The 72089-nt window shown below is 38.9% G+C and overlaps 1 protein-coding gene across 1 annotated transcript; it reads left to right on the forward strand.

The window, feature by feature from the left end:
• The first annotated feature begins 37818 nt into the window (after positions 1 to 37818).
• On the forward strand, positions 37819 to 38331 carry LOC140861425 (uncharacterized). Its single transcript, XM_073264444.1, has one exon. The coding sequence runs from the start codon at positions 37819 to 37821 to the stop codon at positions 38329 to 38331; it is 513 nt and encodes a 170-aa protein (XP_073120545.1).
• The last annotated feature ends 33758 nt before the right edge of the window (positions 38332 to 72089 follow it).

Below are 72089 nucleotides of genomic sequence, written 5' to 3' on the forward strand. Positions count from 1 at the left end.
GACGGGTCTTTTCAGCGTGCTTTTGTCCTCACTCACACGCACCCTGAGAAACTTCCCAGGGGGTCACCCATCCTATAATTTCCCCAAGTCAAGCACGCTTAACTTTGGAGTTCTTATGTGATGAGCTTCCGAAAAGAAGATGCACCTTCTTGATATGAGCAGTACATATGAAATCTTTTAAACCCTCCTCAACTATGTAGTCCCATACCTACACAGTCTCATAATCCCCTCTCATTCCGGCACGGGATCGGTGCATTCATGTCTCCCTCCGCCTAGAAGCCTATCAGGAGCCGCTCATTGTCCGTGCAACCTCTTGGCACCGGCGATCACTCCCTGCCTCATCAGCCCCGGGCGTCACAACTAGCATATAGAGTCTCAATGATGTTTCAAGTAGTAAGGACTAATGGTGTACAACCAAAACCGCGGACTTTATCCACTCGATAAGTGATAACCACTTGGAAAGTCCGGATAGGGTAGTTCGATCATTCATCATATGAATATCCATTTGCATGCTTTGAACATCTCTATGTTCCATACCAATGAAACGTGGTACTCAGCATCGCAAATGCTAGTCTCAGTCTCGAGCGATCCTTATCCTTATTAACGGACGGCTCAATCGACTAGGAACTGTTTAGAATATACAGTGACTTTAAGATGTGTTTCATGATAGCCATCCCCATGTGCTACCACATCTTACATACACTATAGTATATTCAAGGTCTTCATCTAAACATCTTATAGTATGTCACAACATAATAATATGATAAAAGATAAAGTAAATGCCATTATAAAAGTGTAAATTATATTAACCAAAAGATTGTTTATACATAGAGTCATAAAAGCCCTTAGCCACAATTTAGCTCACCGGGCACCCACTCTTTCAATCTCCCACTTGCCCTAAAGCCAACTAGTCATACTACGTAGTCCCATTGCTTCGCGATGTTTGTCAAATAATGGTCCTGGCAAGGGCTTAGTAAGTGGATCAGCGATATTGTCTGCAGAGGCCACTCTCTCGACAGTGATGTCTCCTCTTTCCACGATCTCCCGGATGATGTGGTATTTCCTCAGTACGTGTTTGGATCTTTGATGAGACCTTGGTTCCTTTGCCTGAGCAACGGCACCCGTGTTGTCACAGTACACCGGGACTGGACCAATAGCTTCAGGAATAACGCCCAACTCTTGGACGAAATTCCTCATCCAAACGGCCTCTTTAGCAGCAGCTGATGCCGCAATGTATTCTGCCTCAGTGGTGGAATCCGCTGTGGTGTCCTGCTTGGAACTCTTCCAAGAGACAGCACCGCCATTGAGCATGAACACAAATCCAGAGGTTGACTTCGAGTCATCCACGTCACTTTGGAAGCTAGAGTCGGTATAGCCTTCCAATTTCAGTTCTCTTCCTCCATAAACCATGAATACATTCTTAGTTCTTCTCAAGTACTTAAGAATATCCTTCATGGCTTTCCAATACATTTGACCGAGATTGGCTTGATATCTGCTCGTGACACTCAGAGCAAATGCCACATCCGGTCTGGTAGATATCATCCCATACATGATACTCCATATGGATTCTCTTAGATCTATCTCTATAGATCTGTATCCCTAGAATATAGGACGCCTCACCCAAATCCTTTATCGAGAATCTACCTGATAACCATATCTTTGTTGACTGCAATATCCCTACATCATTCCCAATGAGTAAGATGTCATCAACATAAAGTACTAAGAATGTCACAGCATCCTTAACTACTTTCTTGTACACGCACGGTTCCTCCAGGTTCTTGAGGAAACCAAAATCATTTATTGTTTCATCAAATTTCTGGTTCCAACTTCTTGATGCTTGTTTGAGACCATAGATCGATCTCTGAAGCTTGCATACCTTCTACTCACTTCCCATGTATGTGAATCCCTCGGGCTGCATCATATAGATTTCTTCCTTAATGTTTCCATTAAGAAATGCAGTCTTCACATCCATTTGCCATATCTCATAGTTATACCATGCTACTATGGCAATAAGGATTCCTATGGACTTGAACATTGCGACTGGTGAAAAAGTTTCATCATAGTCAACTCCTGGTCTTTGAGTATAACCTTTTGCCACCAATCGTGCCTTGTAGGTCAGTACCTTTCCATCAGGCCCAAGTTTTCTCTTATAGACCCATTTACACCCTATTGGAACAATTCCATCGGGAGGATCTACTAAAGACCAAACTTGGTTTGTATGCATCGAATCTATTTCCGACTGCATAGCTTCAAGCCATAAATTCGAATCCGCATCAGAAATTGCTTCCTTGAAGTTTCTTGGATCACATCCAATGTCGGGTTCACTTTGATCCCCTTCAAGAAGAAGACCATATCTAATAGGAGGCCTAGAAGTCCTCTCAGATCTTCTAGTAATAGGCGTGTCTTGTGTTGATTCTTGAGGTATAGGATCGTTATTTTGTATCTCGGGTTCTTCTCGAATTTCTTCGAGTTCCATCATCTTGCCTTTCTTATCCAATAAGAACTCCTTCTCCAAGAAGGTGGAATTCCTTGAAACAAACACTTTTGTTTGAGTAGGATGATAGAAATAATATCCGATTGAATTCTTCGGATACCCTACAAAATAACATAAGGTGGATTGACTATCCAACTTATCTCCCACTGTCTGCTTCACGTAAGCAGGACATCCCCAAATCCTCAAGTACGAATACTTCGGAGCTTTGCCATTCTATAACTCGTATGGTGTTTTGTCCACTGCTTTAGTGTGGACGTTGTTCAACAACAATACCGCCGTTTCAAGAGCATAGCCCAAAAACGAAGGTGGGAGCTCAGTGAAGCTCATCATAGATCGAACCATGTCCAACAAGGTTCGATTGCGACGCTCCGAAACACCGTTCAGCTGAGGTGTCATAGGAGGAGTCCACTGATAGAGAATCTCATTCTCTTTTAGATAATCCAAGAACTCGGTACTTAAGTATTCTCCACCTCGATCTGATCGAAGTGCTTTAATACACTTACCTAGATTGTTTTCTACTTCAGCCTTGAATTCTTTGAACTTTTCAAATGATTCAGACTTATATTTCATCAAATATAAGTACCCATACCTAGAATAATCATCAGTAAAGGTAATGAAGTAGGTGTGACCAAATTTTGTACCAATACTAAATGGTCCGCAAACATCTGTATGGATCAAATCCAATAGATTTTGACTACGCTCAGGTTTTCCTTTGAAAGGAGATTTAGTCATTTTTCCTTTCAGGCAGGACTCACAAGTAGGTAGAGAGTTAATATCAGACATATCAAACATGCCCTCTCCCACTAGCTTGTTTATCCTCCTTGAGGAAATATGACCTAGCCTAGCATGCCAAAGGTTTGCCGGGTTTTGACTAACGATTTTCCTTTTGTTCGTTGTTACCGGTTTATCAACATAATTTATTGGAACGTCTTTTAATTTTAAGTTATATAGATCGTTTTCAAGTTGTCCATTTCCAATCAAACATTCATTCTTGTAAATATTACAAATCTCATTCACAAAATTGCAAGAAAAAATCATCTCTATCAAGCATAGAAACAGAAATAATGTTTTTAATCAAATCTGGAACAAATAAAACATCTCTCAAAAGTAACTTAAAATCGTTCTGCAAAATTAAATAAACGTCTCCCACAGCTTTGGCTTCAACTCTAGAACCATTTTCGAGCCTCAGCTGGGTCTCACCCATCCTAAGCTTACGACTTCTTGTCATCACCTGCAAATCATTGCAAATGTGAGATCCACATCCGGTATCCAATACCCAAGAAGTAGTATTAAGTGAAACATTTATTTCAATGTAAAACATACCCTTTGCAGTTCGCAACTGCTCGAGATATTCCTTGCAGTTACGTTTCCAATGACCGGGTTTCTTGCAGTAATGGCAAGTATCATCATCTTTGTTCCCGTTAGAAGCCTTTGTCTTGCCCTTCTTCTTCGGTACTGCTTTCTTTGGTGGGGCAGAACGTTTCTTACCCTTTCCACTTGGCCCCTTCTTAGAGTTAGAAGAGGAGCCAACCAAGAGTACCAGTTTATCCTTCTTTAATGTGGCTTCATAAGTTACAAGCATATTGACCATCTCTTCAAGGGAGGCCTCTATCTTGTTCATATTGAAATTCACCACAAAACCGTCAAACGATGAAGGAAGAGAGAGAAGTAATAAGTCCACATTGAGTTCATGCTCCAATACCAATTAAAGCGTTACCAACTTCTGAATGAGCCAAATCACGCGTACCCCATGATCACGGACCGAAGTCCCTTCACGCATGCGACACGTCATTAGCTCTTTTTACAGTAGCGAACCTTTCAGCTCTCGATTGAGCCCCAAAAAGTTCGTTGAGTTGTACGTGAATGTCAGCAGCATTCACGGTATCCTCAAATCGCCTCTGGAGTTCATCAGACATCGAAGCTTGCATATAGCATTTGGCCTTGATATCATGGTCCCACCATGTATCAAGTTTGGCCCACTCCTCCGGACTTATGTCAGCTGGTGCTTCCTTCGGAGGAGATTTTTCTAACACGTAGAGCATCTTCTCCGAAGTCAAGACAATCTTCAACTTACGGAACCATTCCGTATAGTTTGCGCCAGTCAGTTTATTTTTTTCGAGAATAGAGAATAGTGGATTGCGCGAATTCATCTTAATGAAATACTGAAAAGAAACAGACAATTATCAGTGATTGTTTAATTAATTTACTAAGACATAAAATAGGCGAAATTTATTTTATGAATCTCACTCCCACTATTTTAACGATTTCACTACCCTCTAGTGAAAAACGAGAAACATTTTCTTTAGTGGGAACATGATGTCCAACTGATAAACTATATTCCCGAATAATATCAGCCAACCATAATTTTCAAATGGTAGAGCCCAATTGCTTCCAAAGCAACCTCCATGTTTTTACCTCATGTCCAATAAGGGCCCAATAATATGACGCTGTTTATTGTGACACGTCAAGATGACCCATCAATATTAAGTTGTGATGGACGGTCGCCATGTGGATCCCCAATAATATGAGCCAATCCCATGGAAGTTCCATCCAACTTACAACATGTGTCGATCCAATGTACAGCTTTCCGACGAACGGGCCCCCCAATAATATGAGCCGGACCGTATCCGCGGGTAGCATCTCATACATTGATCGTTGATGGAAGGTAGGAACATTTAAACAATATTTAAATTTCCTTTATTTATCTTGATATCAATTTTAAATCATATTTAAAATGAGGGATTTTTAATTTTTGAAAATTTGTCTCATCATTTAAAATTTGTATGCTTGCGGGATTCATACAATTTAGTCTAAACATGCATACAACAATAATATCATATATTATTTTAGGATGATCGATTCCATTACTAATCGACCCGTGGTTGCCAATCACGAGTCTAAGTCCAATCCTAGGTAATATGCAAGTATGCAATGCAATCCTATTACATTGTGCTTCCAATTTACATTTATTCAGTCTTTATCATTGCTTGCTGGGCCCACCTCCATCTTCAAAATCTCCCACTATTTCTAGTGAATTTACAATAAATTATTATGACAAATAAAGGGATACATTATAGGGGTAGGAACGGGCCATAAACCAGGCCCACTTTTATTACATATGACAATTCATATTGGGCCATAAACCAGGCCCATTAATAAATCCAACAACAATAATTAAAATAAATGTAAACAACCTAACATACACCTATAATATTGGTCATGGCAATCGATCATCCTTATCCAATAATATTTAATTCAAAAATTAATTTATTGAATATCATGCAATGACAATAAATATAAATAGATAAAATCATATTTCATACATAAAATCTTATTTTATATATAAAATCATATTTTATCTAGTTTATCCATAAAATCATATTTTACATATAAAATCCAATTTTATACATAAAATCATATTTTATTATCAATTGTACCAAAATTAATAATTAAAGGTTTAATTTATTGGATTAAATTTATAAATTTCCAAAATTTAAAATTTATCCAAAAATTAATTTTCTTAAAAAATTTTGGGCTCAAACAATTTTGACCCATTGCCTCGTGGACCAACTGAAACAATTTTCCATCGGGCCAAAAACTGGGCCAAAAACCATTTTGGGCTAGAATTCATAACTCAAGGAAAAAATTTATTTTTTTTTTAAAAAAAATAAAATTTCTGGGCAGCCCGGGACAATCCCGGGCTGCCCACCCGTCGCTGGGCCGCTCCATGCGGCCCAGCTGCGCGTGGCGCTGCTCGCTGCCTTCGGGCAGTGGGCAGCCCCGAAAATAATTTTTTTTTCTTTTCCTTTTCGTTTTATTTTCCTGAAAAATCGAGGCTTGTACAATTGAACAAAATTTTAATCGTAAAATTCGATAACCTGTCTTTGATACCACTGTTGCAACACGGTCGTTCTTCGGATCGAAAAAGAAAGTGATACCCGGTGCAACGGAAGTTTTAAAATTTTATATGGAACGATTCCATATGGGTATCAAATTCCTACTATTAAAATTGATAATATAAAATTTAAACAATATAAATTTTACCTTAAAATCTCGAAGCGATATTATGGACACCAACAGATTAAACTGCTCTTGTTGTATATCCCAGGAACTGATGAACGAACAATTCTTCAATCAGGTCCACGAACAGAAATTTAATCCCTCTGATAGACTGCACTAGAAAGTCTATCAGAAGTTTCTACGATGAGATAGAACAGATATGATCTGTTAAATCAGTCTACAAATTCAAAAATTTACAGACTGAATTTTCGAACACTATGAGAGAGAGAGGGAGGGGTCGGCCGAAAACCCTAAGAGAGAGCTCTCTAGGTTTTCGAAATTATGACCTGTGTTGTTTAATTTCTGTACTGCCATAACTTATTTATAATGTGGGCTGCTAACAGCTTAGGGACCATTAGTCATAAGTTCAAGCCTGACAAGCAAAGCACGCATGTTCAGAAATTAATATAAAATTCATCGTGACTCAGATTCATAAACCAATTTCACCAATGTGCACAGAAACCATTTCTGCATCTTTTAAAGTCAAGATAAATTTTCTGAATCCGAATTCAGTGATTTCCAAAAATGTCCATCACTATGTAATTTTAGGAAATCTTACTCCCTCTACTTTTAAATAAGAAGTCCCACTTCTTTATTCACTAAATTTAACTCTTTAAATTTAATTATCTCAACGGGGATTAAAAATCCATTACTTGTGTGACCCTCAGTGGTTCAGGGATACAGCTAGCCGTGGGCTCACAACTCCTTGTGACTCGAAACAACAATTTCCGACTTTCTCATCGAATCATGGTAAGAGCGCCTAGCAACATCGCCCCATGATTCCCTAGGTATCACTGATAGTGCCTGCAAGAACCAATAGATTTTGGTTAGCATACAGTACGGTCCCTTCATCCATATATCCCGATCGAATCAACAACCATTGGTAAATCGAGAGTCGTTCGAGATTCGATAACTATGCAATGCATCTTGAAGATCAAATAATGACATCGCATGTGCTACTAAGAAACCATTTCTTAAAACACATCATGTACTCTGGCCAGAGATTCGTCACACTAATATCTCCTCAGATTGCATAGGATATCCACACTCACAAGTATGTGGTGAATCCTTGACAACAAAGCATCGACTTCTATATGTGTCGTAACTGTACCCAATCCCGACACCTGATGACCCCAATAGAGTCGGTAAACGAGTCAAAGTACAGTACTAGCATATAGAGTCTCAATGATGTTTCAAGTAGTAAGGACTAATGGTGTACAACCAAAACCGCGAACTTTATCCACTCGATAAGTGATAACCACTTGGAAAGTCCGGATAGGGTAGTTCGATCATTCATCATATGAATATCCATTTGCATGCTTTGAACATCTCTATGTTCCATACCAATGAAACGCTAGTCTCAGTCTCGAGCGATCCTTATCCTTATTAATGGACGGCTCAATCGACTAGGAACTATTTAGAATATACAGTGACTTTAAGATGTGTTTCATGATAGCCATCCCCATGTGCTACCACATCTTACATACACTATAGTATATTCAAGGTCTTCATCTAAACATCTTATAGTATGTCACAACATAATAATATGATAAAAGATAAAGTAAATGTCATTATAAAAGTGTAAATTATATTAACCAAAAGATTGTTTATACATAGAGTCATAAAAGCCCTTAGCCACAAGTTGGCTCACCGGGCACCCACTCTTTCATTCATACCTTTCCTAAGCGTGTTAGCACACTCATTTGCATAATGTCCAAAGCCTTGACAATCATGACATTGTACCATGTCTAACTTCTTTGGCTACTGACTTCTTCTTCCCTTCCAACATCATTCGAGGCTTAGGAGTATCAGTAGGTTTCCTTGGAGACTGTTCTGGTCCAGTAATTCTCAAAGGATTGTCAGGAAACATTGTAGCCTTGAGTTTTTGATCCGTCTTTCTTGTCTCTTTCATCCTCATCAGATAATTATTGAATTTCCTAGTCATGAGTGAGATCGAATCATCCTCTAAATCAAACTGATGAACTTATTTGTGGAATTGAACATACTCCTCATATGAGGGCTTTGAAGCTTGAAGTGCTATTGATTTCCCTTTATCCTTCTCTTGTGCTGTAGAGTTCATCTCAAAGACTTGAAGGATACTAATCAGTTCAGTGATCTTCATCTTTGAGGTGTCTTTTACCTCCTCAAGCGCCCAAATCTTCCCATTAAATTTCTTTGGCAAAGACCAAAAAACTTTGTTCACCATATTCTCACTAGCAATAGGTCCTCCAAGAGCATGCGCCTCTGTATCTATCTCCCTAAGTTTCTTATCATAATCAGCAATAGTCTCATTCTCATCCATCCTGATATTCTCAAATTTTGCGTTTAACAATCTCAGTCTTGTTCTTCTCACACTATCAGTTCCTTCACAATGTTCTTGAAGAGCATCCCACGCATCCTTGACAACTGTGCAGTCAGCTATGATTCCAAACATTCTCATATCCACAAATGAAAAAAAATGCATTGATTGCTTTAGCATTGTAGCTTGAACTTTGTGTTTCCTCAGCGGTCCAAGTTTCTTCTAGCTTGAGAATGTATTCTCCATCTTGATCTAGCGTCTTAGAAGGATTCCAACCAGTCAAAAAATTTTTCCATGCACGAACATCCATCGCTTTGATAGTGTATCACATCCTTGTCTTCCACAATGCATAATTCGTGCCATCAAGAACCGGAGGTTTCAAAAATGAGTTTGAAACAGACGATGAGTCCATCTTATTCCCTGTAATAAAATAAAAAAACCCGGATTAGTTCTTAGTGTATCAAGAATATGGCTCTGATGCCACTTGTAAGGAAATAAGAGTTGCACATAAATAGTTTGAGGTGTTGACAACACCTACAATAACACCTTGAGTAATTTGCAGCGGAATATAATTTAAGCGTGAATAAAATAAACAAGCAACCAAATAAATAAACTCAAAGATTTTAAGCAAGAGTATAAAATATACTTGCAGCGCCTCAAGGCAAAACTTTCACTAGAAAATAACTCAAAGAGTTTTACAAACCCTAAAACTAGTGATTATTGTAAAATCAATTTTCTCCAACATATGAGAAAATAAACCAAAAAAAATATCTCCTAAAATTCTATACAAAATAGAATAAATAAACAAAACAAGGAGATGAACCCTTGATGCCAAAACTCGATGAAACCAACACTCTTCGATCTTTGATCTTTGAGTGATCTTCAATTCTTCAAGGCAATCAAGTGGTCACAACCGATACAAGCTTCAGAAGATCTTCGGTTCTCCTCTCAATGTACGTTTGTGAAGCTCTATAAGAAAATCTCAATCGATCGGTCTATATAGATGTCTTTTCCTTGTGCACGCCTATCTCCATATATCGGCTAGCATCCTACTTTGTAGATGTTTCCTTGTAGTAATAGGATTCTAGATCTTGTTCTTTTTGATCAACTCAAATCTACAAAACTAAGGAATAAAATCATTAGAGATGAGATAATAAATATTATAATAAAATTAACCATATCTCAAATCTAAATAACTAAGAAGATAAACGATTTAAAACTTGTAGTCAAAGAAAGGCAAAAGATCATATTTAGTCTTCTAAAATTAAAAAAGATTTAAGGAATAAATATTCCTTTCAAACTCCCCCATACTTAAGCCTTGCTCGCCCTCGAGCAAGATATACAACAAACGAAATTCAATGACACAAGTAAGAATGAATCATGTACAGAACAGCCTCAGATGAGTTCCACTTCAATCAACTAAAAACAACAACAACTTCTGATTGTCCACAATACACCGTCGGTTTAACGTAAACGTGCGTGTGTGCCATGTCATTATAGTTTCGTGCAACTTCAAAAGAATCCATCCTAAGAATACTTAGCGACCTATGACAATTCAATGCAAGTGTCACAATCCAGCACTCCTTAATCTCAACAATCCCAAACAAAACACATGCACTTTCTTGAGATTAATTACGTACCTTCGGATTTTGCACCCGATTATTTTATGCCCAAATAATTACCTGCAAACTTAGCTATAACTAAGATAGGATTAGAATTTCAATCCCATCGTCTATAGCCCAGATGGAGAAACAATCCCATTTAACTCGCAAACTTAGCTATGGAAGAATGATTAGAATTTCAATTATTTTCCAAGCCCGGATGAAATTGTTATTTTAAAATTTTAACCCCATGGAATCTGCATACTTAGTCAAGAAGAAAGGATTAGGATTTATGTCCCTTACTCGTAACCCGGATGGAGTTAACTTAAATTTCAACCAAAATTTTGTAAAAACTTTTATAGGTACACTCAAGATAATACATGCAATGTCAGATAATCATCGAGAATGCACAGACACTATCATGATCAACAAAAACCTATTTCCATGCAATGGTCAAGCAAACATGAATTTCATCAATTACGTTGCTACACTACACTAGTCTAACATGCGTGCTTATTGTGATTCACGATTCAACCAATAGTTTCTCATGTTCAATCAAAAGCAACATTTTTCAAAAACAATTTTTTTTCAACTCCATCATCATCGGCTAACAGTTATCATTCTACTTATACACACAACACAAAAAACAACACAATGATATGCATGATTACGAACTATATGCAATGAATGAAACCAAATGAATGCAAAATAGAATGATGACAAAACAACAAATAACTAAATACACCCCCAATACTTAACTAAAGCATTGCCCTCAATGCTTTAGAGACCCAAAAAAACACAGAACCAACAAAATGAGAAGTAACAAAGGCAATAGAACAAAATGCAAAACATAAACAAAACTCCCCTGATTTAATGCGGTGTATGATCGGTAGGATCCTCCTCATGGTACTCCGGAGGCGTCAGTTCTTGCTCGGCATATGGAAATTGGAAAGGTGGAACCTGAAAGGAAGGGGCTGGAGCAGCATAATGGAATTGGAAAGAAGGCGGATACGGAACATCATCAGGAATAGAGGAGTTGTCGAGCCTCAAATGAGTGGTAATGCCAACGAGGAGAGCATCCATCCTCTGAAAATTGGCGGTGGCAGCAATCATAAACTCATTTTGGACATGAGAAAAAGCAGTAAGCTCATGGATCGCCTCAGGAAATGGCCAACGACGGGGCTTGTTGGAAAATGGTGATCAGATCAATCAGAATTGATACCCGTTGCAGCGGAAGTTTTAAAAATTTTATATGGAACGATTCCATATCATGGGTATCAAAACTTTACGATTAAATTGTGCGTGTAAAAATTAAATAACAATTATAAATGTTTACCTTCAATCTCGAAACGAGATTATGGACACCAACAGATTACTCTGCTCTTGTTGTATATCCCAGGAACTGATGGACGAACAATTCTTCAATCAGGTCCACGAACAGAAGTTTAATCCCTCTGATAGATTGCACTAGAAAATCTATCAGAAGTTTCTACGAAGAGAATTAACGAATTTGATCCATTAAACCAGACTGCAAATTCAAAATTCACAGGCTGGAATTTTTCGAGCAGAGAGGGAGAGGGGGCGGCGGCCACAGTAGGGAAAAACTAGGGTTTTCGAAATTATTTTGTGACCTCTGTTGTCTAATTTCTGTACTGCAATAACTTATTTATAATGTGGGCTGCTAACAGCTTAGGGCCCATTAGTCATAAGTTCAAGCCTGACAAGCAAAGCTCGCATGTTCAGAAATTAATATAAAATTCATCGTGACTCAGATTGATAAACCAATTTCACCAATGTGCACAGAAACCATTTCTGCATCTTTTAAAGTCAAGATAAATTTTCTGAATCCAAATTCAGTGATTTCCAAAAATGTCCATCACTATGTCATTTTAGGAAATCTAACTCCCTCTACTCTTAAATAAGAAGTCCCACTTCTTTATTCATTAAATTTAACTCTTTAAATTTAACTATCTCAACGGGGATTAAAAATCAATTACTTGTGTGACCCTCAATGGTTCAGGGATACAGCTAGCCGTGGGCTCACAACTCCTTGTGACTCGGAACAACAATTTCCGACTTGCCCATCGAATCATGGTAAGAGCGCCTAGCAACATCGCCCCATGATTCCCTAGGTATCACTGATACTGCCTGCAAGAACCAATAGATTTTGGTTAGCGTACAGTACGGTCCCTTCATCCATATATCCTGATCGAATCAACAACCATTGGTAAATCGAGAGTCGTTCGAGATTCGATAACTATGCAATGCATCTTGAAGATCAAATAGTGATATCGCATGTGCTACTAAGAAACCATTTCTTAAAACACATCATGTACTCTGGCCAGAGATTCGTCACACTAATATCTCCTCAGATTGCATAGGATATCCACACTAGTAAGTATGTGGTGAATCCTTGACAACAAAGCATCGACTCCTATATGTGTCGTAACTGTACCCAATCCCGACACCTGATGACCCCAATAGAGTCGGTAAACGAGTCAAAGTACAGCACTAGCATATAGAGTCTCAATGATGTTTCAAGTAGTAAGGACTAATGGTGTACAACCAAAACCGCGGACTTTATCCACTCGATAAGTGATAACCACTTGGAAAGTCCGGATAGGGTAGTTCGATCAATCATCGTATGAATATCCATTTGCATGCTTTGAACATCTCTATGTTCCATACCAATGAAACGTGGTACTTGGCATCGCAAATGCTAGTCTCAATCTCGAGCGATCCTTATCCTTATTAACGGACGGCTCAATCGACTAGGAACTCTTTAGAATATACAGTGACTTTAAGATGTGTTTCATGATAGTCATCCCCATGTGCCACCACATCTTACATACACTATAGTATATTCAAGGTCTTCATCTAAACATCTTATAGTATGTCACAACATAATAATATGATAAAAGATAAAGTAAACGCCTTTATAAAAGTGTAAATTATATTAAACAAAAGATTGTTTATACATAGAGTCATCAAAGCCCTTAGCCACAAGTTGGCTCACCGGGCACCTACTCTTTCAATCTCCCACTTGCCCTCAAGCCAACTAGTCATACTACGCAGTCCCATTGCTTCGCGATGTTTGTCAAATAATGGTCCTGGCAAGGGCTTAGTAAGTGGATCAGCGATATTGTCTGTAGAGGCCACTCTCTCGACAGTGATGTCTCCTCTTTCCACGATCTCCCGGATGATGTGGTATTTCCTCAGTACGTGTTTGGATCTTTGATGAGACCTTGGTTCCTTTGCCTGAGCAACGGCACCCGTGTTGTCACAGTACACTGGGACTGGACCAACAACTTCAGGAATGACGCCCAACTCTTGGACAAAATTCCTCATCCAAACGGCCTCTTTAGCAGCAGCTGATGCCGCAATGTATTCTGCCTCAGTGGTGGAATTCGCTGTGGTGTCCTGCTTGGAACTCTTCCAAGAGAAAGCACCGCCATTGAGCATGAATACAAATCCAGAGGTTGACTTCGAGTCATCCACGTCACTTTGGAAGCTAGAGTCGGTATAGCCTTCCAATTTCAGTTCTCTTCCTCCATATACCATGAACATATTCTTAGTCCTTCGTAAGTACTTAAGAATGTCCTTCACGGCTTTCCAATGCATTTGACCGGGATTGGCTTGATATCTGCTCGTGACACTCAGAGCAAATGCTACATCCGGTCTGGTAGATATCATCCCATACATGATACTACCTATGCCTGACGCATATGGTACATGTGTCATTTTCTATATCTCTTCATCAGTCTTGGGACACATGAACTTGGATAGAGAAACTCCATGACACATAGGTAGATGTCCTCTCTTGGACCCATCCATTGAAAACCTTTTCAATATGGTTTCGATGTAAGTTGATTGAGTGAGTCCTATCATTCTCTTAGATCTATCTCTATAGATCTGTATCCCTAGAATATAGGATGCCTCACCCAAATCCTTCATCGAGAATCTACCTAATAACCATATCTTTGTTGACTGCAACATCCCTACATCATTCCCAATGAGTAGGATGTCATCAACATAAAGTACTAAGAATGTCACAGCATCCTTAACTACTTTCTTGTACACGCATGGTTCCTCTGGGTTCTTGATGAAAGAAAAATCCTTTATTATTTCATCAAATTTCTAGTTCCAACTTCTTGATTCTTGTTTGAGACCATAGATTGATCTCTGAAGCTTGCATACCTTATGCTCGCTTCCCATGGATGTGTATCCCTCAGGCTGCGTCATATAGATCTCTTCCTTAATGTTTCCATTAAGAAATGCAGTCTTCACATCCATTTGCCATATCTCATAGTCATACCAAGCAGCTATGGCAATAAGGATTCTTATGGACTTGAACATTGCAACTGGTGAAAAGGTTTCATCATAGTCAACTCCTTGTCTTTGAGTATAACCTTTCGCCACCAATCGTGCCTTGTAGGTCAATACCTTACCATCAGGCCCAAGCTTTCCGATTGCATAGCTTCAAGCCATAAATTTGAATCCGCATCAGAAATTGCTTCCTTGAAGTTTCTTGGATCACATCCAACGTCGGGTTCATCTTGATCCCCTTCAAGAAGAAGACCATATCGAATAGGAGGTCTAGAAGTCCTCTCGGATCTTCTAGGTATAGGCGTGTCCATCAATGGTTCCTGAGGTGTAGGATCATTATTTTGTATCTTGGGTTCTTCTTGAATTTCTTCGAGTTCCATCATCTCGCCTTTCTTATCCAATAAGAAATCCTTCTCCAAGAAGGTGGCATTCCTTGAAACAAACACTTTTGTTTCAGTAGGATGATAGAAATAATATCCGATTGAATTCTTCGGATATCCTAAAAAATAACATAAGGTGGATCGACTATCCAACTTATCTCCCATTGTCTGCTTCACGTAAGCAGGACATCCTCAAATCCTCAAGTACGAATACTTAGGAGCTTTGCCATTCCATAACTCGTATGGTGTTTTGTCCACTGCTTTGGTGTGGACGTTGTTCAACACAACACCGCCGTTTCAAGCGCGTAGCCCCAAAACGAAGGTGGAAGCTCAGTGAAGCTCATCATGGATCGAACCATGTCAAACAAAGTTCGATTACGACGCTCCGATACACCATTCAGCTGAGGTGTCATAGGAGGAGTCCACTTAGAGAGAATCCCATTCTCTTTCAGATAGTCCAAAAACTCGGTACTTAAGTATTCTCCACCTCGATCCGATCGAAGTGCTTTAATACTTTTACCTAGCTTATTTTCTACTTCAGCCTTGAATTCTTTGAACTTTTCAAATGCTTCAGACTTATATTTCATTAAATATAAATACCCATACCTTGAATAATCATCAGTAAAGGTAATGAAGTAGGTGTGGCCAAATAGAGTACCAATTCTAAATGGACCACAAACATCTGTATGGATCAAATCCAACAGATTTTGACTACGCTCAGGTTTCCCCTTGAATGGAGATTTAGTCATTTTTCCTTTCAGGCAGGATTCACAAGTAGATAGAGAGTTAATATCAGACATATCAAACATGCACTCTCCCACTAGCTTGTTCATCCTCCTTGAGGAAATATGATCTAGCCTAGCATGCCAAAGGTTTGCCGGGTTTTGACTATCGATTTTCCTTTTGTTTGTTGTTACCGGTTTTTCATCATAATTTATTGGAACGTCTTTTAATTTTAAGCTATATAGATCGTTTTCAAGTTGTCCATTTCCAATCAAACATTCATTCTTGTAAATATTGCAAATCTCATTTACAAAATTGCAAGAAAAACCATCTCTATCAAGCATAGAGATAGATATAATGTTTTTGACCAAATCCGGAACATATAAAACATCTCTCAAAAATAACTTAAAATTGTTCTGCAAAACTAAATAAATGTCTCCTATAGCTTTGGCTTCAACTCTAGAAACATTCCCGAGCCTTAGCTGGGTCTCACCCATCCTTAGCTTATTACTTCTTGTCTTCATTTGCAACTCATTGTAAATGTGAGATCTCTATCTGGTATCCAATACCCAAGAAGTAGTATTAAGTAAAACATTTATTTCAATGTAAAACATACCCTTTGCAGTTCTCAACTGCTCGAGGTATTCCTTGCAGTTACGTTTCCAATGACCGGGTTTCTTGCAGTAATGGCAAACTTGTTTAGATATGTCGAATTTTGCATGTAACATTTGGCCTTGAGATCATGGTCCAACCATTTCTCTAGTTCGGCCAACCTTTCGGCAGTTACATCAGCCGAGGCTGTTTTTCGGAGAAGCCTTTTCTAACACTTAGAAAATCCTTTCCGAACTCATGACAATCTTAACTTATGGAACCATCCTGTATAGATTGCGCCAGAAAATTTGTTTTGTTCGAGAATTGAAACATGTGGATTACGAATTCATTGTAATGAAATACTGAGATGAAACAGACAATAATCGATGATTTGTTTAATAATTTACTAAGAAATAAAATATGGCGAAATTTATTTTATGAATCTCACTCCCACTATTTTAACGATTTCACTACCCTCTAGTGAAAACGGGAAACTGTTTTCCTTAGTGGGAACATGGAGTCCAATTGACAAACTATGGTCCCGAATAATATCAGCCAACCATAATTTTCAAAAGGTAGAGCCCAATTGCTTCCAAAGCAACCTCCACGTTTTTACCTCATGTCCAATAAGGGGGCTCAATAATATGACGCCGTTTATTGTGACATGTCAAGATGACCCATCAATATTAAGTTGTGATGGACGGTCGCCATGTGGATCCCCCAATAATATGAGCCGATCCCATGGGAGTTCCACCCAACTTACAACATGTGTCGATCCAATGTACAGCTTTCCGACGAACGGGCCCCCCCAATAATATGAGCCGGACCGTATCCGCGGGTAGCATCTCATACATTGATCGTTGATGGAAGGTAGGAACATTTAAACAATATTTAAATTTCCTTTATTTATCTTGATATCAATTTTAAATCATATTTAAAATGAGGGATTTTAATTTTGAAAATTTGTCTCATCATTTAAAATTTATATGCTTGCGGGATTCATACAATTTAGTCTAAAACATGCATACAACGATAATATCATATATTATATAGGATGATCGATTCCATTTCTAATCGACCCGTGGTTGCCAATCACGAGTCTAAGTCCAATCCTAGGTAATATGCAAGTATGCAATGCAATCCTATTACATTGAGCTGTAAGAGTGGGTGCCCAGTGAGCCAACTGTGTGGCTATGGGCTTTGATGACTCTTTGTATAAACAATCTTTTGTTTAATATTATTTACACTTTTATTAATGGCAATGACTTTATATTACTTCATATTGTTATATTGTGATATACTATTGTTGTTTTGATAAAGACCTTGAATATACTATAGTGTATGTAAGATGTGGTAGAACATGGGGATGTCTATCATGAAATACATCTTATAGTCACTGTATATTCTAAAACCGTTCCTAGTCGATTGAGCCGTCCGATAATAAGGATAAGGATCGCTCGAGTTTGAGACTAGCATTTGAGATGCGGAGTACCACGTTTCATTGGTAGGGAACATGGAGATGTTCGAAGCATGCAAATGGATATTCATAGGATGAATAATCGAACTACCCTATCCGGACTTTCCAAGTGGTTATCACTTATCGAGTGGATAAAGTCCGCGGTTTTGGTTGTACACCATTAGTCCTTACGACTTGAAACATCATGGAGACTCTATATGCTAGTGCTGTGCTTTGACTCGTTTACCGACTCTATGGGGGTCATCAGGTGTCGAGATTGGGTACAGTTACGACAAATATAGGAGTCAATGCATTGTTGTCAAGGATTCACCACATACTTGCGAGTGTGGATATCCTATGCGATCTGAGGAGATATTAGTGTGACAAATCTCTGGCCAGAGTACTTGATGTGATTTAAGAAATGGTTTCTTAGTAGCACATGCGATGTCACTAATTTGATCTTCAAGATGTATTGCATAGTTATCGAATCTTGAGCGACTCTCGATATACCAATGGTTGTTGATTCGATCGGGATATATGGATGAAGGGACCGTACTGTACGCTAACCAAAATCTACTGGTTCTTGTAGGCACTATCAGTGATACCTAGGGAATCATGGGGCGATGTTGCTAGGCGCTTTACCATGATTCGTTGGGCAAGTCGGAAAGTGTTGTTCCGAGTCACAAGGAGTTGTGAGCCCACGGCTAGCTGTATCCCTGAACCATTGAGGGTCACATAGTGTAATGGAGTTTTAATCCCCGTTGAGATAGTTAAATTTAAAGAGTTAAATTTAATGAACTAAGGAGTTGGACTTCTTAAATAAGAGTAAGGGAGAAGGATTTCCTAAAATGACACAGGGATGGACATTTTTGGAAACCACTGAATTCGGATTCAGGAAAATTTATTTTGACTTTAAAATGTGCAGAAATGGTTTCTGTGCACATTGGTGAAATCGGTTCATCAATCGGAGTCACGATGAATTTTATATTAATTTCTGAACGTGCGGGCTTTGCTTGTCGGGCCTTAACTTATGACTAATGGGCCCTAAGCTGTTAGTGGCCTGCATTATAAATAAGTTATTGCAGTACAGAAATTAGACACAACAGGTCATTATTTTGAGAGACAGAATTCGAAACCCTAGCCTCCTCTCTCTCTCACAATTCGGCCGCCCCCTCCTTGCTCTGTCAGAGAATTTCCGGTCTGTGATTTTTAATTGCAGTCAGGAATAACGAATCAGATTCGTTTAATCTCTTCGCAGAAAACTTCTGACAGATTTTCTAGTGCAATCTGTCAGAGGGATTTAAACCCCATTCGTGGACCTGATTGAAGGAGTTCATCAGTTCCTGGGAGATACAAGAAGGGCAGAGAAATCTGTGTGGTGTCCATTAATCTCGCTTCGAGATTGGAGGTAAAATTTAATTAATTGTTATTTGAATTTTACACACACAATAATTTAATCGTTGAATGGTTGATACCCACACCATGGAATCGTTCCATGATAAAATTTTTAAACTTCCGCTGCACCGGGTATCAATCGTGATTGATCTGAACGCCAGTTATCCAACAGTGGTATCAGAGCCAGGTTGCTCAGATCAAACGATTAAATTAATCGATTGTACAAAATTTTTGAATCTCGGTTTTTGGAAAACAAAATAAATATTTTTAAATAAAAAAAAATTTTTTTTTTTCCGGGGCAAAACCCGGGCAGCGATCAGCAATTGTTGCTGCCCCGGGCGGCGCACGGCGCCGCCCAAAGGGGGCGCATGGCGCCGCCCAGGATGGCGCTCGGCGCTGCCCAGGGCGGCGCACGACGCCGCCCAGGGCGACGCACGGCGCCACCCAGCGGCGGCGCCAGGCGCCGCCAGGGCAGCAATTGTTGCTGCCCTAAGGGGGCAGCCGGGCTGCCCCCGGCCCGCGCCCCGGGTGCGGGCCGGCCCGGGAGTGTCCCGGGCGGCCCGCGGGAAAAATTATTATTTTTATTAAAAATTAGTTTTAATATGTTAAAATTTTATTTTTGGTCCGATCAAAAATTGTTTTTGATTGGTTCACGAGATTTCGGATCGAATTGTTCGAGTTCGTAAATTTTAAAATTGATTTTGGATAAATTTGAATTTTTGGAAAATTTTAATATTTTATCCGTAAATTGAATTTTGAAATCAATTATTTTGGTACAATTGATGATAAGATATGATCTTATGATATATTGAGTAAAATATGATTTTATTTGTAAAATTGGATTTTATAGATAAAATATGATTTTATTTGATATAGAGATAAAATATGATTTTATATGTGAAATGAGATTTTATATATAAAATATGATTTTATCTTGTTTAAATTTGAATTGCCACTGCATGTTATCCAATAAATTAATTTTGAATTAAATGTTATTGGATAAGGATGATCGATTGCCATGACCAATTTTGTAGGTGTATGTTAGGAATTTACATTTTGTTTTTATTGTTGTTGGTTTTATTAATGGGCCTGGTTTATGGCCCGATATGAATGTCATATGTAATAAAAGTGGGCTTGGTTTATAGCCCGTTCCCACCCCTAAAAATGTATCCCCTACTTGTCATTGTTATTTATTGTAAATGCATTAGATTTAGTGGGAGATCAAGATTTGAAGACGGTGGGCCCAGCAGACAATAAAGACTGGAGAAATGTAAATTGGAAGCACATGTAATAGGATTGCATTGCATACTGCATATTACCTAGGATTGGACTAAGACCCGTGATTGGCAACCACGGGTCAATTAGAAATGGAATCGATCATCCTATATAATATTTGATATTATGATTGTATGCATGTTTAGACATAAATTGCGTGAATCCGGCAAGCATGCAATAAAATGAATATGATGAGACAAATATTTTTATAATTAAAAATCCCTCATTTTAAATATGATTTAAAATTTATATCAAGATAAATAAAGGAAATTTAAATTTGTTTAAATGTTCCCACCTTCCATCAACGGTCAATGTATGTGATGCTACCCGCGGATACGGTCCGGCTCATATTATTGGGGGGCCCGTCCGTCGGAAAGCTGTACATTGGATCGACAAATGTTGTAAGTTGGGTGGAACTCCCATGGGATCGGCTCATATTATTGGGGGATCCACATGGCGACCGTCCATCACAACTTAATATTGATGGGTCATCTTGACATGTCACTTTAAACGGCGTCATATTATTGGGCCCTTATTGGACATGAGGTAAACACATGGGGGTTGCTTTGGAAGCAATTGGGCTCTACCTTTTGAGAATTATGGTTGGCTGATATTATTCGGGACCATAAGTTTGTCAATTGGACTCCATGTTCTCACTAAGGAAAAAGTTTTCCCGTTTTCACTAGAGGGTGGTGAAATCGTTAAAATAGTGGGAGTGAGATTCATAAAATTAAATTCGCCTATTTTATGTCTTAGTAAATTGTTAAACAATCATTGATATATGTCTGTTTTTTCTTTTCAGTATTTCATACAATGAATTCGCGAAATCCATTATTCTCGATCCTCGAACAAAACAAGTTGACTGGCGCCAACTATACGGAATGGTTCCGGAAGTTGAAGATTGTCTTAACTTCGGAGAAAATGCTCTACGTGTTAGAGAAAGCACCTCCGAAGGAAGCACCAGCTGACATAAGTCCGGAGGAATTGGCCAAACTTGATGCATGGTGTGACCATGACATCAAGACCAAATGCTATATGCAAGCCTCGATGTCTGATGAACTCCAGAGGCGATTTGAGGACACGGTGAATGCTGCTGACATTCATGCGCAACTCAAGGAACTTTTTGGGGCTCAGTCGAGGGCTGAAAGGTTCGCTACTGTTAAGGAGTTGATGACGTGCCGCATGCGTGAAGGGACTTCGGTCCGTGATCATGGGGTACGAGTGATTTGGCTCATACAGAAGTTGGCGACCCTAGATTTGGTGTTGGAGCATGAACTCAATGTGGATTTATTGCTTCTGTCTCTTCTTTCTTCATTTGATGGATTTGTGATAAATTTTAATATGAACAAGATAGAGGCCACCCTTGAAGAGATGGTCAATATGCTCGTTACATATGAATCCACACTTAAGAAGGATAAGCCAGCTTTCTTGGTGGGCTCCTCATCTCCTGCGAAGAAGGGGCCAAGTATGAAGGGCAAGAAACGTTCTACCCCACCCAAGAAAGTCGAGCCCGAGAAGAAGCAAAAGACAAAGGCTTCAAACAATGGAAAATCCAAGGATGTTTGCCATTACTGCAAGAAGCCGGGTCATTGGAAGCGCAACTGCAAGGAATATCTTGAGCAGTTGGGAACTGCAAAGGGTATGTTCTATATTGAAATAAACATGTCACTTAATACAACTTCTTGGGTATTGGATACCGGATGTGGATCTCACATTTGCAATGATTTGCAGGTGATGACAAGAAGTCGCAGGATTAGAATGGGTGAGACCCAGCTGAGGCTCGGGAATGGTTCCAGAGTTGAAGCTACGGCCATTGGAGATGTTTGTTTGACTTTGCAGAACGGTTTTAAATTATTGTTAAGAGATGTTTTATTTGTGCCAGATTTAATTAAAAACATTATTTCTATTTCTATGCTTGATAGAGATGGTTATTCTTGCAATTTTGTGAATGGGATTTGCAATATTTACAAGAATGAATGTTTAATTGGAAATGGACAACTTGAAAACGATCTATACAACTTAAAACTAAAAGACGTTCCAGTGAATTATGTTGATAAACCGGCGACAACAAACAAAAGGAAAATCGATAGTCAAAACCCGGCAAACCTTTGGCATGCTAGGCTAGGTCATATTTCCTCAAGGAGGATGAACAAGCTAGTGGGAGAGGGCATGTTTGATATGTCTGATATTAATTCTCTACCTACTTGTGAATCCTGCCTAAAAGGAAAAATGACTAAATCTCCTTTTAAGGGGAAACCTGAGCGTAGTCAGAATCTGTTGGATTTGATCCATACAGATGTTTGTGGTCCATTTAGAGTAGGGACTCAACATGGCCACACCTACTTCATTACCTTTACTGATGATTATTCAAGGTATGGGTATTTATATTTAATGAAATATAAGTCTGAAGCATTTGAAAAGTTCAAAGAATTCAGGGCTGAAGTAGAAAACAAGCTAGGTAAAAGTATTAAAGCACTTCGATCGGATCGAGGTGGAGAATACTTGAGTACCGAGTTTTTGGACTATCTGAAAGAGAATGGGATTCTCTCTCAGTGGACTCCTCCTATGACACCACAGCTTAATGGTGTATCGGAACGTCGTAATCGAACTTTGTTGGACATGGTTCGATCTATGATGAGCTTCACTGAGCTTCCACCTTCGTTTTGGGGCTATGCGCTTGAAACAGCGGTATTGTTGTTGAACAACGTCCACACTAAAGCAGTGGACAAAACACCATACGAGTTATGGAATGGCAAAGCTCCTAAGTATTCGTACTTGAGGATTTGGGGATGTCCTGCTTACGTGAAGCGGACAGTGGGAGATAAGTTGGATAGTCGATCCAGCTTATGTTATTTTGTAGGGTATCCGAAGAATTCAATCGGATATTATTTCTATTATCCTGCTGAAACAAAGGTGTTTGTTTCTAGGAATGCCACCTTCTTGGAGAAGGAGTTCTTATTGGATAAGAAAGGCGAGATGATGGAACTCGAAGAAGTTCGAGAAGAACCCGAAATACAAAATAACGATCCTACACCTCAGGAACCATTGCTGGACACGCCTGCACCTAGAAGATCCGAAAGGACTTCTAGACCTCCAGTTCGATATGGTATTCTTCTTGAAGGGGATCAAGATGAACCCGACATTGGATGTGATCCAAGAAACTTCAAGGAAGCAATTTCTGATGCGGATTCGAATTTATGGCTTGAAGCTATGCAGTCAGAATTGGATTCGATGCATACAAACCAAGTTTGGTCTTTAGTAGATCCTCCCGATGGAATTGTTCCAATAGGGTGTAAATGGATCTACAAGAGAAAGCTTGGGCCTGATGGTAAGGTATTGACCTACAAGGCGCGATTGGTGGCGAAAGGTTATACTCAAAGGCAAGGAGTTGACTATGATGAAACCTTTTCACCAGTTGCAATGTTCAAGTCCATAAGAATCCTGATTGCCATAGCTGCATGGTATGACTATGAGATATGGCAAATGGATGTGAAGACTGCTTTTCTTAATGGAGACATTAAGGAAGAAATCTATATGAAGCAGCCTGAGGGGTACACATCCATGGGAAGCGAGCATAAGGTATGCAAGCTTCAGAGATCAATTTATGGTCTAAAACAAGCATCAAGAAGTTGGAACCAGAAATTTGATGAAACAATAAAAGATTTTGGTTTCATCAAGAACCCGGAGGAACCTTGCGTGTACAAGAAAGTAGTTAAGGATGCGGTGACATTCTTAGTACTTTATGTTGATGACATCCTACTCATTGGGAATGATGTAGGGATGTTGCAGTCAACAAAGATATGGTTATCAGGTAGATTTTCGATGAAGGATTTGGGAGAGGCATCCTACATTCTTGGGATACAGATCTATAGAGATAGGTCTAAGAGAATGATAGGACTCACTCAATCAACCTACATCGATACCATATTGAAACGGTTTTCAATGGATGGGTCCAAAAGAGGACATCTACCCATGTGTCATGGAGTTTCTCTATCCAAGTCTATGTGTCCCAAGACTGATGCAGAGATAGAGAATATGACACATGTACCATATGCGTCAGCTATAGGTAGTATCATGTATGGGATGATATCTACCAGACCGGATGTAGCATTTGCTCTGAGTGTCACGAGCAGATATCAGTCTAATCCTGGTCAAATGCATTGGAAAGCCGTGAAGGACATTCTTAAGTACTTACGAAGGACTAAGAATATGTTCATGGTGTATGGAGGACGAGATCTCAAATTGGAAGGCTATACCGACTCTAGCTTCCAAAGTGATGTGGATGACTCGAAGTCAACCTCTGGATTTGTGTTCATGCTCAATGGCGGTGCTGTCTCTTGGAAGAGTTCCAAGCAGGACACCACAGCGGATTCCACCACTGAGGCTGAATACATTGCAGCATCAGCTGCTGCTAAAGAGGCCGTTTGGATGAGGAAGTTCGTCCAAGAGTTGGGCGTTATTCCTGAATTTGTTGGTCCAGTCCCGGTGTACTGTGACAACACAGGTGCCGTTGCTCAAGCAAAGGAACCAAGGTCTCATCAAAGATCCAAACACGTACTGAGGAAATACCACATAATCCAGGAGATTGTGGAAAGAGGAGACATCATTGTCGAACGAGTGGCCTCTGCAGACAATATCGCTGATCCGCTTACTAAGCCTTTGCCAGGACCATTGTTTGACAAACATCGCGAAGCAATGGGTCTACGTAGTATGACTAGTTGGCTATAGGGCAAGTGGGAGATTGTAAGAGTGGGTGCCCAGTGAGCCAACTGTGTGGCTATGGGCTTTGATGACTCTTTGTATAAACAATCTTTTGTTTAATATTATTTACACTTTTATTAATGGCAATGACTTTATATTACTTCATATTGTTATATTGTGATATACTATTGTTGTTTTGATAAAGACCTTGAATATACTATAGTGTATGTAAGATGTGGTAGAACATGGGGATGTCTATCATGAAATACATCTTATAGTCACTGTATATTCTAAAACCGTTCCTAGTCGATTGAGCCGTCCGATAATAAGGATAAGGATCGCTCGAGTTTGAGACTAGCATTTGCGATGCGGAGTACCACGTTTCATTGGTAGGGAACATGGAGATGTTCGAAGCATGCAAATGGATATTCATAGGATGAATAATCGAACTACCCTATCCGGACTTTCCAAGTGGTTATCACTTATCGAGTGGATAAAGTCCGCGGTTTTGGTTGTACACCATTAGTCCTTACGACTTGAAACATCATGGAGACTCTATATGCTAGTGCTGTGCTTTGACTCGTTTACCGACTCTATGGGGGTCATCAGGTGTCGAGATTGGGTACAGTTACGACACATATAGGAGTCAATGCATTGTTGTCAAGGATTCACCACATACTTGCGAGTGTGGATATCCTATGCGATCTGAGGAGATATTAGTGTGACAAATCTCTGGCCAGAGTACTTGATGTGATTTAAGAAATGGTTTCTTAGTAGCACATGCGATGTCACTAATTTGATCTTCAAGATGTATTGCATAGTTATCGAATCTTGAGCGACTCTCGATATACCAATGGTTGTTGATTCGATCGGGATATATGGATGAAGGGACCGTACTGTACGCTAACCAAAATCTACTGGTTCTTGTAGGCACTATCAGTGATACCTAGGGAATCATGGGGCGATGTTGCTAGGCGCTTTACCATGATTCGTTGGGCAAGTCGGAAAGTGTTGTTCCGAGTCACAAGGAGTTGTGAGCCCACGGCTAGCTGTATCCCTGAACCATTGAGGGTCACACAGTGTAATGGAGTTTTAATCCCCGTTGAGATAGTTAAATTTAAAGAGTTAAATTTAATGAACTAAGGAGTTGGACTTCTTAAATAAGAGTAAGGGAGTAGGATTTCCTAAAATGACATAGGGATGGACATTTTTGGAAACCACTGAATTCGGATTCAGGAAAATTTATTTTGACTTTAAAATGTGCAGAAATGGTTTCTGTGCACATTGGTGAAATCGGTTCATCAATCGGAGTCACGATGAATTTTATATTAATTTCTGAACGTGCGGGCTTTGCTTGTCGGGCCTTAACTTATGACTAATGGGCCCTAAGCTGTTAGTGGCCTGCATTATAAATAAGTTATTGCAGTACAGAAATTAGACACAACAGGTCATTATTTTGAGAGACAGAATTCGAAACCCTAGCCTCCTCTCTCTCTCACAATTCGGCCGCCCCCTCCTTGCTCTGTCAGAGAATTTCCGGTCTGTGATTTTTAATTGCAGTCAGGAATAACGAATCAGATTCGTTTAATCTCTTCGCAGAAAACTTCTGACAGATTTTCTAGTGCAATCTGTCAGAGGGATTTAAACCCCATTCGTGGACCTGATTGAAGGAGTTCATCAGTTCCTGGGAGATACAAGAAGGGCAGAGAAATCTGTGTGGTGTCCATTAATCTCGCTTCGAGATTGGAGGTAAAATTTAATTAATTGTTATTTGAATTTTACACACACAATAATTTAATCGTTGAATGGTTGATACCCACACCATGGAATCGTTCCATGATAAAATTTTTAAACTTCCGCTGCACCGGGTATCAATCGTGATTGATCTGAACGCCAGTTATCCAACATGAGCTTCCAATTTACATTTCTTCAGTCTTTATTGTCTGCTGGGCCCACCTCCGTCTTCAAATCTTCATCTCCCACTAAGTCTAATGTATTTACAATAAATAACTATGACAAGTAGGGGATACATTTTAAGGGGTGGGAACGGGCCATAAACCAGGCCCACTTTTATTACATATGACAATTCATATTGGGCCATAAACCAGGCCCATTAATAAATCCAACAACAATAAAAACAAATGTAAATTCCCTAACATACACCTACAAAATTGTTCATGGCAATCGATCATCCTTATCCAATAATATTTAATTCAAAATTAATTTATTGGATAACATGCAATGGCAATTTAAATTTAAAAAGGATAAAATCATATTCCATATATAAAATCTTATTTTACATACAAAATCATATTTTATCTTTTTATCAAATAAAATCATATTTTACATATAAAATCCAATTTTATACCTAAAATCATATTTTACTCAATATTTCCATAAGATCATATCTTATCATCAATTGTACCAAAAATAATTAATTTCATAAAATCTGATTTAACGGATAAAATCTATAAATTTTCCAAAAATTCAAATTTATCCAAAAATCAATTTTTAAATTTTCGGACTCGAACAATTCGATCCGATGCCTCGTGGACCAATCAAAAACAATTTTCGATCGGACCAAAATAGAAGTTTAACATATTAAAATTTTAATTAAAAAATTAAAATAAATTTTTCCGGGCCGCCCGGGACGATCCCGGGCAGCCCGTCGCTGCCCGTGATTTTGCCCGTCAAAAATTTTAATTTTAATTTTTGTTTCAAAAACCGAGGCTAAAAAAAAAAAAATTTTGTACAATCTATTAATTTAATCGCTTTATCTGAGCAACCTGTTTCTGATACCACTTTTGGAAAATGGTGATCAGATCAATCAGAATTGATACCCGGTGCAGCGGAAGTTTTAAAAATTTTATATGGAACGATTCCATATCATGGGTATCAAAACTTTACGATTAAATTGTGCGTGTAAAAATTAAATAACAATTATAAATTTTTACCTTCAATCTCGAAACGAGATTATGGACACCAACAGATTACTCTGCTCTTGTTGTATATCCCAGGAACTGATGGACGAACAATTCTTCAATCAGGTCCACGAACAGAAGTTTAATCCCTCTGATAGATTGCACTAGAAAATCTATCAGAAGTTTCTACGAACAGAATTAACGAATTTGATCCGTTAAACCAGACTGCAAATTCAAAATTCACAGGCTGGAATTTTTCGAGCAGAGAGGGAGAGGGGGCGGCGGCCACAGTAGGGAAAAACTAGGGTTTTCGAAATTATTTTGTGACCTCTGTTGTCTAATTTCTGTACTGCAATAACTTATTTATAATGTGGGCTGCTAACAGCTTAGGGCCCATTAGTCATAAATTCAAACCTGACAAGCAAAGCCCGCATGTTCAGAAATTAATATAAAATTCATCGTGACTCAGATTGATAAACCAATTTCACCAATGTGCACAGAAACCATTTCTGCATCTTTTAAAGTCAAGATAAATTTTCTGAATCCGAATTCAGTGATTTCCAAAAATGTCCATCACTATGTCATTTTAGGAAATCTTACTCCCTCTACTCTTAAATAAGAAGTCCCACTTCTTTATTCATTAAATTTAACTCTTTAAATTTAACTATCTCAACGGGGATTAAAAATCCATTACTTGTGTGACCCTCAATGGTTCAGGGATACAGCTAGCCGTGGGCTCACAACTCCTTGTGACTCGGAACAACAATTTCCGACTTGCCCATCGAATCATGGTAAGAGCGCCTAGCAACATCGCCCCATGATTCCCTAGGTATCACTGATACTGCCTGCAAGAACCAATAGATTTTGGTTAGCGTACAGTACGGTCCCTTCATCCATATATCCCGATCGAATCAACAACCATTGGTAAATCGAGAGTCGTTCAAGATTCGATAACTATGCAATGCATCTTGAAGATCAAATAGTGACATCGCATGTGCTACTAAGAAACCATTTCTTAAAACACATCATGTACTCTGGCTAGAGATTCGTCACACTAATATCTCCTCAGATTGCATAGGATATCCACACTAGTAAGTATGTGGTGAATCATTGACAACAAAGCATCGACTCCTATATGTGTCGTAACTGTACCCAATCCCGACACCTGATGACCCCAATAGAGTTGGTAAACGAGTCAAAGTACAGTACTAGCATATAGAGTCTCAATGATGTTTCAAGTAGTAAGGACTAATGGTGTACAACCAAAACCGCGGACTTTATCCACTCGATAAGTGATAACCACTTGGAAAGTCCGGATAGGGTAGTTCGATCATTCATCGTATGAATATCCATTTGCATGCTTTGAACATCTCTATGTTTCATACCAATGAAACGTGGTACTCGGCATCGCAAATGCTAGTCTCAATCTCGAGCGATCCTTATCCTTATTAATGGACGGCTCAATCGACTAGGAACTGTTTAGAATATACAGTGACTATAAGATGTGTTTCATGATAGCCATCCCCATGTTCCACCACATCTTACATACACTATAGTATATTCAAGGTCTTCATCTAAACATCTTATAGTATGTCACAACATAATAATATGATAAAAGATAAAGTAAACGCCTTTATAAAAGTGTAAATTATATTAAACAAAAGATTTTTTATACATAGAGTCATCAAAGCCCTTAGCCACAAGTTGGCTCACCGGGCACCCACTCTTTCAATCTCCCACTTGCCCTAAAGCCAACTAATCATACTACGCAGTCCCATTGCTTCGCGATGTTTGTCAAATAATGGTCCTGTCAAGGGCTTAGTAAGTGGATCAGCGATATTGTCTGTAGAGGCCACTCTCTCGACAGTGATGTCTCCTCTTTTCACGATCTCCCGGATGATGTGGTATTTCCTCAGTACGTGTTTGGATCTTTGATGAGACCTTGGTTCCTTTGCCTGAGCAACGGCACCGGTGTTGTCACAGTACACCGGGACTGGACCAACAACTTCAGGAATGACGCCCAACTCTTGGACGAAATTCCTCATCCAAACGGCTTCTTTAGCAGCAGCTGATGCCGCAATGTATTCTGCCTCAGTGGTGGAATCCGCTGTGGTGTCCTGCTTGGAACTCTTCCAAGAGAAAGCACCGCCATTGAGCATGAATACAAATCCAGAGGTTGACTTCGAGTCATCCACGTCACTTTGGAAGCTAGAGTCGGTATAGCCTTCCAATTTCAGTTCTCTTCCTCCTTATACCATGAACATATTCTTAGTCCTTCGTAAGTACTTAAGAATGTCCTTCACGGCTTTCCAATGCATTTGACCGGGATTGGCTTGATATCTGCTCGTGACACTCAGAGCAAATGCTACATCCGGTCCGGTAGATATCATCCCATACATGATACTACCTATGGCTGATGCATATGGTACATGTGTCATTTTCTCTATCTCTTCATCAGTCTTGGGACACATGGACTTGGATAGAGAAACTCAATGAAACATAGGTAGATGTCCTCTCTTGGACCCATCCATTGAAAATCTTTTCAATATGGTTTCGATGTAAGTTGATTGAGTGAGGCCTATCATTCTCTTAGATCTATCTCTATAGATCTGTATCCCTAGAATATAGGATGCCTCACCCAAATCCTTCATCGTGAATCTACCTGATAACCATATCTTTGTTGATTGCAACATCCCTACATCATTCCCAATTAGTAGGATGTCATCAAAATAAAGTACTAAGAATGTCACAGCATCCTTAACTACTTTCTTGTACACGCATGGTTCCTCCGGGTTCTTGATGAAAGCAAAATCCTTTATTGTTTCATCAAATTTCTGGCCGCTCGAGCGAGAAAAATTTTCCAAAAAATTTTCAATTTAGATGGATGCTCACTCGAGCGCATATATCTTCCGCTCGAGCGAGCTCCTTTATCCCCAAAAACATAAAGTCAGAGACCCGCTCCCTCGAGCGCATATAGGTGCCGCTCGAGCGAGCAAAAATTTTCAAAAAAAAAATGAAGAAAAATAAAAATTTCAAAAACTAACTTAAAAAGCGATAAAAATAACCCAAAACAAAGTAGAATAAGGAAAAGAACACTGGGTTGCCTCCCAGTCAGCTCTAAATTTATAGTCTATAGCCCGACTGTATCTCCCTTTTTAATTTGTCGGGTCATGCAAGTCGACAGTGGTCAGTGTTTGATCACCGATACCACCTCGATAAACTTTTATCCTTTGCCCATTAACTTTGAATGCTCATGTTGCAGGACTATAAATTTTCACAATACCATACGACATTAATTGCTTGATATTGAACGGTCCTGACCATCTTGAACGCAGATTTCCTGGCATGAGCTTCAAACGTGAGTTATATAATAAAACAGTTTGGCCTACCTCAAACTCACGTGAGACGATGCGTTGATCATACCATTTCTTGGTTTTTTCTTTGTAAATCCTGACATTCTCATAGACATCCAACCTAAGCTCCTCAAGTTCATTCAATTGCAACAAACGCTCTTCGCCTGTAGCCTGCAGATCAAAATTAAGAAATTTAGTAGCCCATAATGTTTTATGCTCAAGTTCGACAGGAAGATGACACTCTTTACCATATAAAAACCTAAAGGGATAAGTTCCTATAGGTGTTTTAAAAGCAGTACGATAATCCCATAACGCGTCATCACAATTTATTGGACCACTCTTTTCTGTTTGAATTAACAATTTTCTCTAAAATTCTCTTCAAATCCCGATTTGATATTTCAACTTGCCCACTAGTTTGGGGATGATAAGGTGTTTCTACCTTGTGAGTAACCTCATATTTAGTCAACATTGTGTCAAATTGATATTACAAAAGTGGGTTCCTCCATCACTAATTATGGCTCTAGGTGTACCATATCTAGCAAAGATAATTTTTTTCAAAAATTTCACAACCACCATAGATTCATTTGTCCTACATGCAAGTGCCTCAACCCACTTAGAGACATAATCGATCGCTACCAATATGTATTTATTTCCTTCAGAAGCAGGAAACGGTCTCATGAAATCAATACCCACACATCAAAAACTTCACAGACAAGTATATTATTTAAGGGCATTTCACGTCTCCTCGAAATATTACCAAATTTCTGACAAGAATCACAAGCAACCACATAGGAATATGCATTCTTAGCAGTGGTACGACCCACGCCAAAGTGGCCTCCAGTCGGACCTGTGTGACAGTGTGAGAGTATAGAACTTACCTCTTCCGCTGGAATACAACTACGAATAATACCATCTGCACATATCTTAAACAGAAAAGGATCTTCCCACAAAAAATATTTCAATTCAGAGAAAAATTTCTTTTTCTGTTGATAAGTTAAATACGTTGGAAGAAACTTACTTGAGAGGTAGTTAACGATGTCTCCGTACCATGGTAAATTCGTTACCTCAAACAACTGTTCGTCTGGAAAATCATCATGAATCACTTGCGTTTCAGTTCCTTGATTATCCAAACGGGAAAGGTGATCCGCAACTTGATTCTCCGAGCCCTTCCTGTCAATAATTTTTAAGTCAAATTCTTGCAAAAATAATACCCAATGAATTAACCTGGGTTTAGCATCCTTCTTTCTCATCAAATATTTCAGCGCCGAATGATCCGTGTGAACGATGACTTTGCTTCACAACAAATACGACCTGAATTTGTCCAAGGCAAACACTACCGCAAGAAGTTCTTTTTCAGTAGTTGCATAATTCAGTTGAGCGACTAACTGGGTGATACTGGCATAATAAATCACATGGAGAACTTTGTCCCTTTTTTTCCAAGCATGACGCCCAATGTGAAGACCCAAAACTTGGCTTCCAAGCCTACACCATTATGGAAATAATTCTCTACTTGGAAGCTACAATCTTTCCATTAATGCTATACCAAGATGAAGGTTGATTCGTGGGATGCAAATCAATTTTTGACAGCATACAAATCAAGACTTTTGAATTGCAGATTCTTTCCTCCCTATTGCATGAAATCAAGGCTGAAGTTCAGCCTCTTATTGAGCACATGAATCCGCCCCTTCAGCCTATTTATCACATCCATTTCATCAGCAAGTCACTCTTCAGAATACTCTCACACAATCTCTCAAGTTTTTGAACTCAGGGCTGCTGAATTTTTGAGACTCCCTAGGCGTCGTGCTGCTGGTTTTGTTTCTCGTTTGAGTCACTTTGGGTCAGTAAGTTTGCCTACTTCCCCTGCCTACTTCCTTGAGAATTTAGTTATCTTATAGGCTCATGATTCTGCCAATGTTTCCCCATAATTCGAAGGTTAGGGTCAAGGATTTGAGGGTCAAGGCTATCTCAATTTCAAAAATTCAGTAGGCTGAATTTTTTAGTTTTGCTTCCCAAGTTTCTACCCAAGATTTGACTGTTAGTTTGATTCAAGAACAACTCTGTAAGTGGGATTGTTTTAAAACTATTACGTATGCTTTAAATTTTCGATTGTCATAATATGTTTAAACCTTGTTATGAATTCTGATTTACATGTATGAAACTAAAACTATTTGAGACACTGCTAAGATTCACATTTTGAGTAGAAAGGGAATTTCCGAACAATGTATGTTATGGCCCTAATGCGGTGGATAACAATAACCGTTCTATGACCTCACCCCTTAGAGGGATTACATATAGGGGATTGATCAGTTAGCCACAAGTAATGAGAAGATTTGCAGTGTTATTAAATACTAATTATGTTATGAACGATTACATACTACGTTATGAGATTATCAAAATCTGTTTAAATCATTTTATGAATATATATGTACATGATCAATTGGCCCCAGTTGCTGTGTGTTTCCCAAAACACTCATTCCCCTTACTTTTCCTCCCCAGATGTCGAAGAATATTTAGATGACAAAGAGCAGGACATGTTTTGGGGTTGGTAACAAGAAGACAATGATTTATGATTTCGTTTGAATATTCTGGATTTGTTGTATTTAGTACTTTGAATTATTTTGTGTAATGGACGCTTCCGCAAGTTTTACTAGTGTTCACTATTTATTTTTTTGCTAATCTCTGTTGGGATGTAAGACAAGTTATTTTGGCCTTTATTTATGAATAAAAGACTGGTTTTGCATATACTGTATCTACGAGGCTTGTTGTTTTATAATTTTTATAAATTTGAAACAACGCCGATGACACGTCTCGGACACGGGGCGTGATATTGAAGTGGTATCAAAGCCCTCCAGGTTCAGAATCCGGTTGGGAATTCCTTAGAAAATTTTTAACGTTTTCTCATAGGGGGCCAAAAGGCCAATGTATTCCCCTCCGAAACGATCTCACGAGCAATAGTCATCGCAAAATTGAATTTCGCCATGTGAAAACTCCTATTTTGGCCGAACTCAATCGTTTAGGCCTTCGAAATCGCGTTTTTGCCGTTTTAGGAAAGTTTTTGGACGCTTATAACTTCACTTAGATAATTTGAAATTCGATTCCGCGAACTGTCCCTGGACACCCTCGACTTGTACTTTTTGCCCATATAGAAATCTCAAAAATTTCCATTTTTGGAAAATTTTTCTCTAAAATGTTGTTCGACGTATTACTGCACTGAATTGATTATATAATTGTTATATTGATCTAATTTGAAGTTGTTAATTGTATTCTGAAATTTATCCCTTCGATTGGTTTTAGGAAATGGCTCCCCAATCTCGAGCTGATATTCCTCTTCGCATGTCGCAACTAACTTCGGAATGCCAGAAAGCGGTGATCCGACACCTTAGGATGAAACTGGAAGAAGAGAAGTTGATGAAACTTGCAACACAAAAAGGAATGGAGTATCTGGAGAATAAAATGAAACTACAAGCTCAAGAGAAGGAGAAACTTGAGGAGCGCTATTCAGAGCTACTCGAAGATATCAGCACCAGCCAAATCAAGGAGCTGGATTTGCGTGAAGATATCAAGCGCTATGTTTCTTATCTCACTCGGGTAGACATACAAGATGAGGAGAATAAGGAGAAGGTTAGAGATTCTCAGCTTACCATCTCACAGCTTTCCGAGGTCAGCTTCAACCTCACAAAGCAAGCTGAAAAATTGGAGGAACAAAAACAGAAAGTTGTGAATGAATTTGCACAGTACCGTCAGCAAGCTAATGCTCGCATAAAGCAACTAGAAGGCAACAATAATGCGTTGTACGAGCATAATGTTTCCTTACTTCAACAGATTCAAGAGTTGCAGTAAGAAGAAGAACCTGAAGAAGAAGACCCTGTTAAAATTGAAATTGATGAGGGGCAGGGATTAGGAGAAGTCATAGACTAGACTAGATTTGCCGAGTATTTTGGACCTTATTTGTTTCACATTCTGCTATTTCCTTTCATTATGTTATCGTCATCTGCTCAGTGTCTGTTTTCTTTATTTATTGAGTCAGCTGTCTGTCTGATATTTCTCTTCTGTTTTCACATTCTCTTCTTATATTTGATATTCTATTATCAATAAAACAATATTTCTCTTACTCGTCGAATTTGACTTCCATTATTACTCACATTGTTATCTTTTCGCAACTATCAATCTATTCTTAGAAAACTCTTGTGCGTTTGTAGGAAATGGAAAGGGGAGCGAGACGAGGTTGCAACCCCTGTTACAATCGCAACCGTGAAGACAACAATAACAATGGGAATCCACCTCCACCTCCACCACCGAGAGTCAATCTCAGCCAAGCAGATATGATGGCGATAGCTACAATAGTGTCTACCACCCTCCAAGGTTTTGGCGGGACTCATCCGCCACCGCCGCCACCTCCTGCTCAACATGGGACTAAGTATCACTATGAGTCCCTTAGGAAGAACAAGGCACCGACCTTCGATGGGAGCTCTGATCCGGAAGTAGGTTAGAACTGGCTCAAAAACATGGAAACTCATCTCCGGTTACTTGAAATTCCGGAAGAATTTAAGGTCGATGTAGTGACACCATTCTTGGAGGACAAAGCGAGAAAGTGGTGGGAGGCTATTTCACCAGCAATGATGGCAGTAGGACCGATTACGTGGCAGCAATTCCGGGATGCTTTTCTGAAGCAGTATTTCCCGGCAGAAATCAAATTGCAAAAGTTGAACGAGTTTGAGAACTTTGTCCAAACCCCAAAGATGTCAGTGATGGAGTACACATCCAAGTTCAACTCCCTTGGAACCTATGTACCGACCATCATGGATGATGACACTCTGAAAAAGAGACTTGCGTCTACCCCAATGTTGATACTACCGGAAGAAGGCTAAGACTTTGCCATTTATAGTGATGCATCTAAAGGAGGATTCGGGTGTGTGCTCATGCAAGATGGACGAGTAATTGCTTATGATTCAAGGCAATTAAAAACATATGAGCAGAACTACCCAACTCATGACCTCAAATTGGCTGCCGTAGTGTTCGCACTAAAAATTTGGAGACAATACCTCTATGGTTCCAAGTGCGAGATTTTCACTGACCAACAAAGCCTCAAGTATTTGTTCATTCAAAAGGAGTTAAACATGAGGCAGAGGAGATGGATAGAACTGTTGAAGGATTACGACTTGAACATTAGCTACCATCCGGGTAAGGCAAATAAAGTGGCTGACGCTTTAAGCCAAAAGGATATGAGTAAAACAATCTTGGCTTCAGTCTCGATCCAACCATGCCTTCGAGAGACAATCAAATTGAACCAAGATCGAGATCCCTTAATGACAAAACTCAAGGAACAAGTCAAGGAAGGGAAGTCGAATGATTTTCAGTCAGATGAGAAAGGAGTCTTGTGGATGAAAAGACGATTGTGTGTACCAGACATTGATAATATTCGTCAAGAAGTGATGTCTGAAGCACATAAATCAAAATTTTCGATCCACCCTGGTAGTACAAAGATGTATAGAGATTTGAAGAAGCACTTTTGGTGGAACGGAATGAAAAGAGATGTGGCCGAATTCGTCTCTAGATGTCAAGTATGCCAAAAGGTAAAAGCAAAACACAAAAGACTTGGAGGATTACTTCAACCCCTAGAAATTCCCGAATGGAAATGGGAGCACATTTCCATGGACTTTGTAGTAGGGCTGCCAAAATCAAGGCAATGCCATGACGAAATTTGGGTCATTGTTGATAGAATCACAAAGTTTGCTCACTTCCTACCAGTCCGTATGAATTACAACTTGGATAAGTTGCTATGCTATACATGGACAATATAGTCAGACTTCATAGGGTTCCAGCAAGTATCTTATCAGACAGAGACCCGAGGTTTGTTTCCCATTTTTGGAAAAGTTCCCAAGAGGCTATGGGAACAAAGGTCAACCTCAGTACGGCCTACCATCCTCAAACTGATGGACAAACCTGGAGAAGAATTCAAACTCTTGAGGATATGTTGAGGGCAAGTGTTCTAGACTTCAGCAGTAATTGGAGCGAACACTTACCCTTAATTGAGTTTGCCTACAATAACAGCTATCACAGCAGTATTGGAATGGCACCATACGAGGCACTGTATGGGAGAAAATTTTGATCACCACTATATTGGGATGAAGTGGAAGAGAAGTCTATTACGGGACCAGAACTTGTCCAAACAATGGTGGAGAAAGTTGTTGTTATCAAGGAAAGACTCAAGGCTGCACAAGATTGACAAAAGAGTTGGGCTGGCATGAAAATAAGACCTCTGGAATTCAAGATTGGTGAGAAGGCATATGTAAAAGTATCACCAATGAAAGGAGTCGTCCGATTCATCAAAGTTGGAAAACTGAACCCTAGATATGTCGAACCTTTCAAAATATTGGAGAAGGTGGGTACGCTTGCTTATGGACTAGCATTGCCACCAAGTATGTCAGGAATTCATGATGTGTTCCATGTCTCGCAACTTAGAAAATATATTTCAGATTCAAATCATGTCCTTAATGTTGAACCACTCTTGATTGACGGGAATCTGACTGAGAAACTAAAGTATGAGGAAGTCCCGATACGAATAGTGGATACCATGGATCAAGTCCTTAGGCAAAGGACCATTCCTTATGTCAAAGTGCAATGGTTAAATCACACTGAAAAAGAAGCTACATGGGAATTGAAAGAGAATATACAGATTAAGTATCCCTATCTCTTCGAATATCAAGTTAACTCAAGTTTCGATGACGAAACATCTTATAAGGAGGGAAGGATGTGAAGACCCAAAACTTGGCTTCCAAGCCTACACCATTATGGAAATAATTCTCTACTTGGAAGCTACAATCTTTCCCTTATTGCTATACCAAGAGGAAGGCTGATTCGTGGGATACAAATCAATTTTTGACAACATACAAATCAAGACTTTTGAATTGCAGATTCTTTCCTCCCTATTGCATGAAATCAAGGATAAAGTTCAGCCTCTTATTGAGCACATGAATCCGCCCCTTCAGCCTATTTATCACACCCATTTCATCAGCAAGGCACTCTTCAGAATACTCTCACACAATCTCTCATGTTTTTGAACTCAAGGCTGCTGAATTTTCGACACTCTCTAGGCGTCGTGCTGCTGGTTTTGTTGCTCGTTTGAGTCACTTTGGGTCAGTAAGTTTGCCTACTTCCCCTGCCTACTTCCTTGAGAATTTAATTATCTTATAGGCTCATGATTCTGACAATGTTTCCCCATAATTTGAAGGTTAGGGTCAAGGATTTGAGAGTCAGGGCTATCTCAATTTCGAAAATTCAGTAGGCTGAATTTTCGAGTTTTGATTCCCAAGTTTCTGCCCAAGCTTCGACTGTTAGTTTGATTCAAGAACAACTCTGTAAGTGGGCTTGTTTTAAAACTATTACGTATGCTTTAAAGTTTTGATCGTCATAATATGTTTAAACCTTGTTATGAATTCTGATTTACATGTATGAAACTAAAACTATTTGAGACACTGCTAAGATTCACATTACGAGTGGAAAGGGAATTTCTGAACAATGTATGTTATGGCCCTGATGCGGTGGGTAACAATAACCGTTCTATGACCTCACCCCATAGAGAGATTACATATAGGGGACTGATCAGTTAGCCACAAGTAATGAGAAGATTTGCAGTGTTATTAAATGATAATTATGTTATGAACGATTACATGCTACGTTATGAGATGATCTAAATCTGTTTAATTAATTTTATGAATATATATGTACATGATCGACCGGCCCCCACTTGCTGAGTGTTTCCCAAAACACTCATCCGTTTACTTTTCCTCCCCAGATGTCGAAGAAGATTTAGATGACAAAGAGCAGGACATGTTTTGGGGTTGGTAACAAGAAGACAATGATTTCTGATTTCGGTCGAATATTCTGGATTTGTTGGATTTTAGTACTTTGAATTATTTTTTGTAATGGACGCTTCCGCAAGTTTTACTAGTGTTTACTATTTATTTTTTTGCTAATCTCTGTTGGGATGTAAGACAAGTTATTTTGGCCTTTATTTATGAATAAAAGACTGGTTTGGCATATACTGTATCAACGATGACTTCTTGTTTTAAATTTTTATAAATTTAAAACAACGCCGGTGACACGTCTCGGACATGGGGCGTGACACCCAACGCAGTATCACTAGCATCACACATCAACTCAAACGGTAGACTCTAATCAGGCGCTACTATCATGGGTGTAGTTGTTAATTTCTGCTTCAAAATCTGAAAATCCTGTAAGCACTCAGCAGAAAAATTAAAAGACACTTCTTTTATCAACAAATTAGTAAGGGGTTTAGCAATAGAAGAAAAATATTAATAAATATCCTATAAAAACCCGCATGCCCAAGAAAACTTCTAATTCCTTTCAAATTCGTGGGAGGTGGAAGTTTTTCAATTACTTCCAATTTTGCTTGGTCCACCTCCACACCTACCTCAGACACCTTTTTCCCTAACACAATACCTTCTTTCACCATAAAGTGACATTTCTCCCAATTTAACACCAGGTTGATTTCTTCACACCTCTGCAGAATTTTTTTAAATTACACAAACATGCATCAAAAGATGACCCGACCACAAAAAATCATCCATAAACACTTCAATAAATTTTTCAAACATGTCATGAAAAATTGCCATCATACACTGCTGAAAAGTGGTAGGGGCATTACAAAGACCAAACGATATCCGTTTATACGCAAAAGTACCATAAGGACAAGTTAAAGTGGTTTTGTGTTGGTCCTCAGGTGCAATGGGAATTTGCATATAACCAGAATAACCATCTAAAAAATAGTAAAATGCATGCCCTGCAAGTCTCTCAACCATCTGATCAATAAAGGGAAGGGGAAAGTGATCCTTACGAGTGGCATCATTCAATTTCTTATAGTCAATACAAACCCGCCACCCCGTAACAGTTCTAGTAGGAATCAATTCATTATTTTCATTTTCAATAATAGTCATCCCTCCCTTTTTAGGCACTAATTGAATTAGACTCACCCATTCACTATCAGATATAGGATAGATAATGCCTGCATCAAGGAGTTTTATCACCTCCTTTTTCACTACCTCTTGCATAGCTGGGTTGAGTAGCCCCTGTGGTTGAGTAGATGTCTTGTGCTCCACCTCCATCAGTATTTTGTTCATACACATTGTTGTGACAACCCGGTCTTTAATCTCTAAAATCAAAATAATAATCCAAGATCATGAATTAAAACCAAGCAATTAATCAAACAACCAAAGCCTAAATTATTTTATTTTTTTTTGCAGAATCTGGCTTTGATTTTGCAACTCTTTTTCTAAGCCTTGAAGTCCTTTCAAATATGCTATATCAAGTCTAAGTAGAATCAAGGCAATACTAAGATCACAACATGAGTTTCAACATGTTTCATTTCATATCCATCTAGCATTATCAACAACATAACATCTATATAAAGATGTCAACTAGAAATTCATAAACTAAAGTTTAGTACAACACAAGCTAAGGTCATAGCATATAAGCAACTACATCTCAAGTTGATACAACACTTGACAACAACTCTAGATCTAAACCCGGATCACCACTCTATTCTCTCTCGATCTCATTTCATCATGGTCTTTCCGGACTTATTTCAGTCCCACCTATTGTCATGCACACATACAAACAAGACAATAGCCGGAGAAACTCCGGTGAGAATTTAATCCCAGTATAAAACAAGATAAACATGCATAAACTCAAGTAATTCAACTTGAAGCATATTAGCAATCATTCTACAAATAGGACTCAAAAAAAATTAAGGCATATTAACTCAACATGCTATAAATCAAGTTGCAATGTTTTATTTAAGCAAGACATGCTATCCTCATCAAAAACTCATATCAAATCAATAATTCAATATCAACTCTTCCAACAATCATGCAATATATTTCAGCTTAAACAAATAATAGAAACTCATCTATTAAATTCAAAAGCAATGCATGATTTAAAATCGGTTCTCATATCGGTATCGGTTCTTGTTTTGGGGATCCCTGGGAAAGAAACACGTCAACCCATCCACCTACTCTCCATTCGAGGTGATGTTGAGTGCTTATTCCCGGACTTTGGTCCACTATATTGAGCATTAAACGGTAGGGATAACTCAATCACCTAGCCGTCAAACGTTAGGGACAACTCAATCACCTAACACTAGTAGAAAAATGGCTTAAGACTTCGGTTAATAACCGAAGTCGTAGGACCTTTATTTACCGAAGTAGTGTAACGTGAAGTAATAGGGTATGTTTTTACTTCGTTGAATTGCCTAAGTCTTATATGAGAAATTGCCGAAGTCTTAGGTAATTTTTTGGAGGCAAAATAGGACCAATGCCGAAGTAAAAACATATATTTTACTTCGCTTATTTCATAATTGACGAAGTCAAAAATATTCTTATACTTCGGTATTTAATGAGTTTAATGAAGTAAAATCTATGATTATACTTCGGTAGTTAATGAGTTTAATGAAGTAAAAACTATTCTTATACTTCGGTATTTAATGATTTTAATGAAGTAAAAACTATTATTATACTTCGGTTTTTATACGAAGTTAAATATTATATTTTACTTCTATAATTTCATTTATTACCGAAGTAAAATTCAATCTTTTACGTCACTTATTAATGAATTACTGAAGCTTTTACTTCATCAATTTTGTTATCAGACGAAGTGATATAATATCTTTTACTTCGTTAATTTCATATATTACCATAGTAAAATGTTTTCTTATACTTCGTCTATTAATGAAATTGCTGAAGTAATAGAATATGTTTTACCTCAGTATTTTTATTAAAATACGAAGTAGTAGATAATTATTTACTTCGTTTATTCTAAAATTGCCGAAGCAATAGAACACATTTTATAAATTAATATTTAGATACAATAATGCCATAAATACACAGATTCAACTTAAAAATACACTAATAATTAATAAATTCATCCCAAAATGACACATACATAAATCAACAAGTACTCTATCCAACGAAATAACCCAAAATTATATGCACATATCCACACATATTTTATCAAAACTATACGTGTACACATCCACACGTATTTCCTCAAAAAGAAGTATTATCCCATTTCAAATGACATATTGAACCACCTAAACATGTACACATCCACATGTATTTGCTCAAAACAAAGTATTATCCCAATTTGAAATAACATATTCAACCACCTACATGTGAGTAGACAAATTCACTCCATTCACTTCTAACTTCATCAAATTGTTCTTGACTGTACGTCTTATTCTTGACGCATCCTGCAAACTGAAATTCAAAAAAATATAGGAATGTGACGGTAAACCAACAAGGCAACTAGTTGCAAACTGAAATCCAAAAACGAATAAGCAACCTATTTGCTATGCATGCTGACAGGTATGATCAGCTTAATTGTTATGGGTTTCAAAACATAAACAAATTCATAGCAGATTGTGTTAGCATGCTGACAATTTAAAATATATTTGCTGCCAAGATCGATTCTTAGCAGATTGTGTTATTTAAAATGCTCAAGATTAACAATGGCAAGTGTACAAGTACTCATAAACTCCAATATCAAAACAAGCAGCAAAAGTGTACACAAACCACCACGCATATATCATCCCTTCAGTTATATGAACAATCCCAAGTATAAAAAATGAATTTATACAGCTTCATATGTCCATTGAACAACAAAATTGGCTTTCCATTTTGATAACATCCTCTCCAACAGCATATCTAAGTACTCTGTGCTTACATTATGTGAAATCTCAACCCAATCAAAAAAACCAATAAACAAGGCGTTTCTAGCTGTCAAATACCAAACAGGGGGTGTCCATTAAGATAACATAAGAAGTTCAGTAATGCACATGGTATATGAGTCTATTACATTAAAATCAACTGACAATTTAAATTGCAAAAAATTTCAAATGCAAAACTTACATTCAATATATAAACTAAAAAATGAAAAATGAGAACCTCGTCATAGCCAAGGATTCTCAAACATTGAAACCATGTAGCAGTTAATTCTTCAGTTCATGAGAAACTAGCTAAAACCCACACACAATCCTAATTTATTCTCATAGCAAGTAAAAGCATGCAAGTGCATTGAATCCTAGGCTCAAGAAACCAGGCAAGGGAGGGCTTGAGACACAGCAAACTACTGCTCGATCCTTTAGCACATGTGATTCAGAAGCTATAGTGCTGAAACCATCACTAACAGAAGTTATAGTGCTGAGAAAAACCATCACTAACAGAAGCACATGTGATTCCTTTTGCCATGGTAATAAAAGTCATCACTAACAGAAGTTTTAGTGCTGAAAAACCATCACTAACAGAAGCACTAACAGAAGAACATGTGATTCCTTTTTAAATAAATCAGAGCATAAATTAAAATTTGAAACTCACCATCGTTTCCACCCGTAGAACTTCACATTCAACTATTTCCTGTAAGAGTGGGTGCCCAGTGAGCCAACTGTGTGGCTATGGGCTTTGTTGACTCTTTGTATAAACAATCTTTTGTTTAATATTATTTACACTTTTATGGCAATGACTTTATATTACTTCATATTGTTATATTGTGATATACTATTGTTGTTTTGATAAAGACCTTGAATATACTATAGTGTATGTAAGATGTGGTAGAACATGGAGATGTCTATCATGAAATACATCTTATAGTCACTGTATATTCTAAAACCGTTCCTAGTCGATTGAGCCGTCCGATAATAAGGATAAGGATCGCTCGAGTTTGAGACTAGCATTTGCGATGCGGAGTACCACGTTTCATTGGTAGGGAACATGGAGATGTTCGAAGCATGCAAATGGATATTCATAGGATGAATAGTCGAACTACCCTATCCGGACTTTCCAAGTGGTTATCACTTATCGAGTGGATAAAGTCCGCGGTTTTGGTTGTACACCATTAGTCCTTACGACTTGAAACATCATGGAGACTCTATATGCTAGTACTGTGCTTTGACTCGTTTACCGACTCTGAGGGGGTCATCAGGTGTCGAGATTGGGTACAGTTACGACACATATAGGAGTCAATGCATTGTTGTCAAGGATTCACCACATACTTGCGAGTGTGGATATCCTATGCGATCTGAGGAGATATTAGTGTGACAAATCTCTGGCCAGAGTACTTGATGTGATTTAAGAAATGGTTTCTTAGTAGCACATGCGATGTCACTAATTTGATCTTCAAGATGTATTGCATAGTTATCGAATCTTGAGCGACTCTCGATATACCAATGGTTGTTGATTCGATCGGGATATATGGATGAAGGGACCGTACTGTACGTTAACCAAAATCTACTGGTTCTTGTAGGCACTATCAGTGATACCTAGGGAATCATGGGGCGATGTTGCTAGGCGCTTTACCATGATTCGTTGGGCAAGTCGGAAAGTGTTGTTCCGAGTCACAAGGAGTTGTGAGCCCACGGCTAGCTGTATCCCTGAACCATTGAGGGTCACACAGTGTAATGGAGTTTTAATCCCCGTTGAGATAGTTAAATTTAAAGAGTTAAATTTAATGAACTAAGGAGTTGGACTTCTTAAATAAGAGTAAGGGAGTAGGATTTCCTAAAATGACATAGGGATGGACATTTTTGGAAACCACTGAATTCGGATTCAGGAAAATTTATTTTGACTTTAAAACGTGCAGAAATGGTTTCTGTGCACGTTGGTGAAATCGTTTCATCAATAGGAGTCACGATGAATTTTATATTAATTTCTGAACGAGCGGGCTTTGCTTGTCGGGCCCCAGCTTATGACTAATGGGCCCTAAGGTGTTAGTGGCCTGCATTATAAATAAGTTATTTCAGTACAGAAATTAAACACAACAGGTCATAATTTTTGAGACAGGATTTTCGAAACCCTAGCCCCTCTCAAAAACGTTTTCGGCCGCCCCTCCCTCCCTCTGCCCGAGAAAATTCCGGTCTGTGATTTTGAATCGCAGTAAGGAATAACGAATCAAATTCGTGTATTCTCTTCGCAGAAAACTTCTGATAGATTTTCTAGTGCAATCTATCAGAGGGATTAAACCTCTGTTCGTGGACCTGATTGAAGGCGTTCATCGGTTCCAGGGAGAGACAACAAGAGCAGAATTGTTCTGTTGGTGTCCATTAATCTCGTTGCGAGATTTGAGGTAAAATTTATTTAATTGTTATCTAAATTTTACACACACAATAATTCAATCGTTGTATGGTTGATACCCACACCATGGAATCGTTCCATGAGAAAAATTTTAAACTTCCGCTGCACCGGGTATCAATCGTAATTGGTCTGGGAACTCGCCAGTTTTCCAACAGTGGTATCAGAGCCAGGTTGCTCAGATCAATCGATTGAATTAATCAATTGTACAAAATTTTTGAGTCTCGGTTTTTGAAACAAAATAAATATTTTTAATAAAAAATTTTTTTTTCCGGGGGCGAAACCCGGGCAGCGATTGGATCGCTGCCCGGAAGGGGCAGCGATGGTCGCTGCCCCCAGGGGCGGCGCACGGCGCCGCCCAAAGGGGGCGCACGGCGCCGCCCAGGGCAGCGCTGTGCGCTGCCCAGCGCAGCGCTGGGCGCTGCGCAGGGCAGCGCTTGGCGCCGCCCAGGGCGGCGCACAGCGCCGCCCAGGGGCGGCGCTCGGCGCTGCCCAGCGGCGGCGCCAGGCGCCGCCAGGGCAGCAAGCGTTGCTGCCCTAAGGGGGCAGCCGGGCTGCCCCGGCCCGCGCCCCGGGTGCGGGCCAACCCGGGAGTGTCCCGGGTGGCCCGCGGGAAAAATTAATATTTTATTAAAAATTAATTTTAATATGTTAAAATTTTATTTTTGGTCCGGTCAAAAATTGTTTTTGATTGGTTCACGAGATATCGGATCGAATTGTTCGAGTCCGTAAATTTTAAAATTGATTTTGGATAAATTTGAATTTTTGGAAAATTTTAATATTTTATCCGTAAATTGAATTTTGAAATCAATTATTTTGGTACAATTGATGATAAGATATGATCTTATGATATATTAAGTAAAATATGATTTTATTTGTAAAATTGGATTTTATAGATAAAATATGATTTTATTTGATATGGAGATAAAATATGATTTTATATGTGAAATGTGATTTTATATATAAAATATGATTTTATCTTGTTTAAATTTGAATTGCCACAGCATGTTATCCAATAAATTAATTTTGAATTAAATGTTATTGGATAAGGATGATCGATTGCCATGACCAATTTTGTAGGTGTATGTTAGGAATTTACATTTTGTCTTTATTGTTGTTGGTTTTATTAATGGGCCTGGTTTATGGCCCGATATGAATGTCATATGTAATAAAAGTGGGCTTGGTTTATAGTCCGTTCCCACCCCCTAAAAATGTATCCCCTACTTGTCATTGTTATTTATTGTAAATACATTAGATTTAGTGGGAGATCAAGATTTGAAGATGGTGGGCCCAGCAGACAATGAAGACTGAAGAAATGTAAATTGGAAGCATATGTAATAGGATTGCATTTGCATACTGCATATTACCTAGGATTGGACTAAGACCCGTGATTGGCAACCACGGGTCAATTAGAAATGGAATCGATCATCCTATATAATATGTGATATTATGATTGTATGCATGTTTAGACATAAATTGCGTGAATCCGGCAATGCATGCAATAAATTAAATATGATGAGACAAATATTTTATAAATAAAATCCCTCATTTTAAATATGATTTAAAATTTATATCAAGATAAATAAAGGAAATTTAAATATTGTTTAAATGTTCCTACCTTCCATCAACGGTCAATGTATGTGATGCTACCCGCGGATACGGTCCGGCTCATATTATTGGGGGGGCCCGTCCGTCGGAAAGCTGTACATTGGATCGACAAATGTTGTAAGTTGGGTGGAACTCCCATGGGATCGGCTCATATTATTGGGGGATCCACATGGCGACCGTCCATCACAACTTAATATTGATGGGTCATCTTGACATGTCACTTTAAACGGCGTCATATTATTGGGCCCTTATTGGACATGAGGTAAATACATGGGGGTTGCTTTGGAAGCAATTGGGCTCTACCTTTTGAGAATTATGGTTGGCTGATATTATTCGGGACCATAAGTTTGTCAATTGGACTCCATGTTCTCACTAAGGAAAAAGTTTCCCGTTTTCACTAGAGGGTGGTGAAATCGTTAAAATAGTGGGAGTGAGATTCATAAAATTAAATTCGCCTATTTTATGTCTTAGTAAATTGTTAAACAATCATTGATATATGTCTGTTTTTCCTTTTCAGTATTTCATACAATGAATTCGCGAAATCCTTTATTCTCGATCCTCGAACAAAACAAGCTGACTGGCGCCAACTATACGGAATGGTTCCGGAAGTTGAAGATTGTCTTAACTTCGGAGAAATGCTCTACGTGTTAGAGAAAGCACCTCCGAAGGAAGCACCAGCTGACATAAGTCCGGAGGAATTGGCCAAACTTGATGCATGGTGTGACCATGACATCAAGACCAAATGCTATATGCAAGCCTCGATGTCTGATGAACTCCAGAGGCGATTTGAGGACACGGTGAATGCTGCTGACATTCACACGCAACTCAAGGAACTTTTTGGGGCTCAGTCGAGGGCTGAAAGGTTCTCTACTGTTAAGGAGTTGATGACGTGCCGCATGCGTGAAGGGACTTCGGTCCGTGATCATGGGGTACGAGTGATTTGGCTCATACAGAAGTTAGCGACCCTTGATTTGGTGTTGGAGCATGAACTCAATGTGGACTTGCTGCTTCTATCTCTTCCTTCTTCATTTGATGGATTCGTGATAAATTTTAATATGAACAAGATAGAGGCCACCCTTGAAGAGATGGTCAATATGCTCGTTACATATGAATCCACACTTAAGAAGGATAAGCCAGCTTTCTTGGTGGGCTCCTCATCTTCTGCTAAGAAGGGGCCAAGTATGAAGGGCAAGAAAAGTTCTGCCCCACCCAAGAAAGTGGAACCCGAGAAGAAGCAAAAGACAAAGGCTTCAAACGATGGAAAATCCAAGGATGTTTGCCATTACTGCAAGAAGCCGGGTCATTGGAAGCGCAACTGCAAGGAGTATCTTGAGCAGTTGGGAACTGCAAAGGGTATGTTCTATATCGAAATAAACATGTCACTTAATACAACTTCTTGGGTATTGGATACCGGATGTGGATCTCACATTTGCAATGATTTGCAGGTGATGACAAGAAGTCGCAGGCTTAGAATGGGTGAGACCCAGCTGAGGCTCGGGAATGGTTCCAGAGTTGAAGCTACGGCCATTGGAGATGTTTGTTTGATTTTGCAGAATGGTTTTAAATTATTGTTGAGAGATGTTTTATTTGTGCCAGATTTAATTAAAAACATTATTTCTATTTCTATGCTTGATAGAGATGGTTATTCTTGTAATTTTGTGAATGGGATTTGCAATATTTACAAGAATGAATGTTTAATTGGAAATGGACAGCTTGAAAACGATCTATACAATTTAAAACTAAAAGACGTTCCAGTAAATTGTATTGACAAACCGGCGACAACAAACAAAAGGAAAATCGATAGTCAAAACCGGCAAACCTTTGGCACGCTAGACTAGGTCATATTTCCTCAAGGAGGATGAACAAGCTAGTGGGAGAGGGCATGTTTGATATGTCTGATATTAACTCTCTACCTACTTGTGAATCCTGCCTAAAAGGGAAAATGACTAAATCTCCTTTTAAGGGGAAGCCTGAACGTAGTCAAAATCTGTTGGATTTGATCCATACAGATGTTTGTGGTCCATTTAGAGTAGGGACTCAACATGGCCACACCTACTTCATTACCTTTACTGATGATTATTCTAGGTATGGGTATTTATATTTAATGAAATATAAGTCTGAAGCATTTGAAAAGTTCAAAGAATTCAAGGCTGAAGTAGAAAACAAGCTAGGTAAAAGTATTAAAGCACTTCGATCGGATCGAGGTGGAGAATACTTGAGTACCGAGTTTTTGGACTATCTAAAAGAGAATGGGATTCTCTCTCAGTGGACTCCTCCTATGACACCACAGCTTAATGGTGTATCGGAGCGTCGTAATCGAACTTTGTTGGACATGGTTCGATCTATGATGAGCTTCACTGAGCTTCCACCTTCGTTTTGGGGCTATGCGCTTGAGACGGCGGTATTGTTGTTGAACAACGTCCACACTAAAGCAGTGGACAAAACACCATACGAGTTATGGAATGGCAAAGCTCCTAAGTATTCGTACTTGAGGATTTGGGGATGTCCTGCTTACGTGAAGCGGACAGTGGGAGATAAGTTGGATAGTCGATCCTGCTTGTGTTATTTTGTGGGGTATCCGAAGAATTCAATCGGATATTATTTCTATTATCCTGCTGAAACAAAGGTGTTTGTTTCACGGAATGCCACCTTCTTGGAGAAGGAGTTCTTATTGGATAAGAAAGGCGAGATGATGGAACTCGAAGAAGTTCGAGAAGAACCCGAAATACAAAATAACGATCCCACACCTCAGGAACCATTGCTGGACACGCCTGCACCTAGAAGATCCGAGAGGACTTCTAGACCTCCAGTTCGATATGGTCTTCTTCTTGAAGAGGGTCAAGATGAACCCGACATTGGATGTGATCCAAGAAGCTTCAAGGAAGCAATTTCTGATGCGGATTCGAATTTATGGCTTGAAGCTATGCAGTCAGAATTGGATTCGATGCATACTAACCAAGTCTGGTCTTTAGTGGATCCTCCCGATGGAATTGTTCCAATAGGGTGTAAATGGATCTACAAAAGAAAGCTTGGCCTGATGGTAAGATATTGACTTACAAGGCGCGATTGGTGGCGAAAGGTTATACTCAAAGGCAAGGAGTTGACTATGATGAAACCTTTTCACCAGTCGCAATGTTCAAGTCCATAAGAATCCTAATTGCCATAGCTGCATGGTATGACTATGAGATATGGCAGATGGATGTGAAGACTGCTTTTCTTAATGGAGACATTAAGGAAGAAATCTATATGAAGCAGCCTGAGGGGTTCACATCCATGGGAAGCGAGCATAAGGTATGCAAGCTTCAGAGATCAATTTATGGTCTAAAACAAGCATCAAGAAGTTGGAACCATAAATTTGATGAAACAATTAAAGATTTTGGTTTCATCAAGAACCCGGAGGAACCTTGCGTGTACAAGAAAGTAGTTAAGGATGCGGTGACATTCTTAGTACTTTATGTTGATGACATCCTACTCATTGGGAATGATGTAGGGATGTTGCAGTCAACAAAGATATGGTTATCAGGTAGATTTTCGATGAAGGATTTGGGTGAGGCATCCTACATTCTTGGGATACAGATCTATAGGGATAGATCTAAGAGAATGATAGGACTCACTCAATCAACCTACATCGATACCGTATTGAAACGGTATTCAATGGATGGGTCCAAGAGAGGACATCTACCCATGTGTCATGGAGTTTCTCTATCCAAGTCTATGTGTCCCAAGACTGAAGCAGAGATAGAGAATATGACACATGTACCATATGCGTCAGCTATAGGTAGTATCATGTATGGGATGATATCTACCAGACCGGATGTAGCATTTGCTCTGAGTGTCACGAGCAGATATCAGTCTAATCCTGGTCAGATGCATTGGAAAGCCGTGAAGGACATTCTTAAGTACTTGCGAAGGACTAAGAATATGTTCATGGTTTATGGAGGACGAGAACTCAAACTGGAAGGCTATACCGACTCTAGCTTCCAAAGTGATGTGGATGACTCGAAGTCAACCTCTGGATTTGTGTTCATGCTCAATGGTGGTGCTGTCTCTTGGAAGAGTTCCAAGCAGGACACCACAGCGGATTCCACCACTGAGGCTGAATACATTGCAGCATCAGCTGCTGCTAAAGAGGCCGTTTGGATGAGGAATTTCGTCCAAGAGTTGGGCGTCATTCCTGAATTTGTTGGTCCAGTCCCGGTGTACTGCGACAACACGGGTGCCGTTGCTCAAGCAAAGGAACCAAGGTCTCATCAAAGATCCAAACACGTACTGAGGAAATACCACATAATCCGGGAGATTGTGGAAAGAGGAGACATCAGTGTCGAACGAGTGGCCTCTGCAGACAATATCGCTGATCCACTTACTAAGCCTTGCCAGGACCATTGTTTGACAAACATCGCGAAGCAATGGGTCTACGTAGTATGACTAGTTGGCTATAGGGCAAGTGGGAGATTGTAAGAGTGGGTGCCCAGTGAGCCAACTGTGTGGCTATGGGCTTTGTTGACTCTTTGTATAAACAATCTTTTGTTTAATATTATTTACACTTTTATGGCAATGACTTTATATTACTTCATATTGTTATATTGTGATATACTATTGTTGTTTTGATAAAGACCTTGAATATACTATAGTGTATGTAAGATGTGGTAGAACATGGAGATGTCTATCATGAAATACATCTTATAGTCACTGTATATTCTAAAACCGTTCCTAGTCGATTGAGCCGTCCGATAATAAGGATAAGGATCGCTCGAGTTTGAGACTAGCATTTGCGATGCGGAGTACCACGTTTCATTGGTAGGGAACATGGAGATGTTCGAAGCATGCAAATGGATATTCATAGGATGAATAGTCGAACTACCCTATCCGGACTTTCCAAGTGGTTATCACTTATCGAGTGGATAAAGTCCGCGGTTTTGGTTGTACACCATTAGTCCTTACGACTTGAAACATCATGGAGACTCTATATGCTAGTACTGTGCTTTGACTCGTTTACCGACTCTGAGGGGGTCATCAGGTGTCGAGATTGGGTACAGTTACGACACATATAGGAGTCAATGCATTGTTGTCAAGGATTCACCACATACTTGCGAGTGTGGATATCCTATGCGATCTGAGGAGATATTAGTGTGACAAATCTCTGGCCAGAGTACTTGATGTGATTTAAGAAATGGTTTCTTAGTAGCACATGCGATGTCACTAATTTGATCTTCAAGATGTATTGCATAGTTATCGAATCTTGAGCGACTCTCGATATACCAATGGTTGTTGATTCGATCGGGATATATGGATGAAGGGACCGTACTGTACGTTAACCAAAATCTACTGGTTCTTGTAGGCACTATCAGTGATACCTAGGGAATCATGGGGCGATGTTGCTAGGCGCTTTACCATGATTCGTTGGGCAAGTCGGAAAGTGTTGTTCCGAGTCACAAGGAGTTGTGAGCCCACGGCTAGCTGTATCCCTGAACCATTGAGGGTCACACAGTGTAATGGAGTTTTAATCCCCGTTGAGATAGTTAAATTTAAAGAGTTAAATTTAATGAACTAAGGAGTTGGACTTCTTAAATAAGAGTAAGGGAGTAGGATTTCCTAAAATGACATAGGGATGGACATTTTTGGAAACCACTGAATTCGGATTCAGGAAAATTTATTTTGACTTTAAAACGTGCAGAAATGGTTTCTGTGCACGTTGGTGAAATCGTTTCATCAATAGGAGTCACGAGAATTTTATATTAATTTCTGAACGAGCGGGCTTTGCTTGTCGGGCCCCAGCTTATGACTAATGGGCCCTAAGGTGTTAGTGGCCTGCATTATAAATAAGTTATTTCAGTACAGAAATTAAACACAACAGGTCATAATTTTTGAGACAGGATTTTCGAAACCCTAGCCCCTCTCAAAAACGTTTTCGGCCGCCCCTCCCTCCCTCTGCCCGAGAAAATTCCGGTCTGTGATTTTGAATCGCAGTAAGGAATAACGAATCAAATTCGTGTATTCTCTTCGCAGAAAACTTCTGATAGATTTTCTAGTGCAATCTATCAGAGGGATTAAACCTCTGTTCGTGGACCTGATTGAAGGCGTTCATCGGTTCCAGGGAGAGACAACAAGAGCAGAATTGTTCTATTGGTGTCCATTAATCTCGTTGCGAGATTTGAGGTAAAATTTATTTAATTGTTATCTAAATTTTACACACACAATAATTCAATCGTTGTATGGTTGATACCCACACCATGGAATCGTTCCATGAGAAAAATTTTAAACTTCCGCTGCACCGGGTATCAATCGTAATTGGTCTGGGAACTCGCCAGTTTTCCAACATTTCCTTCATATACCTCATCACATAATATCCACATTCAACGCCACCACTTTGTTTCAGATTTCCCTATAATAATATTGAAACTCAATTGCATCAATCACAATCCAAATAATATTTCCCTATCAATTAATGTCATTCATACGTAATCACACCACATACCGTCAGTTGTTTAAAACTTGGCCATTTAGGAATACCCCTCGATGCATTGTACAGCTTGACCCCACTACATTTAAAAAGTAACAAGTTATTTTTTTTTCATTTGTATAAGTGACTGCATATATAATATACTACATACTTCATCACTATATTTTTCCATGCATCGTCTCGGCATCTGTTTGTAGTAGAGTCCAACAAATATATCATATTTTCAGCTACATTGACGATGGTCAAGATCCAATGGTACCTAAAACAATGTGAAGTTGAAAGAATAAGTTGCAAGTTTAGAAACAACATAAAATAATTGACTAGTATCCATTATATATTTATAAAGAACTAAAATCATACCCAGTGTTGTATGGGATGAGGCATACGCTGTCTCTACAAACCGCTTCCAACTGGTTAGCAATATGTTGTGACAAGTGGCTGCCATCGCTGTCAAGTGGGCATGTAGGTAAGTGGCCAGGATCCACAAATGAAATGCAATCTGTTCGGTCTTGTTCCTTCAAATATTTGTATAGGTGACTGCACTCAATATTACATACATAGGTGAAAAATTTATCATAGAATGGACACAAACCAAACAAAATATTAAATATGCAAACAAAAAAATTAAGTGCAACACAACATACCCCATGTAAACCAAAATCTGTCTCGCACCTATCTCCCTCATCTCCATAAATGGAACGATATCTTCTCTAATCAACCGTAGGCTTTGAGAACGTCCAAACATAGATTCCTCAAACTCTATGTGAATGATGTCATCTTCGCCCATCAACCTAACAACATATGAGTAGATATACTTGCAAGCCATGGGTAAGTTTCTTTCAATTTCCATGAACTTTTGACGCTGTCCAGAAACATCCATAATTGCAAATGGTTGAGGTTTCTCTTTCTACAATTTAGAATATTCGTACAATTTAGAATAAAGTAAAAAATTTTCCAAATAACATATATGAAAATTACAAACATATAAAAAATTGAAGCTTTTAAAATACCTTTGTCCTTGGAAAAATTACCAACACTTTTGGCCAACCAACGATGGCTCCAAGTGAATCCTTCATGACTATTGGTCCACAATTCATTGGGATTGGAAGCTCTGCTGCTTCATCTAGGACAACGTCAATCAACACCTTTAAGTTCTCTTCCCCAAGTGGAAGATCTTGAATCTTAACATTTGGACCTCCACTTGATATTATTGTACCATATGCCACCACATCTCCACGTGTTTTCAAGACAAGGTGGCATTTTTTCCCCTTCAAGAACAATAAATTATCATATATACATATATAATTCAATAACCGAAAAACTTGGTACACCCACGGTTTTGGCCAACCAAGTGGTCGACTGATTAATCTGGTACTGCACTAACAGCTACCAAGTAAGCCATGGCCAACATGCAGATTATGGTTGAGGGAGTTAGGGATGATGCAGGCTGGCTATGCAGGCCTTATATAGTGATATATATGGCATGCACTTATTATAAAAACTGACTTCAATTATTTTAGCCAAGGGAAATAAAACAGGCTGGCTATGCAGGCCTTAGAGTAATAAATAACCTTCATGTCTGGAGGGCCGCATTCATAAAAACCTTCAAAATCATCACAAAGCTTTGGGGTCAGATTTTTGGATGCATTTGGGCCCTGAATTTCAGATGACTTGTTTGATGCTACCATCTCAGAAGCTCGATCGGTGATGATTGGCATAACAGCAGCAAGTTGTGCCTTCAGTTTCTCCAACTCCTCCTTCAAAAGTTTAATCTCTTCCAACTGTTTTTGGGAGATTTCCATCGTAGTTGTAGGGACTGATTCCCTTTTCTTTCTAGGAGTTTTGAAGAAAACTTGAGGTGTTACAAATCCGCCGACACCTCGAACCCTCCCATAATGTTCCTGGCTGCCTAATGCAATGGTTAGGACATCATTCATTACAGAAACTTTGAACTCTCCACTCTCCTTCTTTTCCAACAAGTCATCCTACATTTATAAGCATAACAAATTAATCCATGAAATATATATATATATATGAAGGCATTATGGAAATCGATAAAATTAAAAATTTACAATTTTTGCAGCGATTTCTGATGTCTCTGTGTTTATAATTTTTCCAGCTTTGTCCTCACGAGCTTTGCGCCAAAGAATTGATCTGTCAACTTCTTCATCTCTGGCAATTATATTTTTCTCCTTCTGCAATTCAAAAATTTAGAATCTTACAAGTACGTGAATTCAACAAAAGAAGACAGTGTATTATACACGAAAAAATTGTTAAACGAATGATCAAAAGCTTACCAGCTCAGCCTCCAATCCAATGTAACCTTTTCGAGACAGTCTATGGTGATATTTACAATGCTTGGTGTTGGAAAACTGGCGGTCAGATCAATCACGATTGATACCCAGTGCAGCGGAAGTTTAAAAATTTTTATCATGGAACAATTCCATGGTGTGGGTATCAACCATTCAACGATTAAATTATTGTGTGTGTAAAATTCAAATAACAATTAATTAAATTTTACCTTCAATCTCGAAGCGAGATTATTGGACACCACACAGATTTCTCTGCGCTTCTTGTATCTCCCAGGAACTGATGAACTCCTTCAATCAGGTCCACGAATGGGGTTTAAATCCCTCTGATAGATTGCACTAGAAAATCTATCAGAAGTTTTCTGCGAAGAGATTAAACGAATCTGATTCGTTATTCCTGACTGCGATTCAAAATCACAGACCGAAATTTCTCGGACAGAGCAAAAGGGGGCGGCCGAAAATATTAGAGAGAGAGCTAGGGTTCGAAAATTTTGTCTCTCAAAATAATGACCTGTTGTGTGTAATTTCTGTACTGAAATAACTTATTTATAATGCAGGCCACTAACACCTTAGGGCCCATTAGTCATAAGCTAGGGCCCGACAAGCAAAGCCCGCACGTTCAGAAATTAATATAAAATTCATCGTGACTCCGATTGATGAACCGATTTCACCAATGTGCACAGAAACCATTTCTGCACATTTTAAAGTCAAAATAAATTTTCCTGAATCCGAATTCAGTGGTTTCCAAAAATGTCCATCCCTATGTCATTTTAGGAAATCCTACTCCCTTACTCTTATTTAAGAAGTCCAACTCCTTAGTTCATTAAATTTAACTCTTTAAATTTAACTATCTCAACGGGGATTAAAACTCCATTACACTGTGTGACCCTCAATGGTTCAGGGATACAGCTAGCCGTGGGCTCACAACTCCTTGTGACTCGGAACAACACTTTCCGACTTGCCCAACGAATCATGGTAAAGCGCCTAGCAACATCGCCCCATGATTCCCTAGGTATCACTGATAGTGCCTACAAGAACCAGTAGATTTTGGTTAGCGTACAGTACGGTCCCTTCATCCATATATCCCGATCGAATCAACAACCATTGGTATATCGAGAGTCGCTCAAGATTCGATAACTATGCAATACATCTTGAAGATCAAATTAGTGACATCGCATGTGCTACTAAGAAACCATTTCTTAAATCACATCAAGTACTCTGGCCAGAGATTTGTCACACTAATATCTCCTCAGATCGCATAGGATATCCACACTCGCAAGTATGTGGTGAATCCTTGACAACAATGCATTGACTCCTATATGTGTCGTAACTGTACCCAATCTCGACACCTGATGACCCCCATAGAGTCGGTAAACGAGTCAAAGCACAGCACTAGCATATAGAGTCTCCATGATGTTTCAAGTCGTAAGGACTAATGGTGTACAACCAAAACCGCGGACTTTATCCACTCGATAAGTGATAACCACTTGGAAAGTCCGGATAGGGTAGTTCGATTATTCATCCTATGAATATCCATTTGCATGCTTCGAACATCTCCATGTTCCCTACCAATGAAACGTGGTACTCCGCATCGCAAATGCTAGTCTCAAACTCGAGCGATCCTTATCCTTATTATCGGACGGCTCAATCGACTAGGAACGGTTTTTAGAATATACAGTGACTATAAGATGTATTTCATGATAGACATCTCCATGTTCTACCACATCTTACATACACTATAGTATATTCAAGGTCTTTATCAAAACAACAATAGTATATCACAATATAACAATATGAAGTAATATAAAGTCATTGCCATAAAAGTGTAAATAATATTAAACAAAAGATTGTTTATACAAAGAGTCATCAAAGCCATAGCCACACAGTTGGCTCACTGGGCACCCACTCTTACAATCTCCCACTTGCCCTATAGCCAACTAGTCATACTACGTAGACCCATTGCTTCGCGATGTTTGTCAAACAATGGTCCTGGCAAGGGCTTAGTAAGCGGATCAGCGATATTGTCTGCAGAGGCCACTCGTTCGACAATGATGTCTCCTCTTTCCACAATCTCCCGGATTATGTGGTATTTCCTCAGTACGTGTTTGGATCTTTGATGAGACCTTGGTTCCTTTGCTTGAGCAACGGCACCCGTGTTGTCACAGTACACCGGGACTGGACCAACAAATTCAGGAATGACGCCCAACTCTTGGACGAACTTCCTCATCCAAACGGCCTCTTTAGCAGCAGCTGATGCTGCAATGTATTCAGCCTCAGTGGTGGAATCCGCTGTGGTGTCCTGCTTGGAACTCTTCCAAGAGACAGCACCGCCATTGAGCATGAACACAAAACCAGAGGTTGACTTCGAGTCATCCACATCACTTTGGAAGCTAGAGTCGGTATAGCCTTCCAATTTGAGTTCTCGTCCTCCATAAACCATGAACATATTCTTAGTCCTTCGCAAGTACTTAAGAATGTCCTTCACGGCTTTCCAATGCATTTGACCAGGATTAGACTGATATCTGCTCGTGACACTCAGAGCAAATGCTACATCCGGTCTGGTAGATATCATCCCATACATGATACTACCTATAGCTGACGCATATGGTACATGTGTCATATTCTCTATCTCTTCATCAGTCTTGGGACACATAGACTTGGATAGAGAAACTCCATGACACATGGGTAGATGTCCTCTTTTGGACCCATCCATTGAAAACCGTTTCAATATGGTATCGATGTAGGTTGATTGAGTGAGTCCTATCATTCTCTTAGACCTATCTCTATAGATCTGTATCCCAAGAATGTAGGATGCCTCTCCCAAATCCTTCATCGAAAATCTACCTGATAACCATATCTTCGTTGACTGCAACATCCCTACATCATTCCCAATGAGTAGGATGTCATCAACATAAAGTACTAAGAATGTCACCGCATCCTTAACTACTTTCTTGTACACGCAAGGTTCCTCCGGGTTCTTGATGAAACCAAAATCTTTTATTGTTTCATCAAATTTCTGGTTCCAACTTCTTGATGCTTGTTTTAGACCATAAATTGATCTCTGAAGCTTGCATACCTTATGCTCGCTTCCCATGGATGTGTACCCCTCAGGCTGCTTCATATAGATTTCCTCCTTAATGTCTCCATTAAGAAAAGAAGTCTTCACATCCATTTGCCATATCTCATAGTCATACCATGCAGCTATGGCAATTAGGATTCTTATGGACTTGAACATTGCAACTGGTGAAAAGGTTTCGTCATAGTCAACTCCTTGCCTTTGAGTATAACCTTTAGCCACCAATCGCGCCTTGTAGGTCAATACCTTACCATCAGGCCCAAGCTTTCTTTTGTAGATCCATTTACACCCTATCGGAACAATTCCATCGGGAGGATCTACTAAAGACCAAACTTGGTTTTTATGCATCGAATCCAATTCTGACTGCATAGCTTCAAGCCATAAATTCGAATCCGCATCAGAAATTGCTTCCTTGAAGTTTCTTGGATCACATCCAATGTCGGGTTCATCTTGATCCCCTTCAAGAAGAAGACCATATCGAACTGGAGGTCTAGAAGTCCTTTCGGATCTTCTAGGTGCAGGCGTGTCCAGCAATGGTTCCTGAGGTGTAGGATCGTTATTTTGTATTTCGGGTTCTTCTCGAACTTCTTCGAGTTCCATCATCTCGCCTTTCTTATCCAATAAGAACTCCTTCTCCAAGAAGGTGGCATTCCTAGAAACAAACACCTTTGTTTCAACAGGATAATAGAAATAATATCCGATTGAATTCTTCGGATACCCTACAAAATAACATAAGCTGGATCGACTATCCAACTTATCTCCCACTGTCCGCTTCACGTAAGCAGGACATCCCCAAATCCTCAAGTACGAATACTTAGGAGCTTTGCCATTCCATAACTCGTATGGTGTTTTGTCCACTGCTTTAGTGTGGACGTTGTTCAACAACAATACCGCCGTTTCAAGCGCATAGCCCCAAAACGAAGGTGGAAGCTCAGTGAAGCTCATCATAGATCGAACCATGTCCAACAAAGTTCGATTACGACGCTCCGATACACCATTAAGCTGTGGTGTCATAGGAGGAGTCCACTGAGAGAGAATCCCATTCTCTTTCAGATAGTCCAAAAACTCGGTACTCAAGTATTCTCCACCTCGATCCGATCGAAGTGCTTTAATACTTTTACCTAGCTTGTTTTCTACTTCAGCCCTGAATTCTTTGAACTTTTCAAATGCTTCAGACTTATATTTCATTAAATATAAATACCCATACCTTGAATAATCATCAGTAAAGGTAATGAAGTAGGTGTGGCCATGTTGAGTCCCTACTCTAAATGGACCACAAACATCTGTATGGATCAAATCCAACAGATTTTGACTACGCTCAGGTTTCCCCTTAAAAGGAGATTTAGTCATTTTTCCTTTTAGGCAGGATTCACAAGTAGGTAGAGAATTAATATCAGACATATCAAACATGCCCTCTCCCACTAGCTTGTTCATCCTCCTTGAGGAAATATGACCTAGCCTAGCATGCCAAAGGTTTGCCGGGTTTTGACTATCGATTTTCCTTTTGTTTGTTGTCGCCGGTTTATCAACATAATTCACTGGAACGTCTTTTAGTTTTAAGTTGTATAGATCGTTTTCAAGTTGTCCATTTCCAATTAAACATTCATTCTTGTAAATATTGCAAATCCCATTCACAAAATTGCAAGAATAACCATCTCTATCAAGCATAGAAATAGAAATAATGTTTTTAATTAAATCTGGCACAAATAAAACATCTCTTAACAATAATTTAAAACCGTTCTGCAAAGTCAAACAAACATCTCCAATGGCCGTAGCTTCAACTCTGGAACCATTCCCGAGCCTCAGCTGGGTCTCACCCATTCTAAGCCTGCGACTTCTTGTCATCACCTGCAAATCATTGCAAATGTGAGATCCACATCCGGTATCCAATACCCAAGAAGTTGTATTAAGTGACATGTTTATTTCAATATAGAACATACCCTTTGCAGTTCCCAACTGCTCAAGATATTCCTTGCAGTTGCGCTTCCAATGACCCGGCTTCTTGCAGTAATGGCAAACATCCTTGGATTTTCCATTGTTTGAAGCCTTTGTCTTTTGCTTCTTCTCGGGCTCGACTTTCTTGGGTGGGGTAGAACGTTTCTTGCCCTTCATACTTGGCCCCTTCTTAGCAGAAGATGAGGAGCCCACCAAGAAAGCTGGCTTATCCTTCTTAAGTGTGGATTCATATGTAACGAGCATATTGACCATCTCTTCAAGGGTGGCCTCTATCTTGTTCATATTAAAATTTATCACAAATCCATCAAATGAAGAAGGAAGAGACAGAAGCAATAAATCCACATTGAGTTCATGCTCCAACACCAAATCTAGGGTCGCCAACTTCTGTATGAGCCAAATCACTCGTACCCCATGATCACGGACCGAAGTCCCTTCACGCATGCGGCACGTCATCAACTCCTTAACAGTAGCGAACCTTTCAGCCCTCGACTGAGCCCCAAAAAGTTCCTTGAGTTGCGTGTGAATGTCAGCAGCATTCACCGTGTCCTCAAATCGCCTCTGGAGTTCATCAGACATCGAGGCTTGCATATAGCATTTGGTCTTGATGTCATGGTCACACCATGCATCAAGTTTGGCCAATTCCTCCGGACTTATGTCAGCTGGTGCTTCCTTCGGAGGTGCTTTCTCTAACACGTAGAGCATTTTCTCCGAAGTTAAGACAATCTTCAACTTCCGGAACCATTCCGTATAGTTGGCGCCAGTCAACTTGTTTTGTTCGAGGATCGAGAATAATGGATTTCGCGAATTCATTGTATGAAATACTGAAAAGAAAAACAGACATATATCAATGATTGTTTAACAATTTACTAAGACATAAAATAGGCGAATTTAATTTTATGAATCTCACTCCCACTATTTTAACGATTTCACCACCCTCTAGTGAAAACGGGAAACTTTTTCCTTAGTGAGAACATGGAGTCCAATTGACAAACTTATGGTCCCGAATAATATCAGCCAACCATAATTCTCAAAAGGTAGAGCCCAATTGCTTCCAAAGCAACCCCCATGTGTTTACCTCATGTCCAATAAGGGCCCAATAATATGACGCCGTTTAAAGTGACATGTCAAGATGACCCATCAATATTAAGTTGTGATGGACGGTCGCCATGTGGATCCCCCAATAATATGAGCCGATCCCATGGGAGTTCCACCCAACTTACAACATTTGTCGATCCAATGTACAGCTTTCCGACGGACGGGCCCCCCAATAATATGAGCCGGACCATATCCGCGGGTAGCATCACATACATTGACCGTTGATGGAAGGTGGGAACATTTAAACAAATTTAAATTTCCTTTATTTATCTTGATATAAATTTTAAATCATATTTAAAATGAGGGATTTTTAATTATAAAAATATTTGTCTCATCATATTCATTTTATTGCATGCTTGCCGGATTCACGCAATTTATGTCTAAACATGCATACAATCATAATATCAAATATTATATAGGATGATCGATTCCATTTCTAATTGACCCGTGGTTGCCAATCACGGGTCTTAGTCCAATCCTAGGTGATATGCAGTATGCAATGCAATCCTATTACATGTGCTTCCAATTTACATTTCTTCAGTCTTTATTGTCTGCTGGGCCCACCGTCTTCAAATCTTGATCTCCCACTAAATCTAATGTATTTACAATAAATAACAATGACAAGTAGGGATACATTTTTAGGGGTGGGAACGGGCTATAAACCAAGCCCACTTTTATTACATATGACATTCATATTGGGCCATAAACCAGGCCCATTAATAAAACCAACAACAATAAAAACAAAATGTAAATTCCTAACATACACCTACAAAATTGGTCATGGCAATCGATCATCCTTATCCAATAACATTTAATTCAAAATTAATTTATTGGATAACATGCAGTGGCAATTCAAATTTAAACAAGATAAAATCATATTTTATATATAAAATCTCATTTCACATATAAAATCATATTTTATCTCTATATCAAATAAAATCATATTTTATCTATAAAATCCAATTTTACAAATAAAATCATATTTTACTCAATATATCATAAGATCATATCTTATCATCAATTGTACCAAAATAATTGATTTCAAAATTCAATTTACGGATAAAACATTAAAATTTTCCAAAAATTCAAATTTATCCAAAATCAATTTTAAAATTTACGGACTCGAACAATTCGATCCGAAATCTCGTGAACCAATCAAAAACAATTTTTGACCGGACCAAAAATAAAATTTTAACATATTAAAATTAATTTTTAAATAAAAATTTAATTTTTCCCGCGGGCCGCCCGGGACACTCCCGGGCTGGCCCGCACCCGGGGCGCGGGCCGGGGGCAGCCCGGCTGCCCCCTTAGGGCAGCGACTCTCGCTGCCCTGGCGGCGCCTGGTGCCGCCGCTGGGCGGCGCTGTGCGCCGCCCTGGGCAGCGCCGAGCGCTGCCCTGCGCAGCGCACAGCGTTGCCCTGGGCGGCGCCGTGCGCCCCCTTTGGGCGGCGACGGTCGCCGCCCTGGGCGGCGCCGTGCGCCGCCCGGGGCAGCAACAATTGCTGCCCCACCGGGCAGCGATCCAATCGCTGCCCGGGTTTTGCCCTGGAAAAAAAATTTTTTATTTAAAAATATTTATTTTGTTTTCCAAAAACCGGGATTCAAAAATTTTGTACAATCGATTAATTTAATCGTTTGATCTGAGCAACCTGGCTCTGAAACCACTGTTGGAAAACTGGCGGTCAGATCAATCACGATTGATACCCAGTGCAGCGGAAGTTTAAAAATTTTTATCATGGAACAATTCCATGGTGTGGGTATCAACCATTCAACGATTAAATTATTGTGTGTGTAAAATTCAAATAACAATTAATTAAATTTTACCTTCAATCTCGAAGCGAGATTATTGGACACCACACAGATTTCTCTGCGCTTCTTGTATCTCCCAGGAACTGATGAACTCCTTCAATCAGGTCCACGAATGGGGTTTAAATCCCTCTGATAGATTGCACTAGAAAATCTATCAGAAGTTTTCTGCGAAGAGATTAAACGAATCTGATTCGTTATTCCTGACTGCGATTCAAAATCACAGACCGAAATTTCTCGGACAGAGCAAAAGGGGGCGGCCGAAAATATTAGAGAGAGAGCTAGGGTTCGAAAATTTTGTCTCTCAAAATAATGACCTGTTGTGTGTAATTTCTGTACTGAAATAACTTATTTATAATGCAGGCCACTAACACCTTAGGGCCCATTAGTCATAAGCTAGGGCCCGACAAGCAAAGCCCGCACGTTCAGAAATTAATATAAAATTCATCGTGACTCCGATTGATGAACCGATTTCACCAATGTGCACAGAAACCATTTCTGCACATTTTAAAGTCAAAATAAATTTTCCTGAATCCGAATTCAGTGGTTTCCAAAAATGTCCATCCCTATGTCATTTTAGGAAATCCTACTCCCTTACTCTTATTTAAGAAGTCCAACTCCTTAGTTCATTAAATTTAACTCTTTAAATTTAACTATCTCAACGGGGATTAAAACTCCATTACACTGTGTGACCCTCAATGGTTCAGGGATACAGCTAGCCGTGGGCTCACAACTCCTTGTGACTCGGAACAACACTTTCCGACTTGCCCAACGAATCATGGTAAAGCGCCTAGCAACATCGCCCCATGATTCCCTAGGTATCACTGATAGTGCCTACAAGAACCAGTAGATTTTGGTTAGCGTACAGTACGGTCCCTTCATCCATATATCCCGATCGAATCAATAACCATTGGTATATCGAGAGTCGCTCAAGATTCGATAACTATGCAATACATCTTGAATATCAAATTAGTGACATCGCATGTGCTACTAAGAAACCATTTCTTAAATCACATCAAGTACTCTGGCCAGAGATTTGTCACACTAATATCTCCTCAGATCGCATAGGATATCCACACTCGCAAGTATGTGGTGAATCCTTGACAACAATGCATTGACTCCTATATGTGTCGTAACTGTACCCAATCTCGACACCTGATGACCCCCATAGAGTCGGTAAACGAGTCAAAGCACAGCACTAGCATATAGAGTCTCCATGATGTTTCAAGTCGTAAGGACTAATGGTGTACAACCAAAACCGCGGACTTTATCCACTCGATAAGTGATAACCACTTGGAAAGTCCGGATAGGGTAGTTCGATTATTCATCCTATGAATATCCATTTGCATGCTTCGAACATCTCCATGTTCCCTACCAATGAAACGTGGTACTCCGCATCGCAAATGCTAGTCTCAAACTCGAGCGATCCTTATCCTTATTATCGGACGGCTCAATCGACTAGGAACGGTTTTTAGAATATACAGTGACTATAAGATGTATTTCATGATAGACATCTCCATGTTCTACCACATCTTACATACACTATAGTATATTCAAGGTCTTTATCAAAACAACAATAGTATATCACAATATAACAATATGAAGTAATATAAAGTCATTGCCATAAAAGTGTAAATAATATTAAACAAAAGATTGTTTATACAAAGAGTCATCAAAGCCCATAGCCACACAGTTGGCTCACTGGGCACCCACTCTTACACTTGGTCCATTCCTTTTGCTTTTCATGAGTAATCTATATCAGAATTTAATTCAGTTAAGTACGGAAATTAGTATTTGTTAAAATATACTTGGAAAAACATAAAATACCTCCCACGATGGATCTAGTCGTGCATCCACAAAAGCCTTCCAATCTGCTACTGGTAGCTGATATTGACTTGGTGGAGAAATCAACGTTTCTGGATTATTTCTGTTGGGCCAGACATATCGACTAGTCAATTTGTTTTTGAAATCTCTCCATTTTTGAGCTGCTGAACTCATCACAGCTGACTGGCTTTGTGGCGCTACTTCAAAGACATTCTGAAACCAGAATATGTTAGTTGAATTATTGAATCGAATGGATTCAATCCCATAAAGAAAATTTCTGTGTATAGACAAGAAAGCTGTCAATGTAGAGAGTAATACAACATTGAACCAATTAATGTTCATATTTATTATGTTTGGAAGATAAACTTACCGATATCTCTTCCCAAACCTTCTGTTTTATGTTTTCTGGAACATCAGGCCACGATTTTGTATTGATTGGCACCATGGATCAAGCAATGGAGCCAATGTATGATTGAAGTTCCCTCCCATTTGAGTTGTATGTTGGCCGCCCCCCAAGTCATCATAGTCAATCTTTGCTTTTTTTCCCCATCTTGCAGCTGCAGTTCGCTTAGCCATCATCGTACGACCTCGCTTGTTCTTTTGCCATCTACATGTTCTTCTCCATGAGTAAGTGCATGTGGCTCTGCATCTTCACTAGTCTTACCAACACTTAATCCATGCATCTCCTCAACTGCATCTTTATTTTTCTGCCTTCTCTTACTCATTATATGTGCTGTCCACTGCATAAGAATATTCAAACCACTATTAACATATAATGATAACATAAATATAAAAATAAGCATGATAAATAATAACATATACATAAACGTAAGGAAGGGACAAGATAGTTCATAACATCAAAATAAATAATAACAATAATAAAACTAATAAAAGTTCATAACATAAATTTTAGAAGTACAAAGAGTGTCTTCACTCATACATAACAAAAAATGATATAAAAGTGCAAAACATCATTTTTTTCTGTTCGATTCCCAGACACCCTCATGTTCTGTTCTAAAGTATCTTCCATGAACGGGAATCTCATGAGTAACAACATTGTCAATTGGTCGGGTCTCGGGAATATTAGTCGAACAATCATCCTCCCCCTCGTAACACCTATTTGGCACTGGGAGCACAATAGACCATCCTTTTCTTGCTGGGTCATCAATATAAAAGACTTGATTGACTTGACTTGCAAGGACAAATTCATCATTCTTGTGCCCTCTTTTGTTCAAATTGACCAAGGTGAAGCCACATTCGTCGTTGTTTATTACTCCTTTGTCATTTGCAACCCAAGCGCACTTGAAAAGTGGAACTTGAAATTGATGATAGTCCAACTCCCATATTTCTTCAATCACACCATAGAAAGACACATCGGCCATCAAAGGATTTTTATCTTTGGCACTACTAACAAGCATGGTGTTTGCAACTAGAGAAACCCCACTGTTTTGGCAAACTCTCTCATCATCTCGCGCCTTTGTCTGGTATAAATTTTTATTTACCACATAACTACTATACTTGATGACTTGGGAGCGTGGTCCATGAGCCAACCATGTCAATGTCAATGTCGTTCCACCATTGCGGCTGTCTATTTCAGCAGCCACCTGTAATTTATTTAATTTGAAAGAGTGATTAAAATAGTAGATGCAAATTACCGCAAAATGCTTCAAAAAATATTTATTCATCCACCCAACCTTTGCACGAAACCAGTCAATGAACCTCTTATTGTGGGCATCTTGTATCCATCTTTCATCTTTCTCTTTTTTCGGAAATATCGATTTCAGAAAGGTCTTGTGTTCACTGTGGAAATATTTTTCCATTAATTTTTAAAAGACAGCAGATATTGACAGATCAAAGAAGTGCAGAACTAAGTATTAATGCCTTAACTTACATTATGTAGGGAAATACTTCTCCAGTATTTTCCAGCACTGTCAAATGTGCTTGTAGCATATCACTTTGTCGCACTGTCATTGGTGTGTTACATGCTAAGAAGCCAGGAATGTTTGAATTGGGGTCTCGGATTGATTGAGGGATACCAACAGGATCAACTTCATTGAGGTATTCAGAACAAAACTCAATTGCTTCTTCTGCTGAATATCTCTGAACAATGCAACCTTCAGGATGTTTTCGACTGCCAACATAACTCTTAAACACTTTCATGCATCTTTCGAATGGATACATCCACCGGAAGCAAACAGGTCCACATAATCGGACTTCTCGAACAAGATGGACTGTTAAGTGCACCATAACATCAAAGAAAGAAGGGGGAAAATACTGCTCCAATAAGCACAGCGTAACAACCAAGTCAGATTGCAGCTTATCTAACTTGGCTACATCTATAACCTTACTACAAATATCTTTGAAGAAGAAGCAAAATCTTATGATGGCGTATCTAACATGTTTTGGCAGCGCATCACGTATGAGTATTGGCAGGAAATGCTGCATTAGAACATGACAATCATGAGATTTCAAACCAGACAACTTCAGCTCAGACATGGACACAAGATTCTTCATGTTCGATGAGTAACCTTCTGGAACTTTTATATCCATTAACGACTGGCACACTTGTAACTTTTCTTTTCTTGTGAATGAGCATGCACTAGGAGAAAGATATGTTTTTTTCTCTCCAAATTCAGGTCTCAATTCAGGCCTAACTCCCATTTGAAGCATGTCCAACCTAGCTGCCACATTGTCCTTAGTTTTTCCTTTAACATTCATCAAAGTATTAATGAGGGACTCAAAAACATTCTTCTCGATATGCATCACATCGAGACAATGTCTAACATGCAGGTGTTTCCAATAAGGAAGATTGAAAAAAAATGACTTTTTCTTCCAACATTTTCTGAAATCTGTTGCTCCTAAATCCTTTTCATCTGTACTGCCTTCCACATTATTCTCCTTCTCCTTCTTTCTCTTTTTACCTTTCACACTGATCTTCTTTCCAAACTCACACTTTATGTTCGAAAGCTTGTCATATAAGGTAACCCCAGATAATGGTGTAGGTGTATCTCCATCTTCTTCTACGCCATTGAACTCCTTAGTCTGCCTCCGATAGGGATGAAACCTTGGTAAGAATCTTCTATGACCAAAAAATGACATTTTCCTCCCATTTTCCAAATGCTTTGCATAAGTATTTTCTCCGCATACTGGACATGCAAAATAACCATGTGTAGTACATCCACTAAGGTTACCATAGGCTGGAAAGTCATTGATGGTCCATAATAAAACTGCTTTAAGAGTGAAAAACTGTTTTCGATAAGCATCATAGACACCATCAACTCCTTCCCACAATCGTTGCAAATCTTCAACTAGCACATCAAGGTAGACATCTATATCGTTACCTGGCTGTTTAGGTCCAGAAATGAGCATAGTTAACATTATGAATTTCCTCTTCATGCACATGTTTGGAGGCAGATTATATGTGGCCAACATGACTGGCCAGTAGCTGTACCGACTACTAAGGTTGCTATGGGGATTAATGCCATCAGCTGCAAGTGCTAAGCGAAGATTTCTTGGCTCACTTTCAAAGTCGGGCCACATATGATCAACCAACCTCCAACATGGTGAATCAGACGGATGACGTAACTGACCAGCAACTCTTGTGGTTTCTTTATGCCATGTTAAATTTTTTGAGGTCTCTAAAGATTTATACATACGTTTGAATCTTGGTATGGGGGGAAAATACCACATCACCTTGGCAGGAACACCTTTCTTCTCAATGTTCTTCTTGTTTAGCTTCCAACGCGACAAGCCACATTTAGGGCAACTTACACAGTCTTTATATTGTTTTCTATAAAGGATGCAATCATTGGAACAAGCATGGATCTTTTCATGGCTCAACGACAAACAACTCAATGTCTTTTTTGCATCATACGTTGAAGATGGCAGATTGTGATTATCTGGTAGCATATCCCCAAAATCTGTTAATAGATCTGAAAATAGAGCATCACTCATCCCATGCCTGGCTTTGGTATTGTACAGTTTCACTAGTGCACTCAACTTTGTGTAACGCTTACATCCATTGTACAATGGTTTCTTTGCGTCCTCCAAAAACTTCACAAATTCTTCTGGATTTTCTGTGTAGTTCTCGTATGCTGCCTCACACATATTATTTGTTTCAAAGTCTTTGTGATAATCATCAGTTGGATCCTGGTTGGTACTCCAATTTACTCTATCATTTTCGGCAGACTCGCCATGCCAAATCCAATTAACATAATTTTTACTAAAACCATGAAAAAAAAGATGCTCTCGAATCGATGTAACCGGACCTTTTTTCAGATTTATACATTTGCAACAAGGACAATGAATGAAATTGGGGTCAACGTGGAGATTTTGCAAACAACTGCTGATGAACTGTTCAACACCCTCCTGATACTGTTTGGATCTTCTATCCGAGCGAATCCAAGATTTATCCATAATTCACAACTTATCTTCAACAAACAATTATATTTATGAAATTTATATATAATAACAAATACTAAAAGATTAATATACAAGAATCATGAATGATTTCCACTTCAAGCACTAGTTACTTGGTTTTTAAAAACCAAAGGGATTTTTTAAAAAATCATTGTGACTCCAAAAATCAATGCTAATTTTAGGAATAGTTCCAGAAAAAAATTTTAAATTCAAATATGACCGAGCCAAGCTCTAATACAGTAAACTATTTTCAAAATCAAGAATGAATACTTTTGGTTTCAAAGTAAAAATGGGAAAATAATTTTACTAGTGAACAGAAATAAAAAATATAATATGCAAAATATTAATTTATTTAAACAAAAAATGACAAATAACTTAATTTTTCAAGCACAAAGGCTAGGAAATTAATTTAGCAGTCTTATCGAGCACAATTACAAGCATAAGAAACGAAATTCCCAATGCGAACAATGAATCATCATATAATCAAAATATTGTAAGCACATGGAGAAAATATGCGACCAGGTTTAATTTCAAAGCACATTAAACGTCCACTGAAGCAGAAAAAGTTCAAAAAATACCTGCTTTTGTTGCGGCTAGAGCTAGGATGCTACTTTCAAGTTCAGCTTGTGTCTGAAAAGTAGGTGCAGCAAAATCAATAACACATGCTATAGTTTTTAGCTCATTGTGAGTGAAAGAAAACTACCAAATGCTTTATCATTGCCCTACTGGTGTATAGAGTATAAACCAACACAATATCACAATTATTTTCTTTGTGCATCTCGAATCCTCTTTGAAATTGATACATGTTGAAAGGAATAACATGCCATATTGAGTAAACCTACGTTTCACAAGGGAAAATTGCATCTTTTTTAAATCAAGTAAGTTAATAGGAGGAAATTAAATAATGTACGACACAATTTGAATCAACAAAATATAATAAGTATTGTTTGTATGTTTACGCGAGGGGAAATAATAAATACTTGTCAAATTGTTGCTGAAGCAACAGAAGCTATAGTGCAGGAAAACCAAAAAAAAATACACCAGATGGAGTGGTAACTAACAGAACAGTAGATTGTTTAGCAAAGAAAGCAACATAAAATAAATTACTAGCATTATATTGTCGAATGATTCAGGCATGTCCAGTGTTGGATCCAACACTCCAAAGACCAAACGAATTGATAGGTAACTTTTTTTCAGTGTTTCCTCCATTCAAACTGTCATCTACTCAGTATCAATTTCCCATTATATTTTGCATCAAACCCTTACATGTTACTTAACTTGTCCCCAAGTCCCTACATGAAAAACTCTCTAACCAAAGACCAAAGCTGCTTCTAACCACAATGGCATAGAATATACTCACGTAAAAAATGTTGTTACTTGAAATAGCAACTCAAGAAAAAAAATACCTACATTTTAAAGTAAAACCCAAACCAAAACAAAATCTAGCCTACAGAATGTTTAAAAAACCAAATTCCTCCACAGATAAACTATATTTACACACACACACACACGCACACACCACACATACAACACTCCTCTATATGCGCAAGCATAACTATATAGATAGAGTATCGCAATAACACAGCTAACACAAATGGAACAGAGAGACGATGAATCAAATCAAAACCTGAATTACTAAAGAATTTTTTTTAACGGGAACAAAGCTTAAAGAACACATTTGCTCGCGGGCCTAAACACAGAGATATATAGGGTTCGTCCTTTGACAAGAAAAACTAAATATGTATGATGATTAACCTTGCACTTCAAAGATTTAACTAAATGGTCGTTTCTCATACGGTGGAAAAGAAGTTGGGCCGTGAGAAG

Source organism: Henckelia pumila, chromosome 4, assembly GCF_033568475.1.
Source record: "Henckelia pumila isolate YLH828 chromosome 4, ASM3356847v2, whole genome shotgun sequence".
Lineage (NCBI taxonomy): Eukaryota > Viridiplantae > Streptophyta > Magnoliopsida > Lamiales > Gesneriaceae > Henckelia > Henckelia pumila.

Bases quoted from the DNA above. Each gene is read 5' to 3' on its own strand.
- LOC140861425 (XM_073264444.1), top strand. From the start codon at position 37,819: ATGAAAATAAGACCTCTGGAATTCAAGATTGGTGAGAAGGCATATGTA.